The sequence below is a fragment of the Aspergillus affinis genome, assembly GCF_023601865.1.
Source record: "Aspergillus affinis strain CMG 70 chromosome Unknown NODE_145_length_84260_cov_87_737417, whole genome shotgun sequence".
In the NCBI taxonomy this organism is placed as follows: Eukaryota; Fungi; Ascomycota; class Eurotiomycetes; order Eurotiales; family Aspergillaceae; genus Aspergillus; species Aspergillus affinis.
In genome coordinates, this window is record NW_026515926.1 from 1 (window position 1) to 67,773 (window position 67,773).

Here is a 67,773-nt window from a genome sequence, read left to right on the forward strand (position 1 = left end):
ACCCACCGAGCATATACCTATATTCAGTTGAATCGATAGGATATCTGCTTAGGGCAATGACCAAGTCAACCGACATTTAGATATGCCGATGGTCATGTTTCTGAAATCAGTAAAGACAGTATTTTATGAAGCAAGAGAGATGAACTAGCAGATTAATTAGATTTGTTTCCGCAACCATAATGCCGATAACATATACGTATATGAAAACCTTAGGAAACGCTACTTACCGCTTATGTTATTTATAACATTTAACTAGTTATTGTCACCGCGGCTATCTGGAGGGATCCTTATGATGAAGAGCCCAATACGAAGCGGAATTTTCCATCAAATCGGCCATGAAGACCAGGTGGAATTGAATATAAAAGGGCCTCCTTATTCGGCCCCTAGATAGTTGATCATCGTCAATCATCATCACCAAATTAACTTCTTCATCTTTGGCAGCCTATTCATCCCTGGGACTCGGTATTCCTATACCTTACCTACCTTTGCCATCTGTCAATCAGACATTTTGAAGCAGTGCTTCGTCTTTCCCAAAAGTCCAACAGTAGCATATCATCGAGTTTTGAAATATCCGAATATTTCTCCAAAGCGGGTGATGAACCCAGACTGGCCATGTGCAGGATCAAAATAAAACAGGTGATCTAGATCAAAGTTTTCGTGAGTGAGTTCACGAACATCCCTTCAGATATTTTTTTCGGCACTGTTTTCAGACATGACAATTGTGACAAAGAACCGAGAATTCAAGGTGCATAAGGTGATTGTTTGCGGACAATCTGGGGCTTTCTCCCATGCCCTTAGAAACGACTGGATGGTAAGTGGAGAACAATGTTCGAGTCAGACAATATACTAACATCTAGATAGGAAGCAAAAACGGCCACGGTAGATCTTGCCGAAGATGACCCTACAACTATTGAAGCGATGATCCACTTCATGTATGGTATCAACTATGAAAACAGTAGCAGTGACCACGATCGTGGTTTCCCAATGCTATTCAACATCAGGGTCTACCAAGTGGGAGACAAATACGACGTGCCGAAACTGAAATCGCAAGCAAGGGAAAATTTTATAAACGCTCTCGAAAAAAATTCGAAGATAGATGATCTTCCTCTTGCCATTGCGGATGCGTACCAAAAAACAGTTTCGACTGACCGTGGCCTCCGTGATCCAATTCTCAGCACTACCTTGTGTCATATCGATGCGTTGCTGGAAAATGAAAGTTTCAAACAAGTCCTACAGGAAACCAGCAATTTTGCGGTTGACCTTGTCCAAAGACAAGCCCAAATGACCGGGATGAAGGTGTACAGGTGTCCGCATTGTTGGAAAGAATGCACCATGATAAGAGTTCCGGATGCTAAATACTGTCCTAAATGTTCGGCCCCTTACAGACAACCAGCAATAGACCACGAATGGCGGGACTTGGGGGCGCCTTATAAGCACAGAAATATGCAGAGCTGTTCAAGGCCTTCTTGTGAGAAGAGAGACAAACACCTCAGCCAATCAGCAAATAAAAGATTTCAATCAGAAAGCCAAACACCTTACTCCTCTATTCCTACTGTATCCAGTGTTATAACACCCGTGCGCTTAAACTAAAGATATCATAGTCTTAATATGAATTGATCATCATTCTTCACCGCACCTTCCAAGCGTAGAGCAAGGTCTCAAATCTTTGCGGTTAAGTTCTGAGAAATATGGTTATTTCCATCAATCGAGCCTCTCATTAAATATCAAATTTTCCTTTCTCACCGTTAATCCACAATGAAAATCATACCCACGAGACTAACAACAAACTACAATACAAAATGTCTATAAATACAAACCCTATCACCCATCCCCATCTCACATGCTTAATCAACATGAATCCTCCTCAAACACCTCTCCGCCAAACTAACGAACGAGCTCCTCGTATGCATCATACTAACATTATCACTGACAAGGAAGTCGCCCTCTTCCCAGGAATGCCAATAGCAAACACGTCGATCATGCAATAGTCCGTCCAAAACCGCACAAACAGCATCGGAGTTCTCAACGCCATCGATGGTTACGCTGGTTGGGTCGAATGCTGTTTTCTCCTGCGGCCAGGGCTCGTGATAGCGGAGAGATGGACGTCCGGTTGCAGGGTGAGGAATGACGAGGGGGAGGTTAGGAATGACGGCGTCGTCGAAGGAGGTAGTGCGAACGGTCCAGGTTAGAGGGCTGAGTGTTGAGAGAGGGAGGAAAAGAGGCAGGTTGGCGAAGACGAGATGAGAGGGGGCGAAGAGCGTGTAGCCAGTATTTTCCGGGGAGGAAGTGATGGCGGTAAACATTTGGAATCTAGATCGCAAGTTAGCTCGGGGGAATAGTATAGAAGAGGGCCAGGAGGCATACTTAGGAGGAAGAGAGACAACCTTTTCGTTGCCGTCGGAGTCAATCTCTTTCTTAATCTTGAACAGCCCATCGTAGTGGTATGGCATCCATTCAGCGGAAAGAACGTTGTTCAACCCTTTGCCATCGGATCCGTGGTCTTTAACCTCCAGAATTAGCCCGAACTTCCATCCTACGGGCGTTCCCATTTCCTCGGCCTTTTCAACAAAGATATCCCGATCAAGGGTATCTCGGAACCCTCGCAGAACAACGGGTGAGTTTTCTTGCGAGAGCAGACGGAGCTTCTGCATATCCACGTCTTTGAACGACGGCCGCGTACCATTGACAGCCTGAATGGTTATGCCACATGGGTAGTTGAACTCGACGCTGACATCGCTGGACAACGAGTAAAGGTCACTCTTCTCTCGGAAGTACCACGGCTGTCCGTTCCGAGAAACGAGTTCCGTCTTCTCGTCACTACCAAGTGTGTCCCGGTGCTCGAACTTCATGTGCCCGTCAATGCTAAAGTAGGGCGCGGAGTGCCAAGGCGTTACGGGCGAGACAGTCTGAGGAAGAACGGAGATTGAGATTTTTCGTGATCCATTCGATGGATGGATGGACAGTCGGACGTGGTCAGGGAAGGTCTTCGCGATCGCCTGCGCGAATGCCTGGATGATGTTAGCTCCATCCGTCGGTCGGGCTCATTCAACATACAGCACCTCTGACGATCATCTTCTTGGCGATCTGCTCGCACTTTTTCTTGTGTTGGCTCTTTGTACTATCCCCCATGGTATGTGCCAAGTCTGTCGTGAGGAACTTGATATATCCACGATACGTTGTGCAGACATCCTCGTCTGAAGCGATACGTTCATTAACATCGTGGTCCGAAGGGGTGTGAATACGAATGAGATCTTCGCGGAATTGCGGTGCTCTCTCCTCGTAGGTCTTGGCATCAAGAGCGATCTCGTTGACCATGTAGAGGAGATCGCGCAGGTGGACGAAGGTAATATTAGAGAGTTCCTTCTCTCGGACCATGGCACGCAAGTTCTGTCCATACTCCCAGACCTCCCTGTCGGGGACACCCAGAAGGTCTGATTATGTTAGAACAGAGAGCGAAAGACAAAGAAGAGCACTAACCGTTGTAGACTAGACCATCCGAAGCGATTGTTAACTTGGCTCCAGGGGAATAAATGTCTGCGATCGCAGCACAGAGTCCGTTCAAATGGGCCAATGAAATTTCTTCGCCCTTGTCGGGTAGGCTACCAAGAGTCTTGCTCTGGCGATTGGGCGACTTGAAAGGAAATGCAGGCAAAACAAGCTGAATCGCCCTTTGTGTGCGTACTTGGCCATAGATTATAGACAGAAACTTGAGGTTGCCCTCGTCCGAGCGGTCCTCAACGTTCGACGGCAAGACACTGCGGTATCGGTCAAGCACGTCCAGGATGTTGCAGGCCGTTTGCAGAGCGGGTCCGTCAAATCGGCCCTGCATAAGAGACAGGGCTGATGACGAACCGTCAGAGTTGGACAGACGTCGAACCATACTGTGTGTTCTTCAAGACAAAGGAGTGCGAAAAAGCTACTCCAACAGACGCAGAAATTTCTAACACATCCTCCATCTGCTCGAGATTATATACAGGCATCAACTGCACGGAGACCGACGGTGGCTCCATCTCATTGGATCATTCGCAGCGGCCAAGAGTTTCGCCCAACAAAACATACTATTCACGCGGTTCTAGTTTTTCCTCCCCCTGGATCCTCTCCGAGTAGCGTTCTGACCAAGACCTTTGTCATCTGTGGCGCCATCCTAGAAGGGATTCCGACCTGATTCCGAACTCTCAGCTGTTCGCTTAGAATTTAATGTAATTTAGGAGTCTGGTAACCGACCCCTCCGCGCTAACGTTTCGGGGTCGGGATAAGAGTTCCTACACTGTCAAAACGGCTTAATAAGTAGCGGAATAAGACCGCGCATTGGCCGTTGACAGCCGGTTCCTGATTGCTAATATGGTTGATTGAGTGTGACAAGCTGCCTTGGCGGATCCACTGTGGCTACTCCCCATCTTATCTCGGCCGGAGTGAGGAAATCCAGAACAGGCAACAGCCCTATTCGACGGAAAGGCTTGAACTCAACGAATTTGGATTATTCGACTGTATGTTGCTAAGGTGTGCGACGACGGAGAGGTCCTGTTAACAATCAATAACCAATGCCCTGTCCAGGGTGACTATGTCGGGTACACCGTATGTGGTCTCTCTTGCCTCCTTCCCCATCATTGGTCACTCCGATCTAATCTCGGCTGGAGTGAGGAAAATGGTGAAGGAGTTCCGAGATAGGGTTCGTGATAATTCAGCCATTGCCTCATCCAAACGGGTTTCAACGCGACAGGCCAAGATGTTGCATTGCATGATTTTAGACGCCATTGCCTGTTTGGTAGGAGCTAACGACATCGGAATTGGAGGTCCAGAACTGCCAAGACGGTGGCATGGTCATTTCTCTTCATTTTACTCCAACGGGAGGACAGGCTAGGGCCAGCTCGCACTAGCGATAGCGTTGTTTAGACCCTTTCAGGCGTATCATCCGGTCTTGCAGCCTGGTTAGTATCCTCCAGTAAGGCGTGGCGACATGGGTTTAGTGAAATGCCGATCGCTGTTTTCTCCCCTTCCTTCATTTTGCCGCAATCTTGTCTCAGCCTGGATAGAGCCGAAGGATCGAGTGGAGTATGGACAAATTCCGACGATTATTCAACGGACGATTATTCAACCAGTACTTCGTATATGAAGTGAATCGAGGTGATGTTCTTCTCGGAGAAATTCCCTTTGCGCCCATACCAACGCACAATGTCGATCGGAACTGAAACCACAGAAAGCAGCGCTGACCTAGTCATCGTCGGGGGTGTGTAGAGTTCAGAAAAATGTCAACGTGTACTGACGGTAGTAGGAGGCCCTACGGGACTGGCAATTGCGGTCCTTGCTCGTTCATTAGGACTCTCAATTCGAATCCTTGGTGGGTAAACCTCGGAGAAAAAGCCAACAATTCCTAACGCGACTGCAGATGCTAAAGAAGGTCCCCTGGATCTGGGTCGCGCTGATGCGCTGAATGCGCGCACCCAGCAATACCTTGAGGTCTCCAAGACACTAGACACGCTCCTACCACAAGGAATCACTTGCAACAGTACGTGAACGTGACCTTTGTTTCTCAAGACACATCTAGTTAACAGCTGCGCGATTAGCAAGCTCCACGTTTGAGGCCGGTGAATTCACCTCCCGCCAAAGCCATTGGTGGACGTCACTGAAACACACCTTCCGGCCCAACTTTCTCATGATCGGTCAACCGCGCGTGGAGGCCGCTCTTCTCGAACAACTCGATACCCCCGTTGATTACGGTCGCACCGTATTATCCGTCACCGAGTCCGCGACAGGTGTTTCAGTCACCACGAATAAAGGAGAAACTTTCCGAGGGAAATATGTCGTTGCAGCAGATGGAGCACGGTCGTTTGTGCGAACCGCACTAGACATTCCGTTCACGGGCACAAAACCCGAGATGATCTGGGCGGTTCTCGATACGTTTATTGAGACCGACTTCCCTGTTTGTCCGGAGATCATCACTTTCCAGGTCAACGGGCAGTCGAGAGTGGCATGGATCCCTCGGTATGTAATCCATGATCTGATGGCAATATACTTGCACTGATGATGACCACCAGAGAGCGCGGCATGTCCCGTTTCTACATCCTTTTACAAGGAGAAGTCACCCAAGCCAAGGCCGAAGCATCTGTCCGTGCACACATGGCGCCTCACAATGTCGAATTCCTCAAGACGGAATGGTTCAGCACATTTGACAGTACGTGGCATTCGCGTCGTACGTGGTAATTGCTAATTCTTTGTCCAGTCAAGGAACGTATCGCCGAGACCTTTATCTCCCAATCCGGCAACGGTCGCATTATTCTGGCAGGCGACGCAGCACACGTGCATGCGGTGAACGGCGGGCAAGGCCTCAATACCGGTATTGCAGACGCGTTCGCCTTGACTTGGCGGCTTGGACTAGCCGTCAAGGGCCTTTCAAGTCACGAGGTTCTCCGCAGTTATGATACCGAGCGGCGTGCCGTCGCGGCTGGGGTCATCGAGGTAGCTTCGAAGCTAGTGCGGACGACTGTGAAGACGGCGTTGGAATACGTGGATGCGATCGAAAGAAACGCAGGATATATCACTGGTAAGTCAATTATTCTGGAATACCAATCATGAAGCTAATAAAACAGGCATGGGTGTGTTCTATCCTCCGGGAATTTTGGTTCGCGAGTCAGAATTCGGAGAATTCATCGCTGGTCATCGCTGTCCGGATTTGACTATCAATGCACTCTCAGACTCTCAAGATATCAGTGCAGGAGAAGAAAGGAGACTCTACACTCTCTTCCAGTATGGGAAATTCGTTGTTTTATTCCTTGGAGACGAGGCTGGATCGGCATCGTCAGCGGTGGTGAAAAAGTATCAAGAAGTCGCGGATTTCTGGAATGTTCGCGCAGACAATCAGCGCAGTGATAGTGGCATCCCTGAGTATCAAGCAAACTGGGTTGAGAACCAGTCTGGGGTTGTGGTGATTCGCCCTGACTTATACACGGGATATGCGGGAGAGAAGTGGGCGGATTATCTCGACGCGTTGTTGACGGCGGGAACCTCGTGATCACAGACATGTGACTCTATACTAGCCATAATACCACTTCACTCAACCAGAAAAATAAAGTGCATGCATAATAATGCTGACATTTTCCAAGCCAAGAGATTGTAGGACAATATCAGTTCTCTTAGCGATATTGTTCTCTTGGTAATATGTGTCAACTCATGCTCCGAGAATCACAATTATATATCTGGACAAGCCATCAATTACGTTTAGCATGAACCCTTCTAACCAAATAATAATTTTATCTTGGTCTTTTTTTTTCTTTTTTATTTGTTTGTCAAAGCTTAATAAATCCCAGTACCATAAGTGAGGTGATAAAACATAAAGGTATCATAGGGCAGCAAATGATATGATTCCAAAAGCAAAAATAACTGAGAGTCTAGAGTATTTTTGGTATTTTAATGAGGATGTCATTTTCACTGGGCTTAATCCCCATAAGGTTGAGTCATGAAATTAATGGATACCAAAGGGTCATGTCATCGAAACTCACCCTGGGATGATTTTTAGCCAGGTCCAGTATCAACAATCGTCCCATGTAAGATCCAATCACGATTTGAGAACATTTTGTCGCACTGTCGAAGGGAAGATAGATGGTCGGAAGGCATAATATCCTTTTTCCGAGATACTTGATCCAGTGGTTTCTCACCTCTATCATCCGATCAATGTGACCCTCTTCTTCTGCTGTTCTTGAGAGCCTTGCTGTATTGTTGTAAAACAATGGAATACCATAGGCACTCAAGTCGCGATTCAAAGTCTCCGCACTAGAATGAAAAGCGTGTATTGAGAGCCCAGAAGCGCAATCCTAAATTCTAATATAGTCGTCGGCCTCTAGTATCGTGAGGTACTTGCCGTTGGATGAAAATTCCATAGTTGACCTTGCATTTATGTTTCTGATGGTATGAAGCAGGGATCCTGTTTGCATAGAACACAATCGAATCTGACCGTCTGACCACGCTGATACAACGATTTGAGAATCGGGTGATAAAACCAGGTATTCTATGTCAGCGATGGGACGGGAAGCGGTCGGATGAAAGTGTGTTGAATCGGCGTTCCAGATTCTGAGTGTATTGTCTTCGGAAGCGGAAACCACTTGCTGGCCATCGGAAGAAAGCTGGATACCGTGAATGTGATCATTATGGCCTGAAATGGTTTGCAAGATGTCATCATTTTCCATATCCCGAAGTCTAATGGTCTCAAAAGCTGTCATTGCTGCCCTTCGCCGATCCGACAGAATACCGATAGAAAGGATGCTACCAGTGTTGCCTTCGTAGGAACACTGAAGAGAACCGGTGACGATGTTCCACACCTCGACCACCCCTTCGTCACGAGTTATAGATGCAATTTCTGTATCCTTGGACAAAAACGCGATTGAAGATGGACAGTCGTTGGGGATGAATGCCCTTTGGAACGATCCTGTCATAATGTCACCTAATACGATGGTCCCACCCGCATCAACCGAAGCTACCCATCTTCCATTAGGTGACAGCGTCGTAGGGCCAATTAGACCGGGATGGAGTTGATATGTGTTCTTGAGTGTTTGCTGGGTTATATCCCAGATCTGTACCATCCTGCCGGCGGACAGGAATATGATAAAATGACTGTTCATCTAGAATATCACTGAGATACTGTGAGCATACGCGTTAAGAACCATTTGTGGAGCACCGGTGTTCAAGTTTCAGAGGCGAACAGTGCAGTCCAAGGAGGCGGAACCTATCCAGCGACTGTCAGGTGATGCTGCCCGCACGCTGCCGAGAGAATTTGCAGAAGGAAGCATGTTCAGGATTCCACATGAGAACTTGCAAAGCAGCTCTCCATTGTGGGCCTCTTTCTTCACAACCGGGGAAGTGCGCTTTTGTCTATGGGGAAATACCACACAGCAGGTTAGCAGATGTCACCAGGCATGAAGGGCTCGTGGAGCTCAGGTATAGCAGGGTCTCACTCGAGTTTCTGCGTCGATTATAAGAAACGCGTCAAAGAGCCGAACGAAGAGCCAAACTGAGTTCGATTCATCTCGGCTCTCTTTCTGAGTTTGACTGTTGATTTGGTAATGTCCCATGTGAGCTTGGCCTTGCCCGAATACGCGATGATTTGAGAAGAAAAGGTGGTTTGTAGATCATGCCTCTCAATTAGAGGCTCGGACAACACACAATGTCCGGCGTAGATGCTGGTATAGGCTGATGTTTTGGGGCTCGGGAAATAATTTGTTTTGCTTGCGAGCGTCGTAAAAAAAATTGGATCAATCATACTCCTGGCCTTGGCTCCATTGCTAGACGAGTCATCTAGAGCCAGGGCGTAATCGTCAAAAATCATGCTGCGATGATCGGGAAGTGGGCGTCTATCTTGGGGACTCAGGACCCAGTCCCCTGCATTGGGGTCGCTGCTAGTCAATAAGAAAAACAATATACTAGTTCGTTTGTCAATCTGTTATCGAGTTTAAGATTCAGGTGTCCAGAACCCTCAACCAGGCCAGCCTGGGCGTGACATCGGTATAACCCGTTGCTAATTCACACAGAGTGCAAACTAGCCACCCATATTTTGGAATCCGCAGGGAGTGATCTGAAAGCCCCGCACAGTGCCCTGTTCTATGAGACGACGTTGCCGCTGGACTTCTGAAACTGGAACGCCCATACACCCTAAACACAAATCTATATTAGCTTTGACTCAATGGTCATAAGAGTGATTGTGGGAAGACCAAGAGCCATTCCACTACCGTTATAATCAGTGTCGAATAGACTGCAAACCATTTTGCTTCGCTTGTTTTGCCTCTATTAGACAGATACAGCTCGCGTTATTCTCTTCATCTTTACTACACCATATAACATAGTCAGCCACGCCACTAATGGTAATTGTGGGATTATTGCGCGGCGTATCGACTTTCAGTTTCTTTTCCACTTGGGTCTGAACGTGGTCGTATCCCTTGACTCCCCAAGCTGCTTAGGTATTTCAGACAGTTTTGCGACTATAGGATACTAACATAGAAACGAATGGTGAGCAATCGGGTCAAGGATTCCAGAAGTCGAGTGGGATATATAAAGGACAGAATGGGCTTTGAGCAAGGTCGGAGTTTCGAGCAATAGCAAATCGTGGGCCTGGGTATTGCAAATGTTTCAAAAGCCCTGGAAACAAGCAATCTCATACTTATCGGCAGACCCTGCATGATCCTTGCTGTCCTGTGCCAATCGACAGGAGGCAGCGAGAAATCCACTTAGCCACCCAAGCGTTCCAATCGCCAAACTTTGACAGCGAGACTCGATGCTAGGTCTATCCGATGCAAACATTTCGAAGTTCATGAAAACACGCAATGGAGCACAGCAATAGGCGCGCCATGTTCTCGATCTTGTGCCCTTTCTTGAGAGTACGCAGCGAGAATCCACTTGGCTACCCAGAGTTGGACCAGCTCCTCAAGCTACTAGAGTTTGTCGAATCCTCACTCCAATAAGGGTGTCGAAGCAAGAACTCCGTCATGTCAGGTTCCATGACAGGAGGGTCGATAAGCGGCTATTCGTCATGCCAGCGGCCGTTTAAGTGATTATCTTTTGTGGAGAGGTGAGGAGATGCCTGAATAATTCTGATTGTGCCCGTAGAGAATGGTATGAGAATGTGTAGAATGGGTATGATCCCTGGGGCCTTGGGTGAATTGATGAGAAGGAGAAGATAGATCAGGAGGAATGTAAGGAAGAAAAGTAGGGACGAAAACGAGTCGTTTGGAGTGAATCGTTAGATACGATGAATGATTCCCTGGTTTGTGAATATGAGATCTACGATTCCCTCGTGGAGCTTCACCATCCTAGATGCGTCGAAGCAAAGAAATCCACCGGGAGAGAAAATTGGTTAATAGAAAGCAGAATGAAAAGAGAGAAATTTGTCGGTTATGGTACGCTTTTATCGCTGGAAAATTAGCAAAAATATACCATCCATCTATTCATTACCACCAAACTATTATCAAGAATGAAGCATCTCCACAGCCTGCTGCATCTCCTCCTCCGATGGCAGGTTCACGATCATCAAATACATAACATTCTAGAAAGCATTAGCCGCCCAGCATCCCCAGCATCGAATAGTATTTGGATGCAAACTTACCGATTTCAACATCTTCTTCATTCCCCCGCCCAGTAGCCCTCCGCGCGGATTTCGAGATCCAAATCTAAATCCGCCAGGGCTTTGCCTATGTTCACCATCTTCCGGATGTGGCTGCTCAGGTCCACCTGTACTCCGAGACCTCGAGGCCTGCACTCCACTGATGATCTGGCGAATCGGACCCCGACCAATTAGTCCACCGCCGAGTCCACCTCCAAGTCCGCGTCCACGACCAGGTCCGGACTCGTCCCGTCCTCGTCCGCGCATCGGTTTGATCTGGTCACTGGTAATATGGCCACCGGTGACAAGGCCCATGAGTGACCCGCTGCTAGCGGGATGTGAATTGTGGTTTGGGTGCTTTGTTGAGATCACTGCTTGGGTTTTCCATTATCTGGTTCATCATTAGCTGTCTCGAAATCGTACAGAAGGAAGTGAGGATAAAAACGTACAAATTCAGCCTGGCCCCTCCGATCCAAGTAATCAGCCACAAAGGCTCGTCGCGAATTGACCTCCTTCAACTTTTTTTCCGCATCGGGGCTCTGTGCTGCCAACTCATGAAGATCCGGGAACATGAGCGGCGCCGTCTCGGAGAACGGCAGGTTCCCGTACGTCTTTCCGTCAGATGACTTATACTTGTGTTTCATCTTGCTCACCCATCCAGATCCTGCGTGGGCCATGGAGCTCGAGATGGCCGAGTTCAAATCAAAGCTAACACAGGGGGAATCAGATTCTGGTTTCCAGGTCATGACGAGACAGTGCAGGCCACGAGGATGAAACATCTCCTGGTTGATTTTATCGAAGTAGGTATTCGTTCTGCTTGCATTAGCATGATCTTACAAAGGCTATGGAAAAGCCACGAACTTTCTTCGGTTTTCGGCGGCAATGGCAACGTCTGTTCCGATCTGAATCATGACAGATACAGCCATTTCTATAGCCAACGGCATGAACATCGTGCCGATAGACGCCAAGTTGATCGCCGCGCCACCCCGCAGCCTCGCAGGCTTTATTCGACGTCTCCAGGAAGTCGATGAACATGGCCTGGTCGATGCCAAAATTATCCAGAACCGGCGCGTATGCCCGGATGAAGCCACGCTTACGCGACCGAGGTTGCCGTTGTGGCAGAATCACCGGGTACGGGAGTTTCGGGTGTCCAGTGGGAACCGAGTATGCCGCAGGATGGGTTTCCAGAAAGGCGTGGGCTAGCTGATCGACATCTTGGATGGGTGTATACTCGGGCGGAGAGTCGCGATGAAGTTGGTCTTGAGCCTCGTCAAGCTCCCATTCTGCTTCATGTTGCTCTTCCATGATTTGTTCATGTTCACGTGCATATTCATGGTCATATTCATGTTCGTATTGAGGGGCAGTAGGGGGCGTAGTGGATGATTCAGGAGCCTGTTCTTCTGTAGGGGAAGCGTTTTGGGACTTCTTGTTCGTCTTGTAGGCGGCGATACTCTCGGAGGCCAGACCGACCCCGGAGGCGACTCCTTTGATAATTTTCTTTCGAAGAAACATACTGTACTCCAGAACGGCAAAATAAATGTGGTGGTACGGAGAAGCAGCGTCGCAGGGATCCGATCAGACTCTCTAAATGTCCCTGAAGAAACGATGCGACCGACGACCTGCCCGACCGGCAAAGATGGGGGCGAGCCGTCATGATTGGCAGTCGTGGGTTTTGATTTTCAGCTAAGCTCATGAAGGCCGTCTAAATTCTCTTGTTTGGCAATTCAACGGATGCGAGGACCCAACTTCTTCCATCTGTTCACCCTAGAACCCGTATTTGAAGAAGGTGGAGCGAAGCGGCGCAGTAGGGGCTAAATACAAAGCAATGGCAGTTTGACACGGCGTCAGCGCCGCATTCCAGCGGTCGCACGGCCCGTAAACCACGGCCTTTTTCTTTCAACGCAAGCCCCGTGGGCATGGCCAGGTGGGTCGTTCCAGTGCAAGGCTGAGAGTAAGCATTTGCTTGGTTGCTTGGCGCTTTTTATAACCCATCGCGGGTTAGCGCTGAGGGCGGGCACCGTTTACCCGAGCTGGTAGGCCTTGCAGTCGGCATCGGAGTTGTCGGCTGCCCGATTCTAGGCTTCTAGAATTTGCGTTTGAATCTGTGCTGTTGTCTGGTCTTGTCAGATCGTTCGGTTGTGCGAGATGGAGTTGCGGGATTGTTGCGAGTTGAAGTTGTGCACTCGTCGAGATGAAGAGGCGGGCCAGGTGCCTGAGGCCTTGGTGCCAAGCTTTCGCCCTTGGCTTCCCCTCCTTTGGCCATTTCTTCTGTGCAACACCACGAAAGCCTTCTTTCTTCCTGTACATCTCCTCGAATCCCAAGTCTCCTTCGATTCGGTCATTCATCCGAACGTTTTCATCCCTTCTGATCACTTAGTTCTCAAGTGCGGCAACGTCGAGAATCGGGCACCTCCGGAATATATATTTACGCTTCGTTGTCATAGATCTTTCCTTGAACTTGAATGACCTACCGGACATGACAACAAACATTTGTCTGTTTACCTTCGTTAGTGACAGGGTCTCTTCCCCGATTACCACTTTCATCCAGCTCAATTCGTTAAATTCATCTATTTTCGTCACCAATGACCATTGCTATGACCAACGCGCCTACAAGAATACGAGAAGACCATAACATCATGAGAAAGAAAAAAATATTTATATTCATCAAACATTCAGCGTCTAAATCATTTACCCATCCAATATGCCAGCATAAGAGAAACGGGCAACATTATCAAAAATCTCCATTACATCCTCTAGAAGGCAGCCTTATCCTTGACCTTCTCCGCCTGCAATTCCGAGAAGCTTTCCGGCCACAGCATCATCTTTTCCTCCTTCGGGGTAGCGGCAATGAACTGAGGAACCTGAATTTGGTCAGCATCTGAACAGTACAAACATCGAGTGAACACAGAAAACATACAGCTTGCTTGCTGGAAATGCGACGCCACATGTTGGCCCGCGGGTTGAATCGAGCGGGCACGCCCTGGCCGCCGGTCTTCTCCTCGTCCTCCTTCATGATCTTTTGCACCTCACGCTTGATCTCAGAGAAGTCCTCGAACGGAATATACGGAATCTGGTTTTCTTTGCAGTATTCTTCCAACCGCAGACCCTTGCGCGCGAATAGCACGTCAGCCTCCCGCGCAGCGGGCAGATCCGAAACACCATCGCCGATGAAGATAATCAGGGGGATCTCGTTGTCGAGAGAATATTTTTCGGCCAGAGCGCGGCCCTCCTGGATAGACCGAGCCTTGTCGTGTCCGAGCGGAGTGTCATGACGCCAGATCGGCTTCCACTGGCCACCCTCCTCGCGGATGTCAGCGTCGTTGGCGACAATTTCGATTTGCGAGGCCTATCCATGTTAGTGTCCCTACTGGTTTCTGATGAATGAATTGCCTACCTCTTCGGGGCCGAGGAACTGTTTCAAGACTTGAGCCAGAACAGGCTTTAGACCAGCACTTATGATATTAAAGTCGATTTTGTTGGCGACACAGAACTGGTGAAACTCCTTGAAGCCAGGATCCAAATCCAGTCGCTGCTGCATGACCTCGAAACCGTCCGAGAATGGAATTTCCAGCGATCCCCACATATCCTCGGAGACTTCGACGAACGACCGAGCACCCGTCTTGATCTCCTCCTCGAACTTCCGGCGACCTTCCGCGCCACATCCTAGTGCATCGACCAGGACATGGCCACTATCTTGCATGAAGATAGTGCCATCAAAGTCTGATCAAGTTAGATTGGCCGTGATGTGTCGCATATAGACAAGGGGAACAAGGCAAGGCATACCTGAGAAGCAGACAATCTTTCTAGTGGTAGGCATGACGGATGGCTTCTTAACATGAGCCATGGTGGATGTGAAGTTGGCAGAGAACTAGGGCGAGAAATGAGTTGGCCAAGGAGACAGAAGTCATCGTGAACCGAGCGAGACAAAACGCTTAAGAGTGTTCTGGCAAACCGTGGCAAACCGGTTGCGATTCGACTTTTTTTTCCCACGGTGCATGACGTAGGCCATCTCTAAAGCCCACGGACGTCAATTGTGGGTTCCAGTTCTAGACTTGGCATGGAAACCTATGATGTAGCGGGCGAGAACCGTTGATGACTGAGGATTGTGGAGCGGACAAGTCGGCATTGGCAAACAATAAACGCGAACGACCGGGGAAGAAGGCGATGCCGCCGGGACCGGCAAGCCGGACAGCCACACGTGGCGCGGGCTGTGGCCGTGCAGGAAGGCCGACTTGACGTCATTTCTGCCATGAACTCGCCTCAGTTTCCCTTTGTCCGCACGGAATTTCTTCTATTGTTTCCGCCTTTTCCCGGTTTGTGGCACCTGTGGGCTCTTCTTTCCTATTCGGTTCTGCGCCCCTGCTCGGCTATCTTTCTGTGGCGCTTGGCGCTCATCATTCTCCCCTGCAGCCCAGACTTGGTTTCTGCAGGGCCTGGATTGCGTCCAGGAGAATCTAGAGGGACACGCTAACCTGGCGCTTGGTCCACTGATTGGGGGGAACTGACCGCGGAGCCGGCACTGCAGGCCTCAGGTTGACCTGGTCATATTATCCAGGCACCCCTACATATGTTCCTTGGTCGGATTGATAAATACCTGACTTGCCCACTTGTCGACTTGTCCAATGGTGAGGTCATTTTGGACATGCTCGAAAGCTCATCAGCAACATGATACTGAACATCGCCCTCGTCCCCTTCCAGGGCAAAAAGTTTCTCAAGACGAAAGGGAGGCCAGGCAGAATTGAAGCATTCGATTGAATCACACTAAAACAGAAGAGCACAACAGAAATCAAACCGTCAACTGCAACCAGTCGATTTGACCACAACATGTATTGACATACATGGACAGAATTAACAGACTGGGAATGGCTTCGACGACTCACTAACCCCATCATCGTAGATAACCTGGTCACCCGGCTCCGCAAAGACCGTGTGTTTATTCTCAACCGTCTTGCATCCATTGCCCACATTAGCCACAAACATCTCCGGATACTTCTCCTCGAACGAAGCAGTACTGCCACTACCGCCGGTGATCTCGATATCAGCACAGTTCATATACATCTCGCGGTTGCCGACCAGGTTGAACCAAGACCAAGCGAACAGGGCTTTGCCGTCAGCCACGTCGCCGGGGAGCTGGAAGTCATATTCGGTAGTCAACGGACATCCGCCCATCATGGACTCGATCACTTTGAACGTTTCACCATTGTCATAGCTCAACGAGAGCTGGCATGATCCTCCGCTGTGGGTTGCGGAGCCGGACAACGAGATGTTGTATGTTTCGCCAGCGGCCCAGTTCGCGGTGGTGCGCCAGGGAGTGTTCTTGTGGTATCCCTTGCATGGGAAGTTGGATCCTATGGTATGTGAGTTTAGGTGAAGGCCATGGGGGTTAAAGTGTTGATTGATTTACCGCTGCTTTCCAGAGGACTGGTCATCGAATAATCAATGCTTGAGGGATCAGTCTCGGGATCCAAGGCGCTGCGCAAAGGATAAGGCCAGCTGAGCTGCATGTGAGCCGCGACGAGGCCGGAAGAGAGAAGAAGACCGAAGACTGAGTTGAACATTTTGCGTTTTTGCGAGAACTTGTTGGTTGGATTTCCAGTTCGTTGAGGGGTCTGGCTTTTCGATTTCAGTGCACTTCAGCACGCCTTTATACCTTTCAGCTCGCCCATCTCTTGACTACAATGTCTCCTCAGAATCATAGTCTCGAGTTGCATTTGCCCCCAAGTTGCATAGCTCAGTGTCATTCATCCTGAGGAGAACCCTGTAACAAGGGCACAGTGAACTACTACACTCGAGATATATCGTGAAGCGACTTGACACGGGTATCTCGTACGTTTCCTCAGGGCTCATTGCATGCAACCTACTAATCTCCGCACTGGTCTTGGCCACATGTCTGTCCATTCAAGTCCCCAGACTTATCTTTGGCGCCGGGTACCCCAGTCAGATCCTTGTGTGCATGTAGATCGCAATTCCTCGATTTGACGAATCTGGAATGTGATCCATTCTGTGGGATCCTCGTACGTACGAAGGAGCACCGACGGAGTACCTGATTATCTCAGGCGCATTGACGCCGAGTCGATATCCCCTGGGTTGCAGTCACAATGAAGATCGAATAGAAGGATTGAATGTACCGGTGATAAACCTGCATAATGGCATTCCACGGGTCGCTTATCTAGGACCTGCAGTTGCCCATCCAATGGCATGGATTTCCCATTCCTCACGGATAGACTATCGAGGCCACGGGGTTGGAACTTTTACGAGCAAATCAGAGCAGTCCTCACCAGCATCACCAATTAATCAGTTTCCAACGGATTGTTTAAGCGACAGACGCTAATTACCGTCGCATCGCGTGAGGAGAGGCCGCTTGGCAGTGGTGATTAATTTCCTAGAGCGAGCTAAAACGCCTAGCGGGTCGGATTCTACTACGGTCTGATCCTACAGTTACAGCTTATCCAGCGAGCTCTTGTTGCAGAGCGGTTATTCAGGGGCATGGAGTTCATCCCTTGCGATCTGATTCTAGGAGGCACAATGGCACTCTGAGGTTGTTGTTGGCCTGGAGCGAACTTCTTATCAGCGGGTCAGTCATTGGTTGTGGGGTGGATTCCCCACAAATCTCCGGATGCCGAGCGCTACTGCGATTAGATTCCTCAGGTTTTTCAGGATGCCGAGGTTACAAGGACAATGAGATTGTGCATTTGAAGCTGTGAGAATTTGCATTATGGTCCTCGACGATATTCTGTCGAACGGTATAAAGGGGATTCCGGGCTAATCCCGAGAAGGCAATTCCGAAAACAGGTCCAGTGCTCATTGGACCCTACTAGTCAACGATGTCATAGACACGAAATATCTATCCGACCCCACTGGAGCTCTCATCCAGCCTATGAGACAAAGAACAGTTCGTAAGGAGCCAGGATTCGATCCGACAAAGGGACCTCTTCGAATTTCTATCTCGTCTATATCCCCCACGCATTGTCACCGTCTCGCAACAAAACCACAAGTACAAGGCAACACCCAAAATGACCACAACAAACACCACACCCCTCCACATCGCAATGGCCTGCGACGAGGCCGGCTGGGATTACAAAGAAGCCATCAAAAAAATCCTCAAAGATAACCCCCTTGTGTCCGAAATCACCGACGTGGGCGTGGACAGTTCCGCCGACAAAACCGCCTACCCACACCCCGCCGTGCAAGCATCCCTATTAGTCCGAAACGGCCAAGCCGACCGGGCGCTTCTGATCTGCGGCACCGGAATGGGCGTCTCGATCTCCGCGAACAAAGTCCCAGGGATTCGAGCCGTGACGGCGCACGACTCATTCAGCGTCGAGAGGGCCGTTTTAAGCAATAATGCGCAGGTGCTGTGCTTCGGACAGAGGGTTATTGGCGTGGAGTTGGCGAAGAAGCTGGCGACCGAGTGGTTGACGTATACGTTTGACGAGGGGAGTGGGAGCGCGAAAAAGATCGAGGCGATTAGTGAGTATGAGAGGAGGTTTGCGCGGGGGATACAAGGATTGAGCGAGGAGATTGTGATTGATTAGCTGACTGATTGGCTGTCATTTGGGCGTTTTTGAATTGGATATAATCGGTCTCAAGTTGTGTGAATCCGTTGCGAAATTGGGTATAGGTAATGTATGATTTTTGTATGTATGGCCTCTATTTCTGTTCTGCCCGCTCCGGATCACCTGTTAAGATATCTGTCGCAAGTGATCATAATCAGGCGCCTAGGAACAATTCATTGTGGGCTCTATGAGAGACTCTAATTTTGGCTCTCTGCTTCTAACATATCTTCCAATCAGGTGAGAAATATCTCGTAACTTGTATGAAAAGACATTTGATATCTATTTTAGCTCCGTGGCTAGCTCTGATGACTCAAGACATTAGAACCGAAATAGCATCAAGCAGCCATGCAAGATAGAATTCGTGATTGTATGATCTTCAGGGACCAGGCCTAGAACTAACCACGTCAATTTATCCGGGCTGCTACACGACATAAGGCGACTCTTCTCCAAAGCTGCGGTAAATGGTTGTTTACCGGATTCTAAGATGGATGACATATAATGAGAAAAGAATGTACAGAACTATCCTAAAAGGCTCGTCAACCCGGCCTCCCACAGTACCGCATTTTTCAGACCTTTGCACGATTTCCCCTGTCCGCAATGGCAAGATTGAAAGATCCAAGAATTCCCTCCCCGCAGACAACCCCGCATTCCCCGCGCTCGGCACATCCCGACAGTCCGGCGGAGGCACCGCATTCCCGCTGCTCTGCCATGAAATGAGATCGTACGATCCTTCTGTGACGTGGTGGCTGTCGATCATCGGGAAAAAGACGCCCAAATAGATGGAGTCGCGGATAAATACACCCCACCGGAGAAGAAAAGCCATCAATCAGCCGGTGGGGTTCCCTCTGGTTAGAGTTCAAATGGCTTGATGCGTCCGACTGATTGCACAGGCTTTTTTCTACCCTTTCCTGTAATCATCACGGTACTAACTATAGCAGGATAGCGAGTTGTACTGGTGTCAAAATGAGACACCTTCAGTCCCTTCTTCTCCTGTCCAATTGGGCATTGGCATCTTCAGTCTCTATTAAAGTCCCATTGAATGCCTCCCGCAGAATCCTCCGACCAGACCTCTATGGCTACTCAATTGAACCCGTCTCCCTAGACCCCTATCTGAAAAGCACCCTTGCCTCGACCGTGCTCGGCCACATTGCCGAGATAGCCGGCGTACCGGCCCCCATTCGCGTAGGAGGGAACATCGCCGACCAGACCGTCTTCGACAAGACCCTCCCGGTCCCCTCGCAAGCCCTCCCGAACGACACAGTCGTCGAAGTCCTCAAAGTTCAAGAGTCCTGGTACAACGGGTGGACTGACTACTTCCCCACCGGAACCGACTTCATCTACACGCTGAACCTGCGCAATGAATCCTCCTCCTGGACTAACGCCATGCAGCAAGCGGAAGCCGCGATCCGCCATCTCGGACCGCAACTCTCGCTCCTAGAACTCGGCAACGAAATAGACCACTACATCAGCAAAGGCTGGCGCACTCAGGCGTGGAACACAAGCACGTACACCGCGCAATGGAAGCGCCTAACCCACCAACTGACCACGGCCCCATTCTACCGCAACACCACCCACAAACCCCGCTTCCAAGCCGCCGTCTTCGCCGACCCCCCCTGGGTCCCCGACCAACACGACGAGATCGACGACTTCGACATCGCTAACGTCACCCGCGCGGGCCTGATCAACCCCCATCTAATCGAATCCTACGCCATGCACCTCTACCCACAATCAACCTGCGACGCGCCCCGAGAAGCCCGCCTATCCCTAAACCTTCTCTCGAACCACAATGTCATCTGGACAAACATCTCGCAATACATCCCACAAGTCGCAGCCGCAGAACGCGCACACGCACGTCTCACTCTCGGCGAAACAAACTCCGCCTCATGTAGCGGCCGCAGCGGAATCAGCGATACGTTCGGCGCGGCGCTCTGGGCGACAGATTACGTTCTCGCGGCGGCGAGCATCGGTATGGATCAGGTGTATTTTCATCTCGGTCATACAAGCGAGTATTCGGCTTTTACGCCGCTGGCTTATGATTATAAGGGAGAAAGCTTGGTAGCGGGCGTGAGAGCGCATTTTATGTCGCATGTGTTTTTGGCGCATGTGGTTGGTGACGGACAGTCGAATCAGCAGGACAAGCAGAGTAGAAAGGAGAAGAAAGAAGGACAGGGCAAGACGATATCCGCACTGCCCGGCGCAGCTAATTCCTCTGATTTAGCCGGGTACGCGGTATATGGGGGCCGTGCTGATCTGGAGAAACTTGTCTTTGTGGATTTGGGGGTATGGAATTCGTCCGAGGGGGTGACGAATCCGTCGACGTTGAGGGCGACAGATTCGAATTCTACGTCGGTGGGAGAGAGACCGACGAGGACGGTCGAGGTGAAGACGGGATGGACTTCCGGTGCGAAGGTCGATGTGCTGCGGCTGCAGGGGCCGGGGACGAATGCGAAGAGTGGTGTGACTGTGTCTGGTTTGGAGGTGGATGTTCTGACGGGAGCGCTGGTGGGCGAGAAGAGGGAAGAGCAGCTGGTTGTCGGGCGTGGTGGCGTGATGGAGTTTGAGCTACAGCAGGCAGAGGCGATTTTGCTGGAAATCTTGAAGGGAGGGGGATAGAAAAATATGAAGCTGGTGGTGAGCTATAGTTATGGGTTAGCAACTCAGCCCTACCTGAAGGGCTGAACTCGCACCTAGTGCCGGTCCCGAAGAGTCTATCCTTTACCAGTCACCGTAGAGTATTTATTTCTAGTCAATCTATCCTGATAAAAATCAAAGCATCAGTTTCCAAAACTGTGATGAATTGAGGATCATCAACAAAGAAGACCGTGATGTCATCCCCTCCCTACCAATAAGCCACCACAAGCACACAATCCCGGCCAAACTGAGCCCATCTAGACGAAGTGGGGAGCTATGATAAACAACCCGAGCCCCGCATCAAAACATCCAATATCCCAGACTCAGCTTCAATTCATACTTCCATATAATTATCTACTTATTCTACCCAACTCCATCATATCCGTAGTCCAAGACCTCGAATCCGCCAACGCGACATACGCAGCCTCATTCACAAAAGGCGATCTTCAGCTTCCACCGAAGCGGTATATTCCACTTCTTCAAATATACATGTTGGCGGTGCCTCGCATGTTTGACCTTCCGAATGTAGTTTAGTGCACCACATGACCAGCGATCGTAGATAGTTAGCTAGTCTGCAGCCTCGCTGCATAGAATTGATCAAGTATTCCACCAATTTCATCGTCAGCCATGCTGTCAATACATGGAATAGAAGCTGACTTACCTATAGAAAAGTGGCAATCGTGACATGTATGGACGCAAGACTCGGTACTCAGCTATTATCCAACCCCACTACTCTACAGAATACTAAAGCAAAACTAGACCCTGCTAAAGTACTCTCCCTCGAAGGTGACGCCCACGTCATCCGTAACGCAGGAGGTCGCGCATCAGATGCTCTGCGCAGCGTCATTATTTCTCAGCAACTACTCGGAACGAGGGAGATAATAGTAATACATCATGTAGCCTCCCTAATCTTCTCCACTGCCACTTCTTTGATTGAGTGAGGCTATGACTAACATGATGGGGAATATACTGTAAGATCTGGACGCAACTGAACCAGGATGTATATCATATTTCGTTCCTGCCGTTTCATGATCTCAGACAAAGCGTGCTTGACGATGTGAGGGTTTTAAAAGAGAGTCCGTTGGTATTAGATGCTACTATCACAGGGTTCGTGTATGAGGTTGAAAGTGGGAAAGTTGTGAGTGTTTGAAGATGAGGTTTATACTAGTTAGTGGGTTGTTAGTTTTCTTGATTTTTCTGCATGTTTTTAACTACTTCTGTTGGGGGTTTCTTTCTTTCGTCTTTTATTGAGAAAGCAGTACTACTTCAATCAGTTACTCAATATGCCTATGATGGATGGAAGATGTTGTTATGAACTAAACTCAATGCACATGACAAACAGAACCCTAACGAGTTCGGTTTTACTGTCATCGGCATATGTTCTATCGACTTCTAGTGTATCGCCGATCGGTGTTAGGAAGACAGTAACAAGAGAATATATTCCTATCGAGAATAGGACACCCAATCCTAGCCCCATTCAAGAGAAAGAGCCGGTCAATCAAATCGGATACACAAACAACCGATTCTCGAAATCCGTCAAATCCAACATCGCCAGATCCACCTTCCTCCTCACCACCTGGCCACTCTCATCCACCTGTTCCACGCACCCCTCCTTCTCGTCCTCGCTCAATTCCGCCGCCCACTGCGCCCTTTGTTTATTCCTCTTCATCAAGATCCAATGCACGACGCCCAGAATGGCCGGCGTGCCAAACCAACTGACAACAATCATACTCACCCACGCCCCATAATATCTCGGCGCGGCACTCGGGACCCAAATCTGCGGCGACACCAAATTCCCCACACTATAACCGACCATGAACATTCCATTCCGCGTCAACTTCTTTGTATACCCAGCCGCTGAAGACGTCGCCCACCCCAGGGCAATAATATACGTAATGCTGTAGGTATTCTGCGCTAGGAGCATACACGCCAAGAGTGCGAGTTTCTCAGACCACGCAGTAGCAACCATCCCGATACCACCTGCCATCGCTAGAATACACCAAACAGCACTATGCAGCGCTAGGTATTTCGGGAAATACTTCAACGCGAGCGTGGCAACGATACACAACGCAGTCCCGAACCCTCCTCCGGCGGCGGCCACAAGCGTCGAACCCAAATCTGACACGCCGATCGAAGTAGTCAACAGATTCTGCTGACCATAGTTCAAATTATTGCAGTACATAAGGGTGAAGGCCTGCAGAGCGAAGAGCCACGAGACGGGGTCGCGGAGAGCCTCGATGAACTGCGCGCGCTTGAACTGTTTCTGCTCTATGGAGCTCTGGTGGGACGATTGTACGCGGCGAACAACGTGGACCTTTTCTTCCGTGGAGAGGAATCTCGCCTCCGCCGGGTTGCTGGGGTAGTCGAACCAGACCCAGATAGAGAGAAGAACTGTCCAGCCGCCGATGACGATCATGAAGAGTTTCCAAGGCAGGATGGCGCCTTTGCTGAAGAGGAGGCCGTATGAGATGAAGCCAGCGGGGATTGGGGCGCCGACACAAGTGATCCATAGGATAGGCTGCAGGAAGGATTGCTCCTTGCGGTTGAAGAACATGCCGATGGTGATTTCGAGCGCGGGTACCACGACAGCCTCGACGGCGCCGAGGAGCAGGCGGAGGACAATAAGACCACCATATTTGACCGCGACACAGTGCAGGAAGATAAGGACGCCCCAGGAGAAGATGATGCCGGCAACGAATCTGCCAAAAGGGAGACGTTGCATGAGGTAGTGGCCGGGCCATTGGCCGATCAGGTAACCTGGTCGTTTTGGTTAAAAAGGCATAGAAGATTGGATATATATCAAAACGAACCGACGTAAAAGAAACTGTTCAAGTTGTTATATTGGGCTTTGGAGATGCCTGTCTCCTCGAAAAGCCCTAGGATCGCTGCATACCCAAGGGTCGACTTGTCCACCTGGGAGCAGTTAGTAAACGAGCTGCAACTTCAAATTATACGGGAGTTTACGGACAAACAAAGTGAGGTTAATAACCGAAACCAGAAACATGATCTTCCAGTACAGCTTTCTCCTCAGTTTTTTCTCCTTCTCGTCCGTCAACGGTCCAACACTGTCCCCATGTTCTTCAATGAGGTGGAGCGTAACATCGGCATATTTCTCCTGGATCGTCTTGGCCGGAGTGCGCCCAGAAACCTGGGCTTCGTCTTTCCCCATGTTGATTGTTTATCTCGATTGTGCTTTGACACACAATCTTAAATCAGGCTTGGTTATCGAGTGACGAGATAAATGGAGGGGGAACAATCCATCGACAGGGATCAGAGATTGCAAGCTTTAAAATATTCCTTGCGATCGAATACCGTTGAAGGATTTAGTCGATCTAGGGCTTGAGGCTTGAGCCATATTGGACGGCGTTTGTGCAATCGATCCTTCGAGGGGTTTTACATAATAATTCATGATAGCGTGATAGATGCAGGAAATGTATCTGTTGAACTCAGAAGCCGATCACTCAAAGGTTAGACGTAATAACTAAATCTTACGTATCCCTTTGGAAGACTGAGGCCGGAGGCTTACTACCATGTATATATCTCATCTATTGTCAGATATTCTAACAATATCATTCATTTTCATCAATTTTAAACAACGTTACAAAATGTTCAACGTCGATTATGCAATCCATCGCGTGATTGTGCTAAAGCAACCCCAAATGCCGTCGCCAAGCCGAGCTTAGCGGATGGCGCCATTGGAGGCGGATAGAGGGGATCGGAGAATGCCGAAGCTCAATGATTATGACGCGCAAGGAAACGAGGAGAGATGACTCTGATCGGTATAAAACCAAGGGTTCGAGTTACTCGCAGAAGGGTCAGGCAACTTCAGGACTCGGAGGATGAAGGTCCGCAGAGGATCGGCGTGAGAACGAGAGAAGATAACAAGGTCAGGCAAGAGAAGTTAGAAACTGAGTCGGGATAAGTGAATACAGGGTAGTGAATGAAACAATACGAGGAAACCAGAACATAGGAAACTGGAACACAAGAAAAACAGTCCCAGAAACTCCTATTCCAGACTTTTCTCGAACTCCTCTACCAGCTCGTCGGCAGTCATCTCATCCGCACGTATCCATTGATCGTGCTCAGCGCCGTAACCTAGCCAACGGATCAAGTATTCGACCAATTCAGTCAAGGACCGACCCCGTTTCACGATTCTCTTATCGGGGATCCTTTCCGCCTCCCATTCGTCATCGGCAACCTCTGCAGGGTGATTGGGTTGCCTAGCGAAGGGGTCTGCTGAGGCAGGTTCAGGTTGAACCGGGTGGATTCTCCAGTGGCTTGGAAGATCCAGCTTGCACGCAAGACCACCTGCTTTTACTTCGGCAATGCGAAAGGGTCCTGCGTAGTGATGCGCGTACTTGCCGAGTAACTTCGTCAATGGCATGGTGTAACCCTTATGGAGCCGCAGGAAGGCATACTGATCTTTCTCATAGACCGGAGGCTTTGTATGCTTCGAGTCGTATAACTGCTTCATTCTGACTGAGGCGTAGGAAAGCGCTTCGGCTGCGTCGATCCGGGTAGTAAAGTCCTGGTGCGTCGTAAAGATGTCTTTGAGCAGGTTCCAGAGAGACCGCAACTTCATACCGAATAGTAGCTCGTGAGGGGTAGATCCCGTTGCAGAGCTCTGTGATGCATTGATAGTCGATACGATAGAAGGTAATAACCCAGCCAACAATAACTTTTCGGTCAATTCCTATTAGAACCGTCCGTAAAATAGTTTTGGGTCATCTACTGAGTGGATGGAATGTGGGTCATCATCATAGCGAGTCAATAGTTGACGACAATCCCCTTCTCATCGACTATTTCGTCAAACCGGCATACAGTATTTCCGGAAAACGGTGTCACCACTTACGTACTCTTTTGTTTCCCAAATATGAGTGCCAAGAAGGGGCTAACCCATAATGGAATGGTGGACGGAAGAACTATGTTCCTTTGTTTTATGATTTCTGCCATTAATACGTAATTAAACGGAAGCTAGAGTATCGTATTGTAATAATTACCACTGTACTCTGGAAGGTTCTATGATGACTAATTAGCGTGTGCCACGCATGGCGGCCTAACATGCCACCTGTCCCCAACTACATCATCTCGTACACTGTCCCAGAGTTGGGAGTTTGGTTATTCCGGGCTAACCCTGACAGGCAGTGGTCAGCATAGCCCTGCATCGCTGCACAGTTGAAACCAAAACATATGGCCCTTATTATTATTCTTCTGGGCCTGTTAGCAACTCTCCCCCTTGCTGACCTCTGTAACTGGCTAACATGACACGTCGAATATTAGGCTCCTCGGCGGTATCTGTTGCCTCGAGGGCATGGCGTTGAGCCCTATGAGTGATGACTATGTGTCCCAAGTTCAACAAATCGGCACATGGGAACAGACTCCGTCGTATGCCCCCACCCCAGGTTTCTTCGATCGTGAACGTACGCTATCCGTATTTAGCTTTTCTTCCAACCATGTACCTGAAGGACGTTCGTCACCCTTGCGTCAACGCCCGTCCAATCAACTGGATTTTCTCGAGGTAGACGAACGGGGAGGTAGACAAGCAAATGATGAACAATCACCGAGCTACATTCGTTATCTGATCGAGTGGAAGGTGACCCTAAATAATCGGGTGGTGAAGAAAGATACCGAACAAGACCTGGTTCTGAAACCTGGTTCGTACTGGGAGCAAATAACACAAAATGCCGAAAAGGCTCTGCAACGAAAGGTCAAGCGTAACCAACGGATCATATCCGATGATACTGAAATAATTGTGTCTGTTAATGACCGCTCGCAAGATGACCTTACCAAAACTTTCGACGGCACTGATGTTGATTGGACAATCATAGAAAATCAGCTCCTAATGTGGAGCAATCTATTACGTGTGGGCAAAAGACTCAAGCTTCGTATCTCCATTAACTATATAGAGGACACCGATCTCCGGCCACTCACGGGAAGTACCGATAAGAGAGGAAAGTCATCGGTCACTAGGAGAATGCTTTCAGAGCGGGATACTCGCATGGATGCCGAGCGTGCCTCCGGGGCACACATGGTTTGGCGCGATGTGTATAGAATAATGCGCTATCCTGGCCGACCATGCCGCAACAATGGGCAATATTGCTGGCAAGACCCTGTCGGAAAAAAGCACTATAAGCTCAAAACCCATCACCTGACAAGTCTAATCAAGTTTGTTGAGAGAGGTGGAACACTGGAGAACCATGATGATATTCCTCATGATCTTCGTCAAGAAATGTATGCAGAAGAGGAACAGCGCCATAAAAAGCAAAAGAAAGAGTGCCCCCAATCCGTGGTAGGATCAACATGTCCTCCAATCAACATTAACCTCAACCCGGCACAACCAACACATCCATTCTTGACCAGTTCTGATGTTGCAACATCAACCGTCTGCCCCGACCCTATTGATATCTCCGGCCCGCTTGATATAGCTGTCGAGGAATACATTTCCTGGCAGGAATCCCGTGTGAGCCGCACAGCTTTCAAAGCAGAAATTGCTAAAGCAGGCAACGTGGCACTAGAGAACTGTCTGGATCTTAGACAGATTGACAAAGACCAAGACTTCGAGTTTTTTGTTAAGGAGGGCGTAAAAGTTGGCGCTGCACGCAGGTTCGTCAGCGAAATAAGGTGTTGGCTCAGTGAGCGGCAAAGGAGAAACGACTCGGAGGAAAGCTTAGACAGTTTCTCATTGTCGGCATAGATGTGCGCTATGGGCACAGTAGTAGTGTCATAAGTATTCGTCTCTATTTAACGCTTATCCACTTATCCACTTACCCACCTCTTAAAGCTTATTTAACTAGTTAGTTAACTAACTATTCATGGCTGGCTGAACACGTTGACCGTGTTCTAGTTATATGGGCTTCATCTGCTTCTGTACTTACCCATTGGCGTATGCAATATCAACAATGGCACTTATGATGTACAATAACTGGAAATAAGACTAGCTGTGAAGGGAGGAAGCAGATACACTAGAAGCCAAAACTAATGTCACCTCTAAGTCTCTTTTTGTCTCTCCAACTCTAGCAAGGAGACCCACTAATACACAATGGGAATATCTCCGGAATAGTAATACCCCTGCAGTTGTATTGCTGATACCGTACATGCCTTATCGAAACCAGTCCGGCATCCAGATACACGTTGATTATATGGGAGGTAAGTTTCCATCCGCTATAGAGGACAACTCCTCAGAGTCATCAACGCTGATAAAGCAGGAAAATATAACTCGGGATGAGGTAAGTGCCGAGGACTTGCTGAGACGGCCTTGGTCAAGTATGCCAAGTAAGAGACTAATTAGATCTTTGATAATATATAGTAATTCATCTACTGTACCGACTTGGGGTATGTTCAGTCCACTGCCTGGGATATTCGAGAGCTCAAGGTTGGTTCATTTGCTTTCTAGACGGACCAAGAATCCGTGGTGATACGTATCGTTTCCCCAGTTGTGTGTTTATCGCGATTCTCAACTGATTTGCCCAAGATGGTAACATCAACGCAGCCAGAGCATCTCCAGATAAGCAACTATGTGCAAGGTCATTGGAGAATTCATTCTCGGTTTGCTCCCTGGCCAGGTTTCCAACATCTTGTAGAACAACTTGCCGTGGCATGCACACAAAATTGAACCATGTATATGGAATGCCTTCCTCCGCATGGCCTTTGATAATAAGTCTGCCAATTCCGTCATCAATTGCCATAAGGTCCGAAATGATAAAGGCTCTTTTTGCAGGAACAAGAAGATGAAACTGCACTTTTTCTGCATCCACTCTTCCGACCTTCTGGTATAGAGATTGTCGATTCTCCCACATTAAATGGAATAACCCCTCTATATCAGAGCTGAAGCCACCAAAGGACGCAGGCAATGGCTTCTCCCGTACCATCTTCTTGAACACAACGTTGGCGCTTGTGGTTGGGTTATAAACGTAAAATGCGTGGTGACCAACTGACGCTTCCCCACCGTGATCGTGAATTTCGTTCTCTAGGAACCAGTAAATAAAGGCGCCGAACCCTTTAGTCTCCCATCCTTGCATTTTGGCCGTTGTCTGAGCTCCGAGCTCGTCACCAATTTCCCCTAAACGAAGACCCATACCCTTCAACTCATTCCCTGTTCTCACCGCGAGAGCAGCACCCACAAAGATGCTCGCTGCAAATACGGTAGTAAACTCTGGACCTGCGTTGAATCCGTTCTGAGGGATTTCAAACGTTCGAGGCGCTAATGTATGGGTGGAAGGCCAGTGGCTGGTATTTATTTGTTCGTGGAGGGCTTCTTGCGTTCGTGCTGTTCTTTCTGAGGCAACCCTTGTCGCTTCGGATGCTGCTTCCTGAGCAGCTGCGGCTCGCCTGGTCTTCTCGTCGGTGATGAGACTCGAGGCCATAGGAAGAACAATGGAAATTACTTGAATAGCTGTCCAAAATGCTGGAGGCACTGCAGGTAACGGCATTCTGAGTTCCCACCTTGTTAGCATCCTTCAGCTCAAGTGGGTAGCAAACCTTCCATACTTGAATAACACACAATTGTCTGGTTCAAAATATAGAATCAGCTAATAAACTTTCTGTAAAAGTTCCGCTGTCACTTCTAAAGAAAGTATTAGTGGACTGCAGCATGATGATTCCTTCTCCACCTTAGAACAAGTGAAAGAGGGGCAGAGAGGGGCAACTAGGTCTTACCTTGTAGTGTTATGTGAAAGAGCCCGGTACAGTAAGTGTAACAAACGAACAACCAACATACATACCATTTATGAGATTAGGTCTCTATTGTGTAGCCAGAAATCCGAAAATCCTTTCGGCATTTTGCTTTCTTCCCAACAGTGCCAACTACCAAAGACGCGTACTGAAGCCTTGGTCATCATGTGATAGTCCTTATCGTACCGTACAGGAGACTACCTGGGATTTCTTCGGATTATTACAAAAGAGGCTAAACTTGGTCTTGGCATAACGACTTGGGAGACAAAACTGTTGTTTCTAGGGGTGACACTGGCTTTGGCTTTGCGTATAAACTACCCTCATTATAGGTTTTCTAGAGCAATTCCTGCGTGCCGGAAATGCCCTCTGGCACTCTTCTTTTTGACGCCAACCTCTTCGATGCACCATTCAAGAAAAGAATCAAATCCTTGCTCGGTGTTATCTTCGTATAACTGCCAGCGTCGTCGAATGAAAGCCTTCAGCTCTGCGAAAAATTCTTCAATAGGGTTAAGATCTGGCGAGTAAGGTGGGAGATAAACCAACTTGACCCCCTTCTCAGAACATAACCGCTGTATCCGTTCAGAATGGTGGAAAGAAGCGTTGTCCATGATAAGAACAGATTTAGGTTGCGGATATGGGTGACAATGCTGAAGCAGCTCTGCAATAAAATCCTCAAAAAAAGCTGTATCAGTTGAGCCCTGGAATACACGGGACAGTAATATTCCATCTTTTGTATACGCAGGAAGTATTTGGTATCTCCGATCGCGATGAAACTTGGATATTTGGACTGGTGCCACCCCAAGAGGAGACCAACCAGTTCGTCTGAACCCTATACGTTTATCACACCCGGACTCGTCCACAAAAACGAGCTGATATGAACGGAACTCTGAGATATCATGAAAATAATCATCCCGTAAGTCTTGGTTTTGCTCCCTTGCCTTTTGTCGTGCATTCTTCTTTGACCATCCCTGGAGATGAAGTTCTTCGCTAATAGTGGACTTTGATACAGTAAGAGTCAAAACTAGTGTCACCCCAAAGTTTCATTTTTTGTTTCAGGAACCCTAAGGCGAAGATCCGCTAGTACATATTGAGACTACCCCTCAGAATAATTATAATCCCTTTGTAATCACGTATCTCCCGTACAGTATCAAAAATATACGTCATGCGTTTACTTGGTATTGCCCAGTACGCTAGTCCTGCATGGGCTTGGACGCCTGGAAGCTTCGATGCAAACTAGTGCAAACAGGGCTGACCAGTTGCCTGAAACAGCAAACAACTGCCTGTTCCTATCTTGCCCCTGGGCTCAGGCACCCAGCAACGCTGAGCGAGAACTAATTAGCATAGCTTCAATGACTCTACTTATCATCATATTCTGCTTGTCAGGAACCAGTATTGCTCTATTTATCATGCTTCTGCGTTGAAAGCTAACGCCATATGTTGTCAACGTTAGGATCCTCGGTGGCGTCTTCTGCCTCGAGGAGATGAGCTTCGTGCCCTTGAATAACAACATTGCCACTCAAATAAACGGGTGGGAACGCACCCCCTCGTATTACCCTACTCCTGGCGACTTCGGCCGCGAACGAACGTCATCTATGGCTTGTCTCTCCCCCACCTATACGCACGGTGACCGGACTTCCCTCTTGCATAGGCCCGTATTAGAGCGGAGAAAATGCAGTGGTCATAGACATCAGCAGCATTAGCAGAATAACTCGCGGTTGGTACTCACTAGAAATTCAAGGTGAGGAGTCCCTTTTTGATCTTTCGTTTGGACAACGTCGACTTAATGATGCTTGGGCGTACAAATGGACAACTTCTATCTGAGATCGTGTCTCATGCAAGGTACGACACGTTTGGGGTTACTTTGAAGTATGTTGCAGAGTGTTTAATGAAAGGCAGTCGATTTCTCAACATTAGCAAAGGCTCTGAGGCGCACCGCTTATACATGTTAGTCAAACAATTATCCAAGTAAATGCAAACGTGAATTCTGCCCCAATGATGGCCGCAGCACCAAGAGCTAGAATACCTCCAGCACATATGATTGTTGGTATAGCAATATCAAAAATCTTTTCGAATATGTCAAAACCTTTGCCGAATTGATCGGCAAGTTTCAATTCCAGGAACGGCATGTCGAGATACGCGGGGTCCTCTGTATTGAGATAAAATTGTAAAATACCTTCCCATAGTCTGTCCCGCTCTTGTGATATCAAGCTAGAATCAGACTGATCGTCAAAGCTGACACCCACGTGAAAAGACCTGGCTCCTCCAGGTTGAGCGACCTCAAATGATCCCCATTCCCGGGACGCCATTTGGAGCTCCTGCGTCACACATCTTGCTCTGTGCCTGCCAGAAGTCATATCCCATTTCGTCGTTATAAAAGTGATTCTGTGGTTGGTACTCGGGACGCATATCTCTTTTAAAAACTCAACGCACTCCCTCATTCCCGCAGAGGGTCGGACATCAAGAATGCTTTGGACATATAAAATGCCATGGACACCACCTAGGTGACGAGTGAAGTAGCCAAGCATAGAAAAAATCTTCTTTTTCACTGTCTTGGTTGGTAGGTCAGGGTCTCCGAAACCAGGAGTGTCGACAAATATAACAGTTCGCTTTTGTACTTTGGTTACGACACATTCCGCATTCTGTGTCCCTGAAAAGGGTCACTATAGGGGCTGAGAATTTTTTTTTAACTAAGCAAACATACCACTCCTTAACTCATGCTCCACGTATATGTCTTTTCCAGTAATCAGTTTTACCAGGTTGGTTTTTCCTGCTCCTGCTGGACCAACTACAAAGATGACGATGGCGTTTTGAGGTAGCTTGCTATTCAATGTAAGTCTTTATTTCTAAAAAGTAGCCGGTTGCTATTTTACCCACTTTTCCTTCAGCTGCTGTACTATCTTAGCATTCCATTGCTTTCGTTGCTCATCATATCCTTCGCGAGCTGTTTCCGAAATGAGCGAGACTCTACATAGTCCAGACTGGATTCTGCCGACTTACTTTGATTTGCCATGTTATTATCCTTTTGTGAGGGAAGCTTGAACCCGACGCTCATAAAAGAGTGAGGAAGCAACAGTGCGGGGTTTTGAGAGTATAATATTTTAATAGTCTGCCCAGCTAAGGCTAATTCCATTGGTGCCACGTACAGTCGGTCTCGAAATCGCTCTGACCTTCTGACACATGACAGTTGTTTTCAAGCCCCACTGCCAAGAGCTTAGTTTAAGAGCTATAATTCCCTAATTGCCTATAAATGAGGGCAGCCGTAACTTTCCTATTAAAAACAGTTACACCCGCCCTCAATGGGTAAATCTAAATTCCAAGCCTAGGTCTTGGCAGTGAGGCCAGGAAAAACTGTCATGCGTCAGAAGGTCAGAGCGATTTCGAGACCGACTGTACTATACTCCGTAGTCAGATTCCCTTCACTTGAACCACGCCTACCACCTCAGTGCCTTCATAGTAGCGCCTTATCTTTAGGATCAGGAATTGTCATTACTCCAGAGCAGGTGAAGGAGGTTCTGATTCTGACTAGTGATGCGAGTATGCCTCGATCGTTAGGCTAGAATTCCGAAAGTGACCTATAGACATTGATATCTCCCATGGGACTAGTAAAAATTCAGTCCCACTCCCACGGGACCAAGTCTCGTCGTTCGCCCATGGGGAGTCCCGTGGGACTCCCATGAGCCACGCCAAGCTCATTATTTTGCATAATCTTCCTGAAAGGGATGGATAAAATGATGCCTTGTCTGGATTCTTTACCGTTATTAAACAGTGTTTTGGTATGGTTTTAATATCTCCCTTGATTCAGCTTTATTCCTAATGAAATTTAATGAAATCTAATTGTATATAGCTGATCAGGTATTAGAGATGAGATATTGCCCTCTTGTCAAGATATTTTAATCACTGGGTGGGTATTTTGGAGGATGGAGCGGTAGATGAAGTATATAGAGTGAGATAAATACAGGCTTTCCATGAAACGGTGTCACTACCTACTCTCTTTCCTTCCTTTCTAGAGTCTAGTGCCAAGATAAAATGCCCCACAACTAGACGGGTCTGTGGGCTACTCTAAACTTGAGTGGACAGCTGTTACCAGCGCTTAGCCGCATAAGGAATAGTGTGCCTCGGGAAGAAGGAAAGAAAGAGAGGAGGTAGTGACACCGTTTCCCGGAAAGCCTGTATAAGACATATATGGTCAAGCCGATTTCGAAAATGGCTGTACTTCCAAGTACGATATTAAGCTAATTTACACCAAGTCCTGTGCTATTCAAGCCTCAAGTAATTTCAACGCATCATCCATTGCGTTGTTCTTCTCAACCTCATCAGAGGAGTCAGATTCGTCCTCAAAACAGGTTCCATATTCTTCAGTCTCACTCCAGCTGCAAGAATCTCTAGAGAGATATATAAATGATTCTTGAGTCTCGAACATGGCATCCTTTAGCGCTGACATTGCGAATGCCTCGCTATAAGCTTTGTACCTGTCATTATGCTCTTTGAAACCAGGCAAGATAATTCGCTCATACCAATTATCAGTCTTGATTAAATTATCTCATTCCCAATTTCCTACAGCTTCATCTTCCGTAACTTCCCAGAGACAAATATAGTGATTCTTATAATATTCATTTGATCTGTTGTATGGGTCAGGAACTCCATAGTAACGCATTTCGGCATCCATGTTAAGGATAGGAAAGCCATCCCTTGTTCGAACATTCGCGTTTACTACCGTAATCGTTTGACTGCCTCTTTTCCGCCGCTCCCTGAATTCGACCATTTTTTGTTGCTCTTGCGGTGATTGCGTGAATGAAATGAATGGGGTAGGCTCCCATATCCCGTGGTCGGCGTGTATAGCTAGGGACGTCTTCCGGGCACTTGAGGTATCCAGTCGCTCACGAGGTAACCTCGATAACATTCTGCCGTTTTTGGTAGGTTGGCTACCTAAAACCCTATCCTAAGTTCGTAGCAGTGGCAAATTAGGGCTGACAGAAAAAGCAGAACCTCAGGGGTGCAAGATCTCTTCCCACTCATGTGGGTCCCCTAACAGGCTCAACACGGTAGCTCGAGTGAGAAGTTTGTCCACCATCCTAGATATGAACGGCTATTTGCAGATTGACTTTTCTGTATCTTTTTCGTTGAAGGTGGGTCCTCATTGTGAGATTCATCGGGGTGAGGATGGAATGGTAGAGATGCCCAAAAGCGGGGCATGGGATTATGTTACCTGGATCAATATAAACCCGATCTACATAACTTCGCCGAAGGGCGGGGTGAAAGTGGGGTTTGATGATCCTCCCATCTGAAACTCCTCGATCGTCACTGTATATGAACCCACTCGACAGAGATGGCCGAAGTCAAGGATGATATGACACAGGACGGTGAGGACTGCTGTAGATTTGGATTAAAGCCCAAGCTAATATTATTAACGATTCCACTAGCACGCTGTCTATATCTCTTTCAGTTACCCCTCGAAGATGTGATGAAAATCGCTTCCATCTCTCAGTCTGGTGTAGTTCCGAATCCCGATGTCAATTGGAATGACAGGAATGATCTTCGTCTCGCCGCTGAACTACCAAGGATTACCACACAAGCGTTTGACATTCGATGCCATATCGGAGTCATCATTATCGATAGAGGCATTAGTGCTGACACAACCTTGAGCCTGGAGGATAAATTAAGGGGCGGCTGGATTTTTGAACACCCCGGCCCTCACGTGGAGCGATCTATCGATGTTGTTGGGAGAATGCCCCGACCAGGAGAGATTAAGACCTTCACTGCGCTTGAATTTGTCGAACATACAAGAAAGGGAAATGATGAATTAAATGCTTTATGTATGTCAAGTCATTACCCTTATTTTTCATGAACGCCATGCTCATTCTAAGTAGTGCAGGAAATTATTCGAGTTAATGCAGCTCCTCACCACAAGCCAAAATATTGACCCCTTTATTGGAATTGTCATGATATAGGTATTTTATTCTCCTATTTGGCGACTTCGGGAGAAATAAGATTGAATCTAACACAGCGCTTTCTTCGACAATTTCTTTCCGCAAAACTACAATCTCAAAGGTTACTTAATACTGCTTCATCAACTTCTCTGGTACTGCTTTCCAAATTGACGGATATTCTCGAAGGAGCAGCTTATATCCCGGTAACTTTGGTTGCTCCTGTGATTGGGGTACCTCTTTTAACACGAAAGGCATACCGTGAAATACAATCATGGCTTCATGTGCAGTGTATGGTTGACAGGGCCATCGTGGATCGAATGGATTGCGTTTGTGTGTTGCAAGAACGCTTCCCTTCGCTTCATGATCTCACGCTACCACTTGAATGGGAAAATCATGAGAGGTCTTATGAGTGGCTTAGAAATTTACAGGGGAAATGGTGGTTTTATGTTTTGTTCCCTTCGTTGCATTCAACCAGTCATACTGTGTCATATTAGGAACGCTCTGAAGCCTTGGACGGGGTTGTCTTCGAAAGGCTGCTAATGTCTCTTAATAAATGCCTTCAACTCAGCGAAGAGCTTCTTAATAGGGTCTAAGTCTGGTGAGTATGAAGACAGATATACAAGCTTAATCCCTGTATTTGAGTACATATGTTCAATCATCTCATAATAATAGAAGGAGGCATTATCCATAATAAAAACAGATTTCGGCTCTGACTACTTTCCACAATGATGGAGTAGCTCTTCAATAAAATCTTTAAAGCATATTTTACTTCGCTCAAAAACTTCTATATAATTTGACTTGTATGTGGTTGAATGGCTTCAATTTCTATATGGGCGCTGAGTTGAAAAACGGGCGTCAGGTGATCAACTACGGTATGGTACATGGGGAGGATTGGCAACGTGGCTTCGAGAAACGCCTTGTACTGTAGAAACGCGTAATAAATGCATGCAAGAGTCATATGACGATATCTTACAGTACTATACGTAGCCTAGAATAGAGTTCTCGGAAAAGTTATAAAAGAGGTTAAGCGCAACTCTTGGCATAGGGTCCGGGAGACAAGCAAAAATCCTCGGGGGTGACACTGCTTTTGACTTCGAGTGTATATGCTCGCTAAACTCGTCTAGCAAAAATAGTTGCATTTCCAAGAGATATAATCCAGGTTTTTCTAATAGGTGGTTAAGAAGGGCTTCAATCATAGTGGGTGTCATGCGTCGTGGCCGTCCTTTTTTTATCGGAGGGGCCTTGATACTGCCGAATAATTTGAGGTTTGAGCGGATTCTGATGATGGCACGCTTGCTGCAGCCAGCAGCTTCGGCCATTTGAGATGTGGTAAGCTCATCGCTGCATACCATATCACGAATGAATTCAAGTGTAGATTGGGGTAAGTTAGGCGCCATCCTTTGTCGGAAGTGAGTAATGTTTGAGATGAATACGAAGTTTGGAAATGAGGACTCCATTTCCACCTGTGACCGTGTAATTTACGGGGCTTGTATCCATACCATACATTACAGAGCGCTTGGCAATGTGAGACCGGATTAATTCTTAAAATAGATTAATGGGGCTTGGCAGCATGGTGTGGGAAAAGAAGAAAGAGTATAATTGGTGACACCATTTTCCGGAACTACTGTAGCAAACCGCAGGAATGGCCCAGGATCATATTTGTACTCGTTATGAAAGTAAAAGCCCCTTCTAAGCAGCCATAAAAATGATTGGATTCGTATTGAACGTTTCGGTCAATCACTGATTGGGGTCTGGGAACATTCCTAGGTATCCTGCAAGCATTATATAGAGCCCCTGGATCCTCCCTCCTAGAGAGCCTTTTCTCCCTATGGGAAATTCTTTGACTACGAGTCATAAACAAACATGTCTTTTACTAAGCTCCTTTGTAGACCGTCACAAACCTGACCATAGACGAACGGTGAGCACCAAACATCAACCACCCATCCATTCTTCCCTCCGAGCAATTCCCGAGCCAATGACGCATGTGATCTGCGCTAACCCCATTAGGTTGGCTCTCGTTTCTCGGTCCTTCGAGAGGATTCGCTGACCTGTGACCCATCCATCCTATTGCCTGAGGCATCACCATTCTACTTTGTCAGCATTCTGTCGAGACATGATCCATCCATTTCACGTGCTGTAGCTGGAGAATGGAAAGATAGGCTACAGAAACAATTCCCACCCATAACCCCAGATCACCTCCATTTCCATCTAGTCAGTATAACACAAAGACCTCCCTCCCCTTAAGTCGATGTGCTGTATGCGCACGTGACACATCTACGGCATCGCAAGCCCCCCAAAGACGAAACCCCTCGGTATGACATCAGCGGTCCGCCGGACTTGATTCGCCACAGCCACGCGCGGAGAGGATCGATGACATCGCCTCTAAGGTACCTTAAGCTGAGGTAGCTAACAGCTTACCTGTTTGCTGGAGCGGTTCCTTATCCCATGAGATCAGAGATCAGGACCCTCGTATAGTACCTTACTGTAGGTTTCTTCTCCTGGACGGACGGATCTACCTACCGTTTTGCCTATACAACTGTCCTGTACACCGTACCTACCTAGTGGATTCAGGATACACGATGCAGGTAGACTGTCGAGTCTCCGAAACTATGTATGTGGATAGTTAGTTTTCACAATAATACCAGTATCTACTCCGTAGAAAGTGGGTAGTTCAAGACAAATGCAAACAACTAAATCAAACAAAAAAAAATTCCCCTAGTAAACCCAAAGTCCAATCTATAATCCCACCCACCCTGCCAAACCAAGCCAGTAGCAGCAAAAGACAGACAAGAGAAAAGATCCAAACCCAACTACACCAACCGAAACTAGAAAAGAAAACACCTGAATACCCAGTCTAGCACATCCAATCTGTTCATAAGGTAGCACTAACACTAGCACTGATCATCACCGAACGTCATTTCATCGTCATAAGGGTCACCCCGGGTGGAGGTCAAACGGCCGCAACCACGTGGTTTTGATGACTGAGGGTCCATCGTCCATTCGATGGATCAATCAGATCATCCGCAGGGGTAGGAAGGCCGTCATGACGGCGAAGGTGCAGAGAGAGAGAAACAAGAATGCTCTATTATGATAGTCGCCGATGTTCGCCGAAGTAAAAAGAAGAAGAAAGGGAGACGGGCGGAGAGGAAAATGATAAGAAAAAAAAAGAAAATGGCTAGGCTAGCTAACGATCAGCCGCTTTCACGCTCATGCTCCGTCACTCGTTCAACATAACCGATTCAAACCAGTCCATTCTGTGTATCCCAATTCCGCCCATGCATCAGAAGAACAGGGAGACTTCGAAATCATCTGCTGAGATCCTGCTGCCGTCGCCCGGTCGGAATTCCGCAATCATATCCTGTCCCTCGGGTATCTCGCCAACAACGGTATCGTCGATCATGATGCGCAGGCCGGCCTGGTTCACGCGAAGAAGACGCGCGATGCGCTCGGGGGCGGTATCGTGGACTTTGGAGAGCTGACGTTTCAAATTCGACACCGTTCGTTCCATCAGATATAACGCGCGATAGTACTCGTCGATCTGGCCGTCGACTCGGCACAGGACATAGAAGCATGCAACTACAGAAGAAAGATGACCAGTGAGACTCTGTCTATTACGCTAGACAGGGGCATTGGGGGATGACTTACTTGCTTTCCCGTGAACACCGTCCCGACTACGAATCGGCACGTTCTCGAGCGTCGCCTGCCCTCCGCCTCCGGGGTCGGTGGCTGGTGTCTGCATGTTCGAACGTGCCGCCAGGGCAGGCGACTGGTACGCACTATACGCTTCCTCGTCGCCCTGGTCCTGCAGCATCTCCATCCATTCATTGTCGGTATTCATCTCCGACGGCAGTTCGCTCTGTGTGGCGGACCGTGCAGGCGGCTTTGGACTCGACGTGCCGCTCGACAACTCGACCGGAAACTGGTCCGGATCATCCTGGTCATTGCCACGCAGCGAGAGCACGCTTGTCGGCTGCGAGGACGAAAGGACTTTGCGTAGGTCAAACAACTCCTGGTAGAGGTCTTCTCCGTTCGAGAAGCTGTGCGCTCGACGAGGCACTCGGCTGCTGCTGGGCTCGGCGTCCACCGATTCCAACAACTGCTCTGACGCTCGCGAGGGCAGTGGGACGCGCACGCGTTTCTTCTTTCCCGGCGCTTTGGTATTGTAGAACTCGGCCTCGGAGATCTTCTCCTCCATCTTCCGGATCGCCCGTCGCAGGTGAATCGTGTCGTTCGACAGCTTTCGCTCAGCGCCATGGTCACGGAACACCTTCACCTTGCAGTAGCAGATCTCCGTACTGCCCGGGGCACCAGGCTGCTGAATCAAGCCCTGCGAGACCAGCTCGGTTTTGGCACACAGCCGCAAAGGTGCACCCTTGACGCCCTTGGAAAGACTGAAGTCCGTGGACAGACAATTGAAGGCGACGTGCATCTCGCAGCCGACGCGAACAGCGTGCGGTTCGACCGTCCACTGCACGCAAAAGCCGTCAAACGAGGTGCTCTGCAGCTCGACGTGGGCAGCGCCCTCTTCCCGGAACCCGTCGTTACGGACATTGACGAATTCCACCGCGGACAGCTTCCCGTCTCGTTTACGCGCTTCGTTGAGGCCCCGACCGTCTCGCCAGAGTCGCCACGAACCGACCGGGTCCTCTCGCTGGGCCGCGTTGTCGAATGAAATGCGAACGTACGTGCGGTATCGAGCGGTCTGGACGCGGAATGATGGTGGTCTCGTGTCCGTGACGGATATCAGATACGGCTGACACCGATTCAGGTAGGTGACGGGAATCTCCCGCGTCTGGTTGAAAGTGGCCGTGGGCGCATGCAGAGTCACTCGGTATCGCAGAGTCGGTGACTCCTGAGATCTAGGCTGGTGGTTGTTAAAGAGGCCATCGGTGTCATGGGGAAGGGGCCCATGTAATGGTCCATGGTTCGGTGCATTGTCTGTCGAGTCAGAGGCTACTCCCATCAAGGTATCCAAATGGGACGGAGCCCCCAGCAACGGGTCTAACGTACCTTGTTGGAAGAGGTTGCCTTGAGACAATAGACCTAGGGAGTCATACTCGGAGTGACGGCGAGGAATAGGTTGAGGGGAATTGGTGAGTTCTGATAAAAAGGGGTTTATGCTGTGCAGAGGGTTGGGATTAGAATCATACTGAGTGGGATCACTAATTGACACCCCGTCCAACTGATGATTGGGATCCAAGTTGGATGTCCGGTTCCAGGTCCAGGGAGTGGTCGGGGCATTGCACTCGTGAGCCGGGGTGTGCAAATCACCAGCCGGACTGTGCAAGACAGTACACATCCGATTGCCCAGGACGTTGCAGGAGCAGTTCTGGCGGGTGATGGGCGACAGAAAGTTGACGGGGCTGTGGTCCACCGACATACTCTCCGTCTTGGGCACGTGGTCGGCGGCATCAGCGTCCTGAGGCACCGCCTGGTCGGCAGGGTCCCTCAAGGGAGTCTGCGGTGAGTAAGATCGGGTGGCTATACTCCCAAACTGTCTCTGGAAGTCACGAATAAACGATTCGTCTGGTTTCCGGGATGTTCTCCTTGATGGATGAGAAGGAGAAAAGTCAGTGCGTCTTGTGCCATGAAAAACAGGGATATACATTCCCAGGAGGAATTGTGCGCGGTCAATTTACCTTTTTCCGAACATGTTGGGCCGATCTCCCAGGCTGGGGAGGGATAATTGCATCGACAAAGCTTGATTATAGCTTGTTTGATGCGGCTGGCTGATTTTTATTTTTCTTTCTTTTTTTATATCTTTCTTGCTGGTTCTTTGCCGGACCAGTCTGGGGTTTACCTCCAGATGAAGGAAGATTTAAGGTATGGACTTGGTTAAGGTAACTGTCTCAGGGAAAGCCCGAGTCAGGTGATGAAGGCGGCCACAGGGCAACCCGAACAAAAGCCCTTGGGCCGAGAAGTGAATTGAGCTTATGCTAATGATAACGAATTAAAGGAGACCCAGTGGAGGGGGGAAAGGAGGAGAGGGAGTTTGAAGACGGAGCCCTTCGGCTGCGCAAGCAAAGTCGCACCTTTCCCAGTAGGAATCTCAAGTGAAGGGAGAATACAAACGGGCCCAAGTGATAGGCCAATGCCATTCACTGACTACCAGGTCAATGCTCCAGGCTGAGGCGGTGGTCTGGGGGTTGAAATAAAGAAGGATGATGCTGTATAGAGGCTGTGTGCAGCAACGAACGTGCGCGAGAGAGACCGATGATTCGAGAAAGATCTTTGCGGATCTATGCGATGTGCCGTCCTCTGATAGCTTTGCCAGCGTCGAACGTATAAGGTATCTCGTCGAGAAGCTTCAGAGACTTGACGATTGAGGCTTCCGGAAGTGACTTGGGATCTCGGAACATCGTTAAGCCACGACGATAAACTCATCGATGGCCGTTCAGGCCGTGGTAATTACCTTAGGCCGGCCACCCTTTGATCGAAAGTGCTAGAAAGTGCCACGCACTGCGCGCTGCCGCCACGATGTCAATGGCAGCCAGAACGACCCACTAGGCCTGTCTAGGCAGGTCTGAATGACGATCTGGTAATGCCACGCAGCTCCTGATTGGGCCGGCATCTCAAGCCGCCACGCATTTGAAAGCGGGCCTCAGGCTCATCCGCCAAGCCCCCGGGCTAAACCCGGACGGGTCGCTTCTCTATCCTTCGACGACATCTTCATCCGCCCAGCATTGTGGGCAGGTCTCCATATGATCCTCCTGCGACCCCTGGTTCCGACATCTTGGAGTCATCTGTATGCTCCATCCCAGTTGTTCCAACTTATATGCCTGTCCCTATACCACAACGGTATCTCGTCTGGCGATAGACAGGGTTGCTATCCGCTTCTGGTAAGAGGGGGGCATGCACTACCGGAGCGAATTCACACAATCCTTATTTTTTCCGGTGGGTAAAGGGAATCTCAATTTTCCCATGGTGATGCCGACACTTCCAGGTGATTATTTCTTACTAATAGATACGGCGAGGTGGTATTTATGATGCTACCATTCTGCATCGTGGGAGGTGAAGTTGATGAACGAGTTCCGAGAGAGTCCCGTGCCTCTATTGCCGGAGATTTGGGCCTTGTGTCCTGAGACCACCTCATCTCTCTCTCCCTTTGCATGCGTCTGGCACCCTCTACCTTGAATCTCTGTCCACCGTCATCTTCTGAACCCTTCTTTCATGATACCGCAACAACCCCCATCATCGCGTTTTTCTGCGTTTTCTAAAACATGGTCTCGATATGCAATCCATGGCTTGAATGGTCGGCAGTCAGCATGCCCTGTATCTCTATTTACGACTCCTGGCCCCGACATAGCTACTACCATCGTTCACAATGCCGTGACACCACCAAATTCTAAGGACGAGCTATTTACCCGGTATCTTCTCCCGACCTCCCTGATCTGTCTCCGGATTTTGATCAGTTAGGATCATCGCGATCGACGTCTCGATAAGCCCAGCACGAACAACTGACACTAAACACCACCGTCCCGATCGCATCAACCTCGTTCTATCGCCCCAGAGCGCGTCAACCGCATTACGGCGCGTGAGATGAAATATCCATCACCAATATCATCGCCTTGTTCACTATCAAGTCGCTCATATTCTCGTCCATCAAAATCGTACCGCGGAAGTTCCGCTCGCGCCGCTGCCCTCACGAACCCCGTGTAGTTGATAATCTCCATCCACTTCACATCGTTTGGGGGATTTCCGATCGCCGACCGTAGGTAGTTAACGCTGTCGCAGCAATCAGACCGTCGAACCGATTCATCCGACTCGCGACCGATCTCATGCTCTGCATGTCTTGCCGGAGATGCAATGCGCCCTAGAACAGTGAGCACGACTTCTCGAGCCAGCCGCAACCGATCTCCCGGGTCGACAAGTCGATGCAAAGAACACCTGATGGCATAATACCATAAACGAGTCGATGTTGGAGCAATTGGAGTACCACTTCGTTGGAGAGAGAGAGAGGGAGGTACGGAGAGCGCGCGGCATCTACAGGTATTACGCATCCGCCATCTCCAGCCCTTACTCTCTCATTTTGACTCCACCGGAAATACCGCAACCTATATTCCGTGCATTTCCAACTTACGAATTCGGTGATCCCCGGTCTTCGGACAACCTCCTCGGCAGAAATTCAGGGATGTAGCCGTTGCGAGGCAGTGGGTGAGAACAGGGATATAATCTCCGGGCTGGAAGCCGTTCCGGTTGGTGGATGTGGATCTCAAAGAGACGATCGCATAAGATTGGGACTCGCGGGGCCATGGTTCCGGTTCTGAGCTCGGGTAACTTAATCTGGGTTCCGTGGTTGTGGATTGCGATTGAGATTTCAGATGGAGGAACCCCGAGCGAGGACCGAGGGTATCAGGTAGGTAGGTGGTCGGAACTCGAAAGTACAGAATTTCTCTATCATTGTAGAAAAAAAAAAAGAGGAATCAGAGAAAAAAGAAATAAAAAAATAACTTGAATAGAGAAAGCGTACCAAGCGACCGCACCCGCGCTCTATCCATGGATATATAATAATAATAATAATATTGTTACCCCGTTGGGCCAATGGCCATCCGGTCTATCTCGCTATCTAGGGGGGGAAACCGAGCTCTTGGCCTTGTGCAGACCGACCTGAAGCTTGAGCAGATCCTTGGAAGACACTGTCTCCTACCCTCTCCATGGATATATATAACTTCAATTTCTGATTCCTTTGCCCACAAAAACACATAGAGGATACTTTATGACCATATAAATGATAATCATTAAAGTTGGGTATTGCGAAAGACTACGCCAATAAACCCAACATTCCCGATGTTCTACGTAGGTGTACAGCCTTATAGAAACGGACCGGGGCGTTGAACCGTTCACCTCGTGGTCAACGCATCCACCAATCCACTCCCCTCGGATGAAACAATCACCAGATCCATTATTAAGTGAAGAAAACACCTCAAGAACAAAACTGATAATGATTTAGACATACAAATTAGGACAGGACAATATACTTGAGATGATCAATACCAGTCCAATAGCCGAACTATCAACATGTGTACTGTGTAGCAGCAATTCTCCAACCGATGCCTACGAACTAAGCAAACAAAGAAGTGACAGCCTGAAAAAGTTGGCGCCGCCCGTGCCTTGACCACGGAATTGAATGCCTTAGGTTCTGGGCAGACCATGAGCTGTCTTCTGATTGGCGGGTCGCGTGCCGTCAAGTGGAGGCCTGAGGCCATCGGATCGACTAGAATTGGCTTAGCGGGTTCCGTGGATTTCATCGGTTTGCTTTAGAGATTCGCTGGATTTCTTTCTTTCGGGTTCTACAGTTTTTTTTTCTCTCCCTCGACACGGTGTAGACGGTCTTATTTCCACAGCCGCTTCACACGTGAGGGATTTGCTTTGATTTTTACTGTCTACGCTGGGGACGTTTCTATGCAGATCTCCTTGCCTACCTAGGTAGGTAAGGTACTGTGTAGAATGGAAGACTCACGGATAAAACTCGGCTTCTGGAATAACCCGAGAATTAATCGTTTCGTCATGATCAATTTGTTTTCTGCTTCCTAAAATTAGGTGTATCGGATATAACACGTCCTCTTTGCAAGAGAGTCAAAAATTCATCAATTAAAAATGACTGAGCACATGTTTCATGAGCAGAGCCCAATAACATCTGAGGAATACATCTCTACTACCGCGTGACTACTGAGTGGGTGCAGCTCCATGATTGTTGATCTAGATCCAGGAAATGACTTTCTTCGATCTGAGTCTGCGAATGAAATGGAGGTGGACCGGGCGGTGGCGGTTGGCTGTGCGCAGTAGCTAAGAGCTGGATGATCACCAGCAGTCTAAGATGCAGCTGCAATGTACAGGTCGCACGAGCTCCTCCTTAACGATGTTGAATATAGACCGGGTCGACAAGTGGTGGCTTTGGTTGTGGCACGGTACGACCAATGTTTGTTTGTGCATGATGTCACCATCCCTGGCGGTCTTCGTATTCTGGCCGGGAGCGGGCGACAGACTGGTGGTACAGCCCACGTCCTTTCATTTGCGACGGTCTGCAAACAAAGAATCCAGGAAGTTTCACCCCGTGTCTACCGTCATTCGTACTGAACATGTTGTTCGAAGCTATCGAAATGGAGCGAAATGGAATCGAAGCGGTTCGAAAGGCCCAACCTGACGGGTGATAATCCTATGCATGCACCTTTTGCGGTAGAACTAAAGTCACAATAGCAACGACTCCACTCGACCAGTTACCTGTTTCACAATCCCCCCGGAAGGGAACCCATTGGACGGGCCCGACAGCCTGAAGAGGACTGACGTGTTGATGCTCGACTTAGTCTTTTTTCCTAGGGTTCTGGATGTCGACCCAGCCAATCATGGCCATCAGAGGAAGATGATCTGCCCGTGGCGAACCCTGGAATTGCCTGGTCCATCTGGGTCATCTTCTTCCTCTGCTCATGTCGGGTTCGCATCCCGCCAGATACAACGGTCTAGTCGCATCCATGTCCCTCCATGTCCATCCTGCCCATTCGCTCCTTCTTAAAGACTGCCGCCCGCTTTTTGCCCCCCTTCACGGCCCCTGTCGCTCGAGGTACATGACCTCCGTCTCGTTCGTCGCGCTCCCCATATAACGAGGATGCCTCCCAACAGTGTCTGGGCGCTCGGTCTACTCTACTGCGCATCCATCCTATAACCCGGCTTGGTATGTGATCGTGCTTTCTGATCTTCGGCGTATTCCAAGCACCTGCTAATCGATCACCATAAAACCCAGCCACGACTCAGTCACCATCGACTCGACATCTTTTCGGTTTTCTCTCCGCGAAATGCCCCTTCTGGTCCCTTCCTGTCTCTACGATCAACCATGTCCGCCGAAATAATCCACCCTCCCAGCACCGAGAGCTTCCCCTTTCCCGACACCGCACCATCCAGCTCTCTCGCCTCGTTGCCTACCATTGCGCTGACCCCGGGATTCTTCTCGCTACCTTCGCTCGCAAACGAATCCTGGCCACCATCAAACGGCCTCCCAACACCTCCTCCTCTGCCTTCATGGGCCGTCAAACCCGACCCGGACGATCGGCAACTCTGCATCGACCCAGTCCTTCAACCCGACTACCATCTAAAGCAACAATCCCAGAGGACCCAACGTCCCCGAAAAGCCTCCACCACCTCCTCCGCCTCCTCAGACATCTCCTCCACCACGCACCCTCTAAACAGCAAACGCGAACAATTCCTCGCCCGCAACCGCCTCGCAGCCAGCAAATGTCGCCAAAAGAAGCGCAAACACAACAAAGAGCTCGAAAGCCAATACGAGGCGGTCGCGCGACGAAAGAAGCAGCTCCAGACCGAAGCAGACTATCTGCGAAGCCAGATGTTACAGCTAAAAGATGAATTACTGCGCCATTCTCAGTGCAACGATTCCTCGATTAAGGGACATCTAGCGCAGATGGTGAACCAGGTCACGAGGAAGAGTCCGACGTTTATTGATATTAATAGTCTGTTGACGACGGAGAGTAGTCCGTCGCAGCGGGAGGCGAGTGGGAATAGTTCTACCACTACCCCTCCTCCTGGAGCTCCTGCTGGTATCACAGCGGATAGTCCGTTGCTGCAGGAGGTGTTGGAAAGAGAGCGTCGACAGTCCGAACGGTGGGGTCTTCCTTCTAGCTACGCAGGCAGTGGACCTGGACAGAGAGCGGAGGATACTTTTGATGATTTGATTAATTTCGGTTGAGCTGATATTGATTCTGCGCGTCTCTACTTATTTACTCTGTGGTTTTCATGGAGTTGGGGTCGGAGTTTCTTTCCGGTTGTTACATGCAAGCTTAAGGTACCTTGGGATTCTACGTCGATTTGCCTTTTTTTCTTGCTCATCTCTTTGCGTTTTCGTTTGTTTTCTGAACCATCCACGAATGTACACGAATTGAACGTGCGCGATTGAATCTTGGTCTTTGTATTTTACCAGTCACTAATCCGACGACATCTCTTCTTTTCCACTTCAAATCCCGATCTATCGACCAACCCGACCAACCCGACCAACCCTTGCCTGAAAGCATTCCCCGGTCTTTTCTCTTCTCTTCTTCCTTTTGGTGGCTTATAATGAACAAACAGCTAGCTAGGTTGACCGGGTGAGACGGGATGTACATAAACCACCATAGCCTGGTTCATAGGCATTCTACCTAGTTCATGGCCTGGTTTACATATCTGAAAAGAAATATTATTTTGAAGATAACATGATCGTGAACATCTCCTGTGGCCCATTTCGCTGAATTAGATACCATATGACCGCCGTGATGATCAGAAACGACCATGGAGGAGGATGGCAGGGGAGGGGGAAGGATAGGCAAGTGGCACCTTAGGCATCTAAAATGAGAATGCCCAATCCAGAAGAAATACATAGCAGACAGCAAACCACCCGAGTAGATAATATCCAGCGGTATTGCAGGATTACTGTTGGTATGCTTTGTGTGAAATCTGCGAATAGCCTCAGGACTTCCACTTTCGGCAGAGGCGTTTCCATTCTAGAGTAGATTTCGAGTGAACTGTTTGACGAAACATCATGCTAGAAGTGGATGTAGATTGGTAGATGGCTACGTTCCTAACAGTCATAGCGTGCCTAGAGCCCTGGTGACATCTCTCAGAATGCCCCAATACAATCGAGCAAACGAAGATCATATGAAAAGACAACCGGTAAACCCTCGACCTTTGACAGCACACGGAAGTAATATCCGGGGAGAAGGGAAGAGGTTAAGGTGTCCCGGTGAGTATAGGCATGAGTCTCGTGACTGCAGCCGGCGCTGGCCTAACCCCATGGACGTGATCTCGTCTCAACCCGCCTCGCTATGCACGACACCAGCGAATCCTACACAGGAGGTCAAAGGACCAGGTTTCGACGGGTCTGGCGCGGTAGGTGGGGTCTCGGAGTCTTGTGTAACTCTATTCGTCACTGAAGTCAATACAACCACCGTTGTTTACGTTTACTTCCTTCATCGTCGAAGCTGCCCCGTTCCCCCAGTGCAATCCACCTTGCTCAAAGATCCAATGTCATGAATGATCTACTTACTCCCAGGTGAGAAAGGGAGCGTGAGATCTGTGAGAATCTCCAACTCCAGCTAATAACCGACCATATCTCCTGCAGCAAGATACGCGCCGTCGACAAAAGGCGTCCAAACGAACCGACAAAGTCTTACGAAGTTGGCACAACAACCATTAAACCACGGACGGATTCTCAAACCAGCATAGAGCACGAAGATTAGAGGAGATCGAGCGCACATCCAACTTCTTCCAATTGATACTGTGGTTGTTGTTCCGAAGGTTGAATGCGAGCCGAGCTCTAGTCGGTTTGTGGAACCTGAGTCGCGCCAGCCGGACACCCGCGAGATGGGGTTCCCCTTCGCCGTGAGAAGGTCATTCGATCCCTGAACTCTGAAGGCTGTTCCTGACGAGATTGGAGAGAAGGTTGATAACGTGGAGCCAACCAAGGATTATGGTGATACTGAAGGAATGGGGGATCGTGCTCCGAGGTCTTATTACATGCTTGAATGGACGATCGCTGACTCGGTAGTGCTTTGCGCTTTACGAATGAGTTGTTTCAATCAAGGAGACCTGCAAGAGCATACCTGCAACGCGCCTTAATGCACTGCGTCGACTATCAGATCGACTGGCCGGCACCTCAGGATAGGAGGGATGTGGAAGATGAAGGGAATGTTCTCGCAGATAATACGACAGCGATCAATGTGTATCGTCAAGGTTGGCATCGATTTTCTTTTAATTAACACTTCCTTGTGGTTGCCAGGAATACGGTGCTAACATTCATCTTTTCTTCCCTAGGCAATATAAATGAGCCAGCCTTCGTACCCCGTGAGCCGAATTCCAGTCAATGCATCTTCGTTATTGGCCATTCGATACGATGACCCTCCTCTTCCCGATAAAAAAACCGTCCTGGATAGCGTCCCCTAAAACTATAATCGACGATAACTGAGACCTCGCAAGGACTTTGACTCGTCGAGCGCCATCGGAAGATTAGGTGGGCGCGCTATAAACCGAGAACATCCCAACAACGCTTAGCGCGTCCCAGTACATTTCAGGTTTATAAAGGAAGTCCCGGGAGGTTGAACCATGGCTATGCTACCTCGACCGATATCCCGGGTTGTTCGATGATCATCTCCAGAAAGTCCGGCATTACATTGGGGTACTAACAACTTACACCCCCGACTACACCCAAACATTGCTCTGTGTCTGTGGCATCAAATCAAGAAGTTGATATGTCATGCGCACGACAGTGAAGAGGTCCGCCGATCCGTCATCCAAAATATAATCGATCCACATTTGACCCTCTTGTTGTACCTGCGACGTTGGGCCCAGACAGTTCCACAGCTGCAGAATTGGCTCCAACATGTCCATCAGCCGATGTGCGGCAATATCACCGCGGCTGCAGAACCGCAGAACAGTGAGACATGTATGCACATGGGCGGGAAGATCAGGGAAGGTATTGCTGCTGTCTGCGAGGTATCTTTGACAAATTCCGAGCAGGAGCACGATACAAGCTTCGAAGACGGCACATCTAGCATCTATGTTAGATATTACTTACCATCCTCTGAGCAGGGTATATTCAAGGTAGTCACGCACACAACCAGCCAACGCGTCATTATCACTTCTTGGCCATACAACAGAGAGGCTATGCGAGCCAGCTGCATGGCGAAGTCTGTGTAGGTGTTACATATGTGTCGGGGTATTTGGCTAAAGAGTCTTTCCAGCAGGTAGGCACTCTGTTGCGGTCTGAACTATCCTTGGCAATCCTGGAAAGCTTTCAATAGCCGAGAATAGAGCTGCAAGCGGGAGTCTATATACAACATGTGCATCAGGTATAAGACCCTCTCTTGATAAATAGTCAACGTTCGGTTCGGGCTACTGAGTGCTGCGAGATGCAGATCCGGCGGAAGGGCCTGGTGCTATTGGTCGAGTTGAACTGCGAGCCTCTCTGAGTGGCTCTAGAAACTGCCATCCTGGCATTGGGCCATCTCGGTTTAGATCCCTGAGGCCACGAGAACTAGCCTGTTCATATAGGACTGTATGAGCCGTGTTAATAAGGCCTCGCTGTTGGAGTCCATATCCAAAGTTCTTGTGTAGTGGACCTGAAGCTCAAGTCAGCATGGAGATTTTGTTATTATCTTTGATACTTAGACGGCTAACTAGATCAGTTTCATTCTGTCTCAAACAATTCCGATACCCTAGCAAGAACGAAAGCCACCTAGTACCGTTATCAGTATCCCCTGGATAACCTGCCTCTTCTGCTAGCATACCCTTCAAGAAATATCAATGTTTGGAGGGTCCGTCGGTATTCGTCATCACCGGTCACATGCGACGTAGCGCTCTGTAATGTGGCGTCCATATCCGCTTTCACCAGATTCAACGCAGACACTGCGAAGACTTAGTCGGGATATTCCTCAGCCAAGATCGAAGGCTTACTTATCAACATCCTCGCATTCGAGCTTTTGTCCATAATACAACCCATACAGAGCAAGATAGATATCCGCACCCCTTGAATATGACTTGCTTCGAACGCCTCATTCAGACTGGCAGAGGCGAGATAGAAGAACGCCGCCCGCGCTTCATCGCAGATCTCATCGATCTTATAATGACTCCCGATCGCAGCACACGCGGCAACCTCGCAGACGTCCTGCGCCGTTGCATCATTGCTATGATACACTTTATCAAGTAGCTGGCTCGATTTGCTTTCCGTCGTCACATAGAACAAAGTCGCCGCACACTGGAAGAATGCAGAAACCGCGCGTCGCGTAATCTGCTCGTCAGGAAGTCTATCGCGTCTGCTCTCGTAAGTCTGTCCGTACTGGATCTGTCGACCCAACGGGCCCACTAGTGGATGAGAAGCAGTGGCAGCGTAGAAGAGACGCTGTAAGCCTTGATCGTCGGGGGGCGTGCTCTGTTGCGTGCTCTGGTAAGTCCGGAATGAGAAACTTCCAGATTCCGCTGAATTGTTATTGTTTCTTGGAGTGTGACCCTCACTCTGACTTTGAGTTTGATCCGAATACTGGCCTTGAGCCTGCCCGATTGCCGTTCCGCCAGGCCGGAGCAAACCCCGTTGCTCAATGATTTGTTCCAGATAGGCGTTTCTTTGCTCCAGCGCCTCGAGCCGTGCTTTCCAGTGTTCTTTTTTTCGCCCGTCAACGCCAGAGTATTTACATTCGATATTAAGCCCTTGACAACTTAAACAGGGCCTCAAGCCGTCGCACTAACCACGAAAAATCAAATAGTTAGAGAAGTTCTGAACTTATTCAGTTGAAACGAAATAAAAAAAGAAGCAATGAAATACCCGTTTCCGCAACCCCCGACATTTGTCACATGCTCTTGCGACTTTCGGGGTTTTCTTCAGAGTCCTAGGGGGTGGGCGTGGCAGGCCACGCTTCTGAGCAAGCGGTTGTAGTCTGTCCATCACATCTCATGGTTGTAGATGCGTGTGAAAGAGTCGACACGATGAGATGTGAGATGAAAAAAGCATCTTTTATCAAAGTGGGGCGCCGTTATCAGGGGAAGCCATTAAATCATGGTGAATAATCCCCGTCTAGTTCCTTGACCTGCCATGAGCAGGTTCCAGGAGGCGAACGAAGCATAGGAACCATGGACTGGAGCTTCCACCATCCGGTCTTGTTTCCAACCTGCCTTGTATTCGGTGTTCCGCGGGTTCCAGTCTTTGATCCGGGTGATTATTGATCATTGAGCTAATTAGCATGATATTCCAAACTATGCTATGTATATTACAAAGACAGCTCAAACCACAAGCGCAATAGGATACTCAGCGTAGACATCGGTGTGTGAACCCTCCTGCGCCTGCACCTGTTCCTGAACGTGAGAAGAAGTCTCAAGGGCTCTACGATAAACAACCGCCGATCGCTGATCATCCAAAATCGACAGCGGAACGCAATCAACCAACCCCAGCCCCAAAACAAGAGGCGGATCATTTGGCACGAAGCACCGAACCGTCGCGACGGCAGTAGACATCGTCGCATGCCAATCTGCCATCTCGAGGAGCGAGCATCGCACGGCCGTCTCATGCAGCGGCTCTCCGGGGCTCACGAGCGCACCACTATCATTGCTCCGCAGGGGCACCAGGGCATGGCTGTCTTTCGGGAAATGGAACAGGTCTGGGGAGGTGGCGAAGACTTTGTGCGAGATGCTAACGGCAGCGCTATGTTGTGGATGATGGAATCTGCCTTTCAACCCGATAGAAATAATCTGGACACCGATGCGACTGAGATCGTGGAAGATGGACGGTAGATCCACCTCTGGGGTTGTGATAGAGATACTGTGGGTGTCCATGTTCACGGACAGGTATGCCTAGACGTCGAATGGAGCGGAGCTGTTAGCCAACAAATCCGCAAGACACAGGTATCATGTCAGTGAAATTGCTTACCTCTTTATACCTCGCCAAAATCGCCATCACCCTCCTCCGATCCGACCCCGACGTCCACCGCACCGTTAGAGAGATCATCCCAGCGGGCAGCACACCACATTGATTCTCCAAATCCACCATCGCCCCAATACACAACGCCAACCTTAACGCAACAGCCACATGCTTCCCAATCGCCACCGTATCCCTCGAACAAGAAAGCGCACTCGCAGTAAGAAACCCCGTACAAAGACCCTGAAACCCACCATGCTTAACATCCCCCACCACCTGGGAATGATCGACACCTTCACGGGCAAGATAATTCAAATATTCCAAAACCTGCAGCACGACAGTCAAGGGACCAAGATGCATATTCGACAATAAAGGTTTCAAGTTCCCCACGGTGTCGGTATCACCGGTTATCCATCCTTTCATGTCTCGAAGGATCCCTGCGCCCGGGATTTCGCGTAAGGGCGGATATTCTTTGACCAGGGTTTTCCAAATTTCGGGGAGTTCTGCGATGGCAGTATCGATTGTTTGGAGTGTTGAGGCATGGTGGATGTTTTGTCGTAGATGAGCGAAGTATTCCTGTGGAGGGAGGATTGTGGTCTGGGGACCGCAGACGAAGATGGATGGGGTTTCTGATGGCATTTTGAGAACGGTTTATGCGGACTTCAAGGAATGAGGTTGAGCTTTGGAAACTTGACACCAATCTTGAAGCCTTTCTCTTCCTTCCAGAGAGAGAGGAATATGGAATGATAGTTCTCTTTCGCCAAGGGAGTTATACCTGAGTCGGTCAAAGATAAATGTTCCGACAATTATAGAAAGCACGTTCCGCGAACTATCTTTTTATTCAGAAGAAAATGCCTCATCGTCATTAAAACAGGGATGGATGACGAGGACAAATAACAGATCCACCAAAGCAAGGCATACATGTCGACAATGCTTACTTTTGATTGTAACACAGGTAAGATAATTAAGACAGGCAGGGGCAGACACCTTGCATAACCCCATCAAAAATAGCGAATAGAATAGCAAGATAATCAAGACAATCCATTTCCAGGTCCGCCAACCCACATGTCAAATGGATCCATCATGTGGCCACAGTAGATTAAATCGCTCATTTTGTGCTCGTGCCCGTAAGGACGCGCGAGGCTTGGGGTTATACTCTGAACGACAGAATTGCTCGACACAGCTGGTCTGCGAGTCCGGCGGCGAACTCCGAGAGGTTTGCATGAGGGGTGGATTATTTAGGTATGATTTTCATTTTGTGTCTCTGCATAAAGGGTGGGAATATGCATCGGCTCTCTCCGAATCCTTTCTAACGCCACCCAGCCATGCTCAGGAGAGGAAAAGGGCAAGACAAGACACCGAAACCCCATACTACAGTGGAATGATTTAAAAAACAGAATATAACCCTCCGTCTAAATCAACCCAGAGCAAACACATACGCAATAATGTGGCTGGGTGTCTGCAGCATACATCGGTGGCGCCGATCCCGCTGTTTCCCTTGCATCAAGGCATCGAGGGTGGCGGTGAGGAGATATACGTACTAGGCTATTCAGTATCTAGGGAGTAGCATGCGTGTTTTTGGGGATTTACTTCATGAAAGGGAACGTGTCTGATTCTGACAACAGGGGTTCTGTAAGTATGTGCGAGGAGCAATTGTATTGTAATGCGGTCAACATATCCGATAGATCTAGGCGCTTCGCCGGCTAAAGCAGAAGCTCGTGTCCCCACCATCCCACAAATGCTCGTATATGATGGACGAGGCTTTTGTGTTCTTCATTCATTTCTTGTGCTTTATTCTAGCAGCACGAATCTAAGATATACAAATAAAATATAGAAAATTAACATTAAGTCCACTACCTCCCTTGTCCCTACTCAATTTACGGAGTCGTTGTCGGGGTAAGAACCCCGACTTCCCCTATGATATGGCATAGAGTTTGAAGTATCTTCCGCAGGCCCTGGTCGGAGTAGTATGTGACAGCGGAGAACTGGTATCATCAGCTAAAGTACTTTCGAACAAAATAGCTATCGTACCTCTCCGTCCGCTCTGAGGCGGAGGAACTCATATTTCCTCGCATTTGAGGAAATGCCCCAGATTGTTCTGGGGCCGCGGCCAGTCTTTTCTTGTAGGTAATGGACTATCGCTAAGAGTCGAGTAAGCCAACCGAACATGAGAAGGATAAGAGATAGGGACATACCCATAAAACACAGAAGATCGCTTGAGCCATCAAAGTTGGCCGTTTAGCCTCTATAAGAAGCACCCATATCCTGCCGATAACCTCCATACCATATCGCATAGTCTACCAGTCCTGATAGAGTATATTCTTTCTTCTTCGCTTTCTATATGTGATTGAGGCTACACTCTACGTGTAGGTTTACATCATCTGAATCGACAATGGCGAGTACCGCCAAGAGAACCGCATTCATACGGATTCCAACTGCCCCTTCTTGATTGATTTGTTTGTGTTTTCTGAGCAAGGGAGTAAGCCCGAATAGCTTTGGGATAGATTTTGTCCCGAGAGAGGCGACTGCCATGCTGGGAGGCTTTTCAAGTGCCACTTCCCTTCTGATGGCTTGTCGAGCCCGTCGAAACGCCTTCTTTGCCTGTTGTTCTTCTTCCGGTCACGTACTATCTCGTCCACTTCGGCCTCAAGCCGGTTGAGTCATTCTAGGACTATACGCGATGGGATGTTAGTATGGTCCTGATTACGGAAGCTTTAGGGGCGACTCAAACATGGAACGAGAGCTTGCCGCTACAGGGAGAGATACCACAGAGACGGCCACCCATGTTTACGGGTTTGGAGTTGCATAAATGTAGATGCTGCTGGTAGTTGAGAAGATCTGTAGATGGTAGGCTTACGGACCAGCTTCATCCAGCAAGAAGTGGGATCACGCCGTACGGCACGACTTCCGGTGAATTATGAAGCTACAACCAGGTGAATTACTATGGAGATCATCTGCGATGACATCGATACGTATCCGTCACTATGACTGAGGTACATTCGCTCGTCTATCCAAGATCCTATGTTCCCTGATGGGAATGTGAATTGATTCTTGATCAGTATTTTTCGCGCCATAGGGGTGGCGCTGTTAGTATTTTCCGAAGCTTGAAATCAATGTCAGCTCGTACTTGGAAGTAGTTAGTTGTGGAGATGATGTGATATAGTAATAGAGAAAGCCACAAGGGGGAAAAAGCTCTAATAACTGATCACGCTATGGGAGAGTCCTACCAAGTTATAACTCTTTCAATGCCATCACTATGTTGACCGGTGTCTATCTTCTTCCGCTACAAGCTTGCGTAATTAGAGTGTAGCTACATCAAGGAAATGTAAGCAGTGAAATAGAAATTCTTTGCTCGTCATCTTTGTTTCGCATAAATCCTGAATGCATGCAATACACATGTTTTTATTTAAAATTATCATGCTGAATGTACCTACATTACTTCAAAATCAAACCTTTTAGATAATTACATCATAAGATTCCAGTTCCTACACCCCATCTACATACTACGAAAGATTCATATTATTAAATAAACCTATGGGTCAACTAGCAAGATATTTGAAAAAAAAAACAAATCACACGATCAATCCTCCTGAACAATAGCCCCCAAACTATCAATATCCGCATCCGCCGCTCCATCAAACCCATAAAGCACTCCCGTACCAATAGTCTGTCTACCCGGATATCCACCAGGACCACCAGCGAAGAAATTATTTCCCTGCGTAGTACTGAATTCAAGGGCATCCGCCCGTCCAGGGGGATCATTATACGCGCCGTGAATCACCATCTCATCAATATCCTCGCCGTCATTGAATACAAAATGTCTTTGCTGGAGATAATCTTCTTGGTGACCCACGTGACGATAGACTCCGTCGTCCCAGCCCAGCTGGAGGCCCTTGAGGACGGTGAAGTCGGCGCCGTCTTCTGGGCCCCACCAGGCGGAAATAGAGCGCACTTTTTGGTTGTTATGGGAGAGTTGGTCACCCCATGGGGTGCCGCCGATGCCGCCGATGGGTTGGTTGTGAAATGCGTCGTCGGACATTGTTGTGGGTGGAGGTTCAGGTTCTTCTCAATGCTAATTATTTTATGTCTTTTAGACTGAGGATGGATTGAATTGAACTTGTAACTTGTAGGCGAGCTATGCATGGGAGACGAGATGTATTTATATTTTTTTCTTGGACTCGCTAGCTCAATCCATTCTTACAACCATCAGTGTAGAAGATGCTACAGGTGACTTTACTCCGAGGAGATCCAAACAGCTGATGTCAAGATTCATCAAAAGTCGATCAGGGTTTCTCAAGGTGGGCCTGGCTCGTTGTTCGGCTCTTTATCCGTCATGCATCTGTCAAACTTTATTTCGACACTTTGTCCGCTTGCGGAAATCCATATCGCACAATTACACTTGCCATTGTATTGTTTTCATGGGTTGACAATTCATTGTGGCGAGTAAATGTGATTAAACCCATGGTCCATAGAAAACAACATAGTTTCTTCTCGCAGATAGCGCGTCAGGTTAATTTACCGCATGCGGCAAGGCTCAGCAGCAAGATTCGATAAAACCTGAAGTAGTTAAAGCAGGAAGTCCGTTTGCGGCGAGTTATAAGTCAAATGTTATTTCTACATAGAGTTGAGTAATGAGAGGACAGATATCCGGCGTCGTCCGATTCGCGCCACACGGATCAAGATACCGATGAACCAAACCTAGTTCGATTTATCACCAATTGGTCTTTAGTGGAGTTGTGGAGATACTTATGTTACCATCATTCCGAATCTTGCAACACAAAGAAAAGATTTCCCGTGACGAAGGACGGACATCGATAGAAGCTCTGGTCGATCTCCCGGGGAACCAACCATGGTAACGCGTGTCTCGAAAGGCCACACCAAGCTATACAAAAGTGGGCATTATGTTACAGCAGCTAATCAACAAACTCAGCTTGTCCATATAATCCACCTCCCTGTCTGCAAGATCATCCTGAACCCAGATGCTCTTGATCAATTCCTTGACTAGGAAAAGAGACCTTGACGACGTAGAGTCCTCGGTTCTATCAATGAGATCGAGCACTTTGCCCCGTTCGTCATCCGTGCGCGCTTCGCAGCCAATGACGAACAAAGGGAACTGGCGTTCGCAGGTATTAAGGTCGGAGAGCATGGCAAGAGCATGACGAATGCGTTGTTCTGTCATGTATGGAGGTTCAAAAAGGTTTCCAGTCGCTCTGCTGAGATAAATAAGCATGGATAATTGAAATAATTCGGTCATTTTAGGAAGTTTTGGATTGATGGTATTTTCATCTTCCGGGATGTTGTTTATCCTCCACGCTAGGATCTGAGCGTTCGCGATATACTGACTCAGCTGCTCGGCTGGGGCCGTCTGTAATGGCCTCACGGCAACGATATCGCAGACTTCTGAGAGCAGCTGAACCGTTGTACCGAAACTGGAGGCAGTCGAAGGTATAGCCTACCGAATCTGTTAGGAAAAACCTCTCGAGATCTTAGATTGTCTACATACCCTTCTCCAAGGATACTCCGATGAGCATGGAGGGGGAATATCCATGTCCTTTTCGGAACGCCAATGCAGCCCGCTGAATCGCGACAAAACGTCATGATAGTATACCCAGTCCAGCAGGATATTCAAGTCACTATCCCTGTCCGATATACCCGAACACGATGCATTTATAAACATCTTAACACCTCCCACGTAACATCGCCATTGGCCTGAAGTGCACGATGCCCGAAGAATCTGTCATACAAAATTCAACACACATTCATTCCAATCATCAAGGTGCCGCGGAGAGCCTTACTTCGAACGAGCATAGAAGCATGCCAGCAGCAACATGCTGAGCTGTTTCCATGGGACCAATACTAGTCCTCGATGCAGTGGCGAGCGCGTTCAGTGCAGAGAGTTTAAGCTCACCAGCCTGGCCTTGCAGGCCATGCAGATGTAATGATGAAAGGGCAAGAAGGGAGCGAAGGACTGCGGCAGAAGACGGGCTGCTGTTTGCCAAGGCCATCCGAATCAACAGGTTTCCCATGCTTGTGGGGTCATGGCCGAAGGTGGTTAATGAGCGAGACGCAGTGCATCGAACTAGCTACTAGATCAGTACTCCATTTCCTGTGGATAACTATGGAGGGTGCTAACAGTAGTCAAACAGATAGGTATTCTTGACATCCAACTGGAACGGGTTGAATGGCACTGGTGCCTGCAACACAAGCTTCGTGTATTCTAACAAGTATCAATCGCTTCTTAGCGCTCATATCTATCAGAGGAATATTTCAGGCGGCGTACTGTCTGAAACCAGTCCCAGTAGATGATAATGCATCTTAATATCCCAGGATGACGCATTAATTAAGGCGGTGTTGGAGATACGACGAGCGATATTTCTAGTCCGCGGTGGCTTTCCAATCATTGCGCGCTTGCGATCATTCACGTTCGGCCAAGACACACGAAGGCCGTAACCCTTGCAAGTCCGACCAGACTTGGAGCATTGTCCGCATGTCGGAATGGTTCTATCACAGAGGATTCGACGATCTAGACGCGATCATTAGCTGATGGACCCACGTGCACCGAACTCAGTGAGCTGCCATTACCCCTGCACGTTCCACAACCTCTCTGCGGCATTTTCTTCTGCTCAAACAGGGTATCTGCCGTGAACAACGTCTGAAGAGATAGATGATCAGGCTAGTAGCTACGTGGAAAGAATCGCAGCCTTGTCCAACAGCATTAATAATCGCGCGATGTCAGCCTTGGCATCACCCTTTGATTGGAGAGACCCACCAATCTCATAGACGGCCAATGGAAAAAGGGATTAAAGTTTAGTAGCTGCAGGTCAGTGGGTCGGCGAGAAAAGAGTCAAGTATTCGCGAAGCTAGATATAGAACTCTTTATATGACAGTGTCTCATGGTGATAGACGCGATTTGAAATCAATTTGATCTGTCAGCTGTCGAATCGATCATGTTCCACGGGCATCGTCGTTGTCGTTGAATCCTCTTGTGATCATCTATAAAAGGGTACCCAAACCTTCGCTAAAGGTGAGTTCCACAGACATCTCTATACAACAGGAAAACCCCATAGAATCAACTAGCATCACGTGGAAATCAAGATAAAACAACCTGCTTCGACCTTAGATCGTTGGTTATCTTCGTCAAGATCTCAATCAATTTCTCTATATTCTTTAAACAACCTCGTCTTTCACCACGCTATTCTCGAAGACAATCTTCAACATGCCTTCCTACGTCATTACTGGAGCCTCAAGAGGCATTGGTGCAAGTTTTATCCCATACCTTCATTCATTTCGTGTTGTGTTAACCCGCCATACAGTGGGAATTCATTCGCCAGCTGTCCAGCGATCCAAGCAATGTCGTTATCGGTATCGCTCGGGATCAAGCTGCTACTGAACAGAGAGTGTCACAAGAGCTGCCCGGCAGATCCAATCTTCATATTCTGAAGGGAGACCTTCTCGATTATTCGTCACTGCAGGTGTGCTATACATCCTGGCCTGATACCTTGTCCATGAGCTAATATACCTCACTAGAGTGCTTCTCACGAGACGGCTAAGATCACTGGCGGAGGACTAGACTATCTGATTGCCAATGGTGCCCTCTTGTCACAGTTTGACACTTACGACCCGATCGGAGTTTTGTGAGACCCCTTCTCTGGTTCGGTGATTTGCCCTGACAAACAATAACCGTGTAATCAAACAGGGGCCAACAACCCGAAGCCTTTGAGGAAAATCTACTGGATTACTTCAAAACCAACGTCGTCGGAAACATCCACCTCCTCAACCTTTTCACCCCTCTGATCCTCAAGGGCCATACCAAAAAGGTCATCGCTATATCAAGCGGCCATGCTGACCTGGACCTTGTCACAAAGTTCAACGTTGATCTGGCTACCTCCTATATGATCAGCAAGGCAGCTATGAATGCGGCAGTGGCCAAGTTCAGCGCGCAGTACGCGAAGGACGGGGTGCTGTTTATGAGTATTTGTCCCGGAATGGTGGATACGGGACATTTTGAAAAGGGTATGTTCTTATCTTTATACAATTAGACAATATGCAGAGCTAACACACCACAGCAACCGAAGAGCAAAAGCCAGCGCTACAGAGAATGCTCGCCTCTTTCCAAGCCTTCGCGCCTTATTTCAAGGGTCCCGCTAGTCCCGAGGAGTCTGTCAAAGACGTTCTGTCCGTGATCAACAATGCTAGCGTCGAACGAGGATATGGTGGATCGTTTATCTCTCACTTCGGAAACAAGCAGTGGATTTAAGAGGAAACGGGTTTTGGATGCGGTTCAACACGCTCTTTTGCCATCTGTCAATTTTCAACAATCGACTGCTTATTAGCTTCTTCAACTTTGTAATTAGAGTCGGTATGGACAGATAAAGCGATAATTGATGGGTCACTATCTTTACCGTCGTTTGTTGTTTCCTTAGATCTGAAAAATATATCTCACAACGGCGGGCAAAGCAAAAGAGAAATCAGCCTCTCAGTCAACATATTACGACAGCGTGCCACCTCCAGGAAGCTAAAACAAATTATTTTGAAATATACGTACGGAAGACATACCTAGATAAAGCTGAGCAAAGCGATTACTTGAAAATTGGATAAATTTTAAAAGGCGTTGTTACGGCTCTACAGACAGACATTTCCTCGATTTCTTAGGGTTTCCTCTCTTGAACACCAAAGTGAGTCATCTTGCACCTCTTATACCTCACTTTCACTTCAAATACCACAGTTTCGACGTCATTTTCTTTCACTCGGGTTATAACTAAACTCCAGAGTATACTCCAGCGCCAAGCCTCCTGTACGATCGGTATCACGTGAGTGGCTGCATATCGCCTGCCCGCTTCTTACCAGGGAGACGCGCTTCCTGTTCATCAACTACGCGACATGTCATGGTACTCTGAGAATCCACGGAGTCACTTGATCACCCCACATCATCAATAATGACTCGACCGTCAATTCGCGCTTTCCAATTTCTTTGGCGCCCCCAGAACATCAAAACGCGGTCTCTGCGGCTAAACTCCACAATGACCCAGAACCCTCGCATCGAGTATAATTGGATCAAGGGGGTGGAGACACTTGAAGAATACCGACCGGGGGGTTATCATCCTATCATGATCGGGGACCTACTCCATAACCGATATCGCATTGCCGATGAACTCGGCTCCGGGGGCTATTCAACCGTTTGGCTTGCCCGTGACACTCAACTTAATCAATACGTCGCTCTGAAGGTCAATGTATCGGACTCGCAGCCGCGTGAGACGCGTGTTCTCAAGGGGCTATCTGCCTCGATATCCTCGTCTATACACCCTGGGCGTAGTTCGGTGCCCATTTTGCGCGATGAATTCCACGTCGAGGGTCCAAACGGAACACATACTTGTTACACAATGACCCCTGCACAAAGCAATCTCAGGCAAATTTCATTTAGCCGTCTGTTCCCTCTCGATGTTGCTCGCGCCCTAGCATATGGAGTTACGCAGGCCGTCGCGTACACTCACTCACAGGGCTATGTCCATGGAGGTTTGTGACAGCAGTCCGAACCTTGTATACGAGTTGACTAGACCCATTTAGACATTCATTTGAGCAACGTTCTGGTCAAACTCCCGTCAACGTTCGATGGCTTGTCAATTGAGCAACTATATAAACAGTATGGCGACCCCGAAACAATTACCGTCTCACGATGTGACGGCGAACCCCTACCGACGAACGTCCCGACTCGGGTCGTCGTGCCGTTATTCCTGGGCAAATATGCAGAGAAGTTCGTACTATCTGACGCCCAGCCTCTGTTAAGTGATTTCGGCGAGGCCTTTTCCCCGGCGACAGAGATTCGCCTAGGGCAAGATTGCCACACGCCTCCCGCCTTTCGAGCTCCGGAAGCCAAATTCGAGCCTCAGGTTCCGCTGACATACGCGTCGGATATATGGAGTCTGGCTACGGCAATCTGGGAGATAATCGGAATGAAGGCAATCTTTAGCACTGAGTATGTACCGAGTGATGAAATAATAGCTCAACATGTGGACGTACTTGGACCGATGCCTTCTGACTGGTGGCATCGCTGGGAAGAAAGGTCTGTGTTTTTCGATGAGCACGGTTGTACAACGGAGTCTTACAAGGAGAATCAATGGCCGTCACTTGAGGAGTCATTCGAGGTCTGTGTACAGAAATGGAGACGGAAAGTAGGAGGGGAAGTCGCAGCAGCTGAGAAAGATGCGTTCCTGGAACTCATGCGCCAGATGCTATTGTTCCGACCGGGAGAGCGACCGACGGCAGAAGAAGTACTGCAGTCGGAGTGGATGGTCAAATGGGCAAAAGCTGACTACGACCGGCGGTAGAGTTAACGCGCCGCGGAGATCTCATTTTGCGCCATATGCCTGAACATCCAATCGATCACGGCACAGTCACGGCGCACATGAAATGAATTTTTCTGTTATTGATTGAGCGGCGCTCTTGGAACAAGTCGTGCACCCGGGATATCTCGATGATATTCATAGAAATGCAAGATAGACCCATGGAACAAAACTGCCCAACACCTCCCGAATTCAGTCTTTGCATGGCCAAAGGTATTCTCAAATTGCTCTAACGTCTCCAATAAGTAGCCACCTTCACATTTCGCTCCGGCAACTGTGTGGTCGATAATGATTCGGGATTGGGGAGCTAAGCGCTGAACTCTGAGGGCCATATTATCAGTAGATTGGTTGATTTGGAACTTGACGGGCGCAACTAAGTAGCCGTTCGCTGGTCGGAAGTAGTAAATAAGAAGTCCGAAGGATAAGGCCTTCACGGCACTGCTGTCAATAGGTTCCAGCTCGACGGATTTGATCATCGCGTCAAGGATGGGTACGGAGAGGTATAGTGCCATGGCGGGTGCTGTAAAAATGTAATTGTCAAGATATGTTGTGTGAGAATGAGTTTCCGTTTGGCTCTAATGGGGCCCAGCATCTTCATGGAAATCAAGGCACAATAAATTTACATATTGAGATCTTTAACAGGCAGAGCATTATCCGATATAAACTTCCGGCGAGCATTGCGGGCCTTATTCGGGTCCACGAAGATTCTTTTCAAATGACTCAGGATCTCACCAAAGTCCCGATAGTCCTGAATCTTAAGACGCGGGTATATATGCCGACGTGCATCCCCTTCACAGCGACTAGTCACATAGGCAATGCGAAGCTCAGCAGTGGGATAGTGGTCAGCGTTGGCAGTCATCTTCTGGTGGATTGCTAACTGCCAGTTTTCAAAGGACGGGTCTTCACCGTTGTTCAGCATCGGCGGGTCAGGAATCTTAGTGGATCGGTGACTAGAGGTGTCGGTTCGGTCCCTAGAGAGGGCCCATTTCACAGCAATAGCATTACGCTCTGCAGTTAGGTTGGCAATATCTTTCTTAAGTATCTGGATAGCTTTCTGGGCGCGGTTCGTTTTTTTGATCTCGAGCTCATGCATGCCTCTCATGACCTCGTAGACCACTTCCGGATTCTTCTTGATCTCCTCTAGGAACCTTTCTTTGGTCATAGGAATTCGATGGATATCAATGTCGTCCATTACCTGCTCCGAATCATGGAACAGTTCTTCTTCAAGGAAACCTTTATCCTGTTCCTCCACTGGCTGATCATCGGCGAACTGATCGTCCTGAAGGTCCTGTAGATCGTCTGCGGGCTCTCCCTGGCGTGCAAAGGCACGGAGCGAAGAGCGGGTTCTCGGGTTCATTCTGGTTCGTTCTGGTCTTGGTGCAATTTGGTTGTCGTGTAGTTGCCTCACGGGAAAAGGGTTCAAACGGATCACAAGGCTTTATACCTACTGATTGCCCAGTGATATGCCTTTAGTGTGTCTGCTTGAAGTGTAAAGAAAAAGGTGATGGGAAAATTATGTGACGGTCTACAAAGGAGCTTCGTAAAAGACAAGTTTGTTTATGACTCGTAGTCAAAGAATTTTCCCATAGGGAGAAAAGGCTCTCTAGGAGGGAGGATCCAGGGGCTCTATATACTGCCTGGGGCTTTGCCTCAGGTAGGAATGCTTGTAGGATACCTAGGAATGTTCCTAGATGCCTACCGCGGAGGACCCCTTGATCCTATACTAACTAACCGGAACGCTCCGGAGGAACGTTCCTCCGTACAGGGAAGCTCCCTGGCTTCAGGAGGTAACAACATGGTCGCCGACGCAGGGCCCAATTCTAGATCACGAGCCTTGCCCAGCCCTATCCCAGTTCTATCTGGAGTGGGACTGAGTGGATAGACTGAATGAGAGGTCTTAGCCCAAATTTATTGAGTTTTAATCGTGCTATGGTGATTCATGATTTGAAAGGTGTACAATTTCCAGGGTACGATCTTGTCCGTACGGTTACAGATCTTTTTTATGCGAACAGAAAGGAATCACAATCATCATCATTCCTCATTTCAAAGAGCACAACAATGATAGAAAAGAAGGGTGCTGGGAACGGAAAGTATTTCGCGACATCAAATTTGGCCCCCAAATTAAAACCCCTCAATGCGCTAATGAGCCTTAACTCGATGTAGAATAGTGTCACAGACCGAATTTGACACATTGACACTAAGATGAGAGACTAACAAGAGCCCTCAGATCGCGCCATCCATATAATTCAATTTTTTAACTCGAAATTCACTTCCAACTATACAATCAAATCATGGCCATTAGCACATCCACCCCCAGCCAAGAGCTGGTGATCGGCACACGCAACTCCAAGCTAGCGCTGGTGCAAGCCAAGCGCGTCTCGCACGACTTGGCGCAGCGGAACCCCGGATTCCAGTTCCCATGGCGCACTGTATCCGTGAGCGGCGATGTGGACAAGACCAGCCCGTTCTTGAAATTCGGGGGCCCGTCCGACGCAGCCAAGAATATCTGGACGGAGGATATGGAAGCGAAGCTCAAGGCCGGAGAGCTGGATTTGCTAGTCAATTGTCTGAAGGATATGCCGACTCGGTTGCCTGAGGGTTGTGTGCTGGGGACTATTGTGCATCGACAGGATCCGAGCGATGCGTTTGTTGTGAAGGAGTCGTTGCGCGAACAGTATACGGATCTGGCACAGTTGCCGGCCGGTTCGGTGGTGGGCACGAGTTCGACGAGACGGAAGGCGCTGTTGGCGTATAAATTTCCGCATTTGGTGGTGCAGGAATGTCGTGGCAATCTGTAAGTGCTCGGTCAGTTTCTTGTTATACATAGGAAAAATTGTTGACAGTATCAGGGACACTCGTCTCCGCAAACTCGACGACCCAAATGGTCCCTTCTCAGCCATCATCGTCGCCACGGCCGGTCTTGTCCGCATTGACATGGCCCACCGAATCACGAAACGTCTCTGTCCGTCGGAATTTCCCTACGCAGTCGGTCAAGGCGCATTGGGAATCGAGATCCGCGAAGATGATGCCCAGACCCTCTCTATTATTCAGCCAATTGAAGACCGTCTCGTCCGCAAGATTTGTCTGGCCGAGCGATCTCTCTTGCGCACTCTGCAAGGCGGATGCTCGTCCCCGGTGGCTGTTCACTGCACCCCTGGAGCACCGGAAAGCGTCGCAAGCCCTCGACTGAAATTGGAGGGTATGATCATCCATCCTCATGGCACTAAGCAGGTCTCGGCTTCGTCGTCCGCGGATGTCAGTAACGACGAGGATGCGGAGGCATTAGGCGCCACGGTCGCTAGGTTACTAGAGGAGGATGGAGGGAGGGATTTGTTGCGGGAAATTGCATTGCTTTATGAGAGTCAATCGTAATAGTCCAGAAATGTAGCGTTCTAACAGCAGGTTGGAGAGCGGAAAAAAGACGGAGAGCAGCGACAAAAACGTAGAAAGTTGCACTACTTTATGAAAATCAATCTTTATCTCTCAGATCATTGGTGGCCAGCAGCTTGTTACAAACAGAAGAAGAAGAAAACCAAGGAAAAACACAATGACACAGTAACAGTAACAGAAGGAAGTAAAAAAGAGAGAAACGGAAGAACCTGGCTCATTTCTTTCTCCACCTCGTCCTGGCGTGCGCTACGGAACTGGCCTGTTGGAGTTCTTTTCTGCGCATAAAGTTTCTTGTCGCGCTTCCGCTCTTGGCCAGCTCGGGTGTAGCGGCGCGGTTGCTCCCAATTGAGCCGGGCTGCCATCCAGTTTCTGACGTTGCTTTGGAGGATCCTTTTCCTTAGTCCTACTGTAATGTCAAAGACCCAGTGGTAGTACCGGGCCTGCACTTGACCGCGCGGTGAAATGATCCGGATAAAAAATTTGCTCGGTGAGTTGGCCCGTGGTGAGTCATAATCGTATGAAGCTCACGGGCGTTTTGCGGCGCGCCGTACGGTAGGTCATCACTCGGTAGTGTCGAGTCACTTTGAGATTCGTTGATGACCGGGTCCTCCTGTACGACTGTTGCGGAGGAGGATGCTGTCGGGCTTTCGTCGTCGCGGTCTGCTAATGGCTTCCCTGCTTCGACGGAGGATTTTTTATCACTTCGTAATCTCACAAGATGCACAGCGTGAAAAACGGGTTATTCTAAGCAGAGGTTTGTTCATTAGCATTTTCCAAACAAATGGCCTGCAGATAG

At 48.7% G+C, this 67,773-nt stretch overlaps 23 protein-coding genes across 23 annotated transcripts; 9 read left to right on the plus strand and 14 right to left on the minus strand.

The window, feature by feature from the left end:
• Nucleotides 1–712: 712 nt before the first annotated feature.
• KD926_002139 (BTB/POZ domain-containing protein) lies at nt 713–1,399 on the plus strand (the record flags this gene model as incomplete). The annotated part of the gene is made up of 3 exons (XM_053093944.1): nt 713–811; nt 862–1,315; nt 1,386–1,399. 3 exons carry the CDS (start codon nt 713–715, stop codon nt 1,397–1,399), a joined length of 567 nt encoding a protein of 188 aa, XP_052951211.1.
• A 346-nt stretch (nt 1,400–1,745) lies between these two features.
• KD926_002140 (isocyanide synthase family protein) lies at nt 1,746–3,880 on the minus strand (the record flags this gene model as incomplete). The annotated part of the gene is made up of 5 exons (XM_053093945.1): nt 1,746–1,787; nt 1,920–2,310; nt 2,365–3,008; nt 3,055–3,431; nt 3,478–3,880. 5 exons carry the CDS (start codon nt 3,878–3,880, stop codon nt 1,746–1,748), a joined length of 1,857 nt encoding a protein of 618 aa, XP_052951212.1.
• A 1,292-nt stretch (nt 3,881–5,172) lies between these two features.
• On the plus strand, nt 5,173–7,009 carry KD926_002141 (monooxygenase; the record flags this gene model as incomplete). Its single annotated transcript, XM_053093946.1, has 7 exons — nt 5,173–5,227; nt 5,273–5,338; nt 5,387–5,506; nt 5,565–5,982; nt 6,036–6,172; nt 6,221–6,541; nt 6,588–7,009. The coding sequence occupies 7 exons, from the start codon at nt 5,173–5,175 to the stop codon at nt 7,007–7,009; spliced, it is 1,539 nt and encodes a 512-aa protein (XP_052951213.1).
• A 799-nt stretch (nt 7,010–7,808) lies between these two features.
• Nucleotides 7,809–8,573, minus strand: KD926_002142 (WD40 repeat domain-containing protein; the record flags this gene model as incomplete). Its single annotated transcript, XM_053093947.1, has 1 exon — nt 7,809–8,573. The coding sequence occupies one exon, from the start codon at nt 8,571–8,573 to the stop codon at nt 7,809–7,811; it is 765 nt and encodes a 254-aa protein (XP_052951214.1).
• A 2,375-nt stretch (nt 8,574–10,948) lies between these two features.
• Nucleotides 10,949–12,595, minus strand: KD926_002143 (uncharacterized protein; the record flags this gene model as incomplete). The annotated part of the gene is made up of 5 exons (XM_053093948.1): nt 10,949–11,026; nt 11,087–11,440; nt 11,533–11,896; nt 11,945–11,985; nt 12,047–12,595. The coding sequence occupies 5 exons, from the start codon at nt 12,593–12,595 to the stop codon at nt 10,949–10,951; spliced, it is 1,386 nt and encodes a 461-aa protein (XP_052951215.1).
• A 1,241-nt stretch (nt 12,596–13,836) lies between these two features.
• Nucleotides 13,837–16,641, minus strand: KD926_002144 (putative 2; the record flags this gene model as incomplete). The annotated part of the gene is made up of 8 exons (XM_053093949.1): nt 13,837–13,944; nt 14,001–14,429; nt 14,478–14,803; nt 14,867–14,951; nt 15,234–15,327; nt 15,678–15,844; nt 15,941–16,431; nt 16,488–16,641. The coding sequence occupies 8 exons, from the start codon at nt 16,639–16,641 to the stop codon at nt 13,837–13,839; spliced, it is 1,854 nt and encodes a 617-aa protein (XP_052951216.1).
• A 1,455-nt stretch (nt 16,642–18,096) lies between these two features.
• KD926_002145 (RpiB/LacA/LacB family sugar-phosphate isomerase) lies at nt 18,097–18,618 on the plus strand (the record flags this gene model as incomplete). Its single annotated transcript, XM_053093950.1, has 1 exon — nt 18,097–18,618. The coding sequence occupies one exon, from the start codon at nt 18,097–18,099 to the stop codon at nt 18,616–18,618; it is 522 nt and encodes a 173-aa protein (XP_052951217.1).
• A 984-nt stretch (nt 18,619–19,602) lies between these two features.
• On the plus strand, nt 19,603–21,252 carry KD926_002146 (glycosyl hydrolase family 79 C-terminal domain-containing protein; the record flags this gene model as incomplete). The annotated part of the gene is made up of 1 exon (XM_053093952.1): nt 19,603–21,252. One exon carries the CDS (start codon nt 19,603–19,605, stop codon nt 21,250–21,252), a length of 1,650 nt encoding a protein of 549 aa, XP_052951218.1.
• A 1,516-nt stretch (nt 21,253–22,768) lies between these two features.
• On the minus strand, nt 22,769–24,439 carry KD926_002147 (permease of the major facilitator superfamily; the record flags this gene model as incomplete). Its single annotated transcript, XM_053093953.1, has 3 exons — nt 22,769–24,027; nt 24,081–24,183; nt 24,239–24,439. The coding sequence occupies 3 exons, from the start codon at nt 24,437–24,439 to the stop codon at nt 22,769–22,771; spliced, it is 1,563 nt and encodes a 520-aa protein (XP_052951219.1).
• Nucleotides 24,440–25,276: 837 nt separating this feature from the next.
• On the minus strand, nt 25,277–25,852 carry KD926_002148 (chromo domain-containing protein; the record flags this gene model as incomplete). The annotated part of the gene is made up of 1 exon (XM_053093954.1): nt 25,277–25,852. One exon carries the CDS (start codon nt 25,850–25,852, stop codon nt 25,277–25,279), a length of 576 nt encoding a protein of 191 aa, XP_052951220.1.
• Nucleotides 25,853–26,460: 608 nt separating this feature from the next.
• KD926_002149 (uncharacterized protein) lies at nt 26,461–27,964 on the plus strand (the record flags this gene model as incomplete). The annotated part of the gene is made up of 2 exons (XM_053093955.1): nt 26,461–26,489; nt 26,551–27,964. 2 exons carry the CDS (start codon nt 26,461–26,463, stop codon nt 27,962–27,964), a joined length of 1,443 nt encoding a protein of 480 aa, XP_052951221.1.
• A 673-nt stretch (nt 27,965–28,637) lies between these two features.
• KD926_002150 (uncharacterized protein) lies at nt 28,638–29,699 on the minus strand (the record flags this gene model as incomplete). Its single annotated transcript, XM_053093956.1, has 1 exon — nt 28,638–29,699. One exon carries the CDS (start codon nt 29,697–29,699, stop codon nt 28,638–28,640), a length of 1,062 nt encoding a protein of 353 aa, XP_052951222.1.
• A 9,448-nt stretch (nt 29,700–39,147) lies between these two features.
• KD926_002151 (uncharacterized protein) lies at nt 39,148–41,559 on the minus strand (the record flags this gene model as incomplete). Its single annotated transcript, XM_053093957.1, has 3 exons — nt 39,148–39,443; nt 39,513–41,413; nt 41,507–41,559. 3 exons carry the CDS (start codon nt 41,557–41,559, stop codon nt 39,148–39,150), a joined length of 2,250 nt encoding a protein of 749 aa, XP_052951223.1.
• Nucleotides 41,560–43,354: 1,795 nt separating this feature from the next.
• Nucleotides 43,355–44,120, minus strand: KD926_002152 (uncharacterized protein; the record flags this gene model as incomplete). Its single annotated transcript, XM_053093958.1, has 2 exons — nt 43,355–43,754; nt 43,948–44,120. The coding sequence occupies 2 exons, from the start codon at nt 44,118–44,120 to the stop codon at nt 43,355–43,357; spliced, it is 573 nt and encodes a 190-aa protein (XP_052951224.1).
• Nucleotides 44,121–46,695: 2,575 nt separating this feature from the next.
• Nucleotides 46,696–47,562, plus strand: KD926_002153 (bZIP transcription factor; the record flags this gene model as incomplete). Its single annotated transcript, XM_053093959.1, has 1 exon — nt 46,696–47,562. One exon carries the CDS (start codon nt 46,696–46,698, stop codon nt 47,560–47,562), a length of 867 nt encoding a protein of 288 aa, XP_052951225.1.
• Nucleotides 47,563–50,042: 2,480 nt separating this feature from the next.
• On the minus strand, nt 50,043–53,886 carry KD926_002154 (uncharacterized protein; the record flags this gene model as incomplete). The annotated part of the gene is made up of 5 exons (XM_053093960.1): nt 50,043–50,391; nt 51,131–51,248; nt 51,345–51,961; nt 52,642–53,183; nt 53,260–53,886. The coding sequence occupies 5 exons, from the start codon at nt 53,884–53,886 to the stop codon at nt 50,043–50,045; spliced, it is 2,253 nt and encodes a 750-aa protein (XP_052951226.1).
• Nucleotides 53,887–56,827: 2,941 nt separating this feature from the next.
• Nucleotides 56,828–57,286, minus strand: KD926_002155 (uncharacterized protein; the record flags this gene model as incomplete). Its single annotated transcript, XM_053093961.1, has 1 exon — nt 56,828–57,286. The coding sequence occupies one exon, from the start codon at nt 57,284–57,286 to the stop codon at nt 56,828–56,830; it is 459 nt and encodes a 152-aa protein (XP_052951227.1).
• A 718-nt stretch (nt 57,287–58,004) lies between these two features.
• Nucleotides 58,005–59,648, minus strand: KD926_002156 (uncharacterized protein; the record flags this gene model as incomplete). Its single annotated transcript, XM_053093963.1, has 6 exons — nt 58,005–58,129; nt 58,174–58,699; nt 58,751–58,981; nt 59,043–59,326; nt 59,381–59,464; nt 59,528–59,648. 6 exons carry the CDS (start codon nt 59,646–59,648, stop codon nt 58,005–58,007), a joined length of 1,371 nt encoding a protein of 456 aa, XP_052951228.1.
• Nucleotides 59,649–59,790: 142 nt separating this feature from the next.
• On the plus strand, nt 59,791–61,504 carry KD926_002157 (NAD(P)-binding protein; the record flags this gene model as incomplete). The annotated part of the gene is made up of 5 exons (XM_053093964.1): nt 59,791–59,814; nt 60,561–60,719; nt 60,775–60,881; nt 60,944–61,260; nt 61,314–61,504. The coding sequence occupies 5 exons, from the start codon at nt 59,791–59,793 to the stop codon at nt 61,502–61,504; spliced, it is 798 nt and encodes a 265-aa protein (XP_052951229.1).
• Nucleotides 61,505–62,183: 679 nt separating this feature from the next.
• On the plus strand, nt 62,184–63,572 carry KD926_002158 (kinase-like domain-containing protein; the record flags this gene model as incomplete). The annotated part of the gene is made up of 2 exons (XM_053093965.1): nt 62,184–62,760; nt 62,812–63,572. The coding sequence occupies 2 exons, from the start codon at nt 62,184–62,186 to the stop codon at nt 63,570–63,572; spliced, it is 1,338 nt and encodes a 445-aa protein (XP_052951230.1).
• Nucleotides 63,573–63,667: 95 nt separating this feature from the next.
• Nucleotides 63,668–64,099, minus strand: KD926_002159 (uncharacterized protein; the record flags this gene model as incomplete). Its single annotated transcript, XM_053093966.1, has 1 exon — nt 63,668–64,099. The coding sequence occupies one exon, from the start codon at nt 64,097–64,099 to the stop codon at nt 63,668–63,670; it is 432 nt and encodes a 143-aa protein (XP_052951231.1).
• Nucleotides 64,100–64,206: 107 nt separating this feature from the next.
• KD926_002160 (uncharacterized protein) lies at nt 64,207–64,944 on the minus strand (the record flags this gene model as incomplete). The annotated part of the gene is made up of 1 exon (XM_053093967.1): nt 64,207–64,944. The coding sequence occupies one exon, from the start codon at nt 64,942–64,944 to the stop codon at nt 64,207–64,209; it is 738 nt and encodes a 245-aa protein (XP_052951232.1).
• A 934-nt stretch (nt 64,945–65,878) lies between these two features.
• Nucleotides 65,879–66,959, plus strand: KD926_002161 (porphobilinogen deaminase; the record flags this gene model as incomplete). The annotated part of the gene is made up of 2 exons (XM_053093968.1): nt 65,879–66,381; nt 66,437–66,959. 2 exons carry the CDS (start codon nt 65,879–65,881, stop codon nt 66,957–66,959), a joined length of 1,026 nt encoding a protein of 341 aa, XP_052951233.1.
• Between the last annotated feature and the right edge of the window lie 814 nt (nt 66,960–67,773).